This window comes from Hemicordylus capensis, chromosome 2 (genome assembly GCF_027244095.1).
Source record: "Hemicordylus capensis ecotype Gifberg chromosome 2, rHemCap1.1.pri, whole genome shotgun sequence".
Taxonomy (NCBI): domain Eukaryota; kingdom Metazoa; phylum Chordata; class Lepidosauria; order Squamata; family Cordylidae; genus Hemicordylus; species Hemicordylus capensis.
The window spans coordinates 427,271,640-427,343,728 of NC_069658.1; the positions used below are offsets into that span (position 1 = coordinate 427,271,640).

At 44.1% G+C, this 72,089-nt stretch overlaps 2 protein-coding genes across 2 annotated transcripts in view; both read right to left on the bottom strand.

The window, feature by feature from the left end:
• Window positions 1-13,209: 13,209 nt before the first annotated feature.
• LOC128342079 (17-beta-hydroxysteroid dehydrogenase type 6-like) lies at window positions 13,210-51,250 on the bottom strand. Its single transcript, XM_053288916.1, has 4 exons — window positions 51,166-51,250; window positions 34,288-34,515; window positions 30,923-31,181; window positions 13,210-13,402 (listed from the first exon to the last, which is right to left on the bottom strand). Exons 1-4 carry the CDS (start codon window positions 51,248-51,250, stop codon window positions 13,237-13,239), a joined length of 738 nt encoding a protein of 245 aa, XP_053144891.1. The 3' UTR covers window positions 13,210-13,236.
• A 12,261-nt stretch (window positions 51,251-63,511) lies between these two features.
• LOC128344041 (17-beta-hydroxysteroid dehydrogenase type 6-like) overlaps window positions 63,512-72,089 on the bottom strand; it is an 11,995-nt gene continuing 3,417 nt past the window's right edge. The window contains exons 2-4 of the mRNA XM_053293474.1: window positions 70,260-70,518; window positions 64,005-64,162; window positions 63,512-63,753 (exon numbers count right to left, since the gene is read on the bottom strand). Coding sequence (XP_053149449.1) covers window positions 63,512-63,753; window positions 64,005-64,162; window positions 70,260-70,518 — 659 coding nt within the window. The remainder of the gene's footprint in view (window positions 63,754-64,004; window positions 64,163-70,259; window positions 70,519-72,089) is intronic.

Consider the following 72,089-nt stretch of genomic DNA (forward strand, 5'->3'; position numbering starts at 1 on the left):
TCTCTCTCTTGAAACACCACACCCGATAATCCCATCAAATTGTTCCATCAAGGGCCATTCTATCAAATTGCATAGGTGTGGGCCAGGCAACTGAAAGCAATGTGACCCTCAGACACAGAAAGATTTCCTCTTTCTCTCTCCTGAAATTCCAGCATGCAGTAAGTAGCAAATCTCCTATTCTCAGTAAAAACAATAATAATAAGCCCCTGTATTAATTTAAAATTGTCACTTTTGCAGTCTGCATCCTTAAGGATTTATTTATTTATTTGGCTTTATAATGCAAAATCATTCTATGCATGCCTACTTAGAAGTAAGTACCATCAGTATCAATTAGATTTTCTCCCTAGTAAGTCCGTATAGGATTGCACCCTTAACTGTAAAGCTCAGTGCATTTTTTTTGTCTTATTGCTGCTTTTAATATCTCAAACCTAGTGTAGTCTTCATCTATTTTCTATAGATATTGTTGTGTGTGTGTGTTTAATTTTGCTTTAATCCACCATGAATTCTCTTTGCCCCCACACCTGCCCTTTTCCAGGCAGTTTTAATATGCTAAATCAAAAGGAGTCATTTGGGGGGTGTTGCATTTTTATGTGCTTATCTCAGAATGTAAATGGTGACCATGAAAGCATGAATCGCTAGTGCCTCCAGTTTTGTAGGTTCATGCACTCCTCCTCAGCATGAGCTTTTATTCTGGGTATCTTCACCTTTACCAATAAATAGCATATTCAGGTTTTGGGGGAGTTGGGTGGGGCGGTAGTCTGCAGTTGATGTGGATTCCGTGGCTGCACTACACACAGCTAATTAGACAAGGTTAAAAACTGAACCTGTATATTTGAAAGTGTTGGGGATATAAAGCCTGGGTCTCAGGTAAAGAGAGCTTCCCCAACCCTGTGTTGGATTTATTCCGCCCCCCCCCCCGTGTCAATTTCAGGCCTGCAGTTTTTATTTACCCTGGCTTTTATATGATTGTTTCCATTGCTGATGCTCTGTATCTTTTATGGTTATATTCTAGTTAATGTTTTAATTGTGTAATTTTTGTAGTCTTGTTTTAACTTTTTGGGTGAGATGTCTTGAGATTATTTTAATGAAAGGTGGTATAGAAATTTAATAAATAAATAATTTTTCATTTTGCTAGTTTAAATTTTAGGCATGTGGGTTTCAAATGTTTTCCCCAAACTGCTGAGGGGCCATGTTTTATCTTCTAGTTTCAGCATGAGCTGTTGCGGATCAGCAATCCCATACATCAGATGCCTGTGATGCTGCAGATTCTGGTCCACAAAAGTTTTATGATGAATATGTTGGTTTGAAGGAGTGACTAATTCTTTAGGGCAAAAGAGAGAACTCCACAGAGTAGAGCAGAGTAGCGTGCTACATATTGTTTCTCTGTAGAAACAGCCATTTGTAGAAAAAAGCCATGTGTTGGTCTGCCTGCCACATGGCTGTACTATAGCTTCCTATTCTGGAGGAGCAGAGTTTTAGGGAGATGTGCTGTGACTATTAAGTATGCTAAGCCGTACCTGCACAGCGCTTCCTTTTGGGGGGGTGGGTGTTAAGTGGTAGTTATCTGCACCTTGAGGAAATAATAGGTTTATTTTAATGGAAAATTATTACTTTACACTGAGCATTTAGCAACCACATTGAAATTGTTGCTTTGTTATTTTCAGATGTGGGCACAATCTACCCATGGTCTTGGACAACCCTAAACTATGATATGGAAATGTTCCTTCTCAAGTACATACACTACTGTGTCTGACACGCCATGTAGAATATCATATTCTTTATACTTTACAACTCTGTATTCATTCGTGTTTCTTTATGTTGTATGTGTAACTTTACATGAAACTTTGCCCTTTGTGTTACTCATTCATTACTTTCTCCAGTGAGTGTGGTGTCAGAAAAGGCATATAATAACTCTCGCTGCCCTGTGTTCAAGAGCTAGCTTGTTCTTTTGCCTGGTTCTTAAGTATTTTTACAAGACCTCTAGCTCTGCATCCAAGTGAACAGTTTCTAGTTTTAAAAGCAGTGTGTAGAACATAGATTTCTAAAATGTGTGTTCCATCAACGTTTGAAAACCCAAGGTTTTTAAGATGCCTTTTAGAAAGTTATTAATAAATAGAATTTTTCCACACACGCTACGGATAGCATAGGGTATTTGTACAAAAACACAACCCCATGGTTGTGTGTTCGTGTCTCACCTGGGGGCACTAGTTTTAAAGCTTTCAGAATTTTTTTTTTTTTAAAGTGGTGTTTTTAGCAACCATTTAAAAATGCATACTTTTAAAGAGGATGTAGTTTTGATAGTTTTAAATGACTTTCAATTCGAAACTTTAAAAATTGTGGTTTTAGTCTGGTATTTTAACTTGTTTAGTTTAATTTGTTTAACTTTATGAGTCTTATTTTACATTGTAGCTGTTTTATTAATGTTCTTGTTCGCCTGCGGCTTCCGCCAACTCTTCTGGCGGCTGTTTGGGACTTCTCCGATGCAGTCCCTGGAATATGCTCCCTGTTGAAATTAGAGCCTCTGATACACCCCGAGCAGCAGAGTACTGCAGGGGTGGGGGTATACATATCTTAATAAAATAAATTACAACCACCTTGTCGGGGGAGTAGTGCAGGGGTGGGGGGTATACATAGCTTAATAAATAAATTACAACCACCTTGTGGGGCGGGCTGTCGTATGGTTTTCTAACTTTATCATGTTCTTGTTTTTTAGAACTGGCTGATGAGGAGTCAGGCAATGCTGACGCTTCACCAAAGCTGATGGTGTGTGGGAAAGACCTTGATGAATGGCTGTGGGTGATGGCTAGTTTTCTTTATGTCCTTAACAATGTTGCCGTGCAGATTTTTGAACAAGCCAGAAGACAGAAGATCACCAGAAGACAGTCCTGAAACTCTATAATGATCTGTCTGAGGCCTTCAAGTTTCAGAAATTAACAAAAAAACGAGTACATGTATTCCTGTACCACCACACATTGGGGGGGAGGGGAGGGGGAGGGGGGACATGCACACTTGTAGGGGCCCAAAAGCAGAGGGCACACATTTAGCAACCAGCACGGAGGGCATAGGAATGCTTCTGATTCTTCAGATGAATTTGAACCATCCGAGGAGTCAGCTAGTGGCCCTGGTCCTCAGAATGCTTTTACTGAACAGTGTGTAACCCAGAATGGGTCCTCTCGATGTGAGGCTTCTGATGTTGGCCCGAATGCCACCCCCAAAGAGCGGGCTACCCACAGCGGAGCTTCTCGAGGAGGCTTGGCGTTCAATGTTGGACCTGCAGCGAGTTCCCAACAGTTCTCTTCTGAACAATCAGCAGTCATTCCTGAAGAACCCCCACCCATATTTGAAGGGGGGGGGTAAACTGTTTTAACAGTACCCCCACACACACACTGTGTGGGCACTGTATCTCAACCAGACCCATTCCCCAGGAAGATTCCAGGGCCTCGCTAATTGGGTAGTAAAGGCCACACCAGTGTTCTTGCTAGCATTACAAGCGAGGGTAATGTAAAGTTGCCTGTCACCCTTTTATAACGGTTCCAGGGATGCAGGGGGGCAAAGTGGGGACCGTCCACCTGCAGATGGCCTGTTACCCACCTAATTATAAGTTGCAGGCATCATTTTGAATTCAGTAACTTATGCACTCCTCTGTCTCTCAACTTTACTGCCCCAGGATCTGCAGTTTGTGTGGCTATGATGGGGCTCCAGCTCTTGCTGGGAGCTTTTCTCTTTTCCTTTCCTTTTCCCCATCTTCTAAAATTTCACTAGCAAATCTTAGTAACACTCAGAAATCTAGAAAAGCCTGTTGCGAGCTTCCTCAGCTCTCCTCTCGAGAGGGTGGCTTAAAAAATAATAATGATATTTTAACTGAAATTACACCTTGTATAATTTCAAACCTACCCTGTCTGAAATGGGTCTTTCAAACAGAAATACTTGTTTTTAATTTTTAAGAAATTCTTGCCTTCTGTTTATGAGCCAACCTAACAGGTATAGCTTAGAAACCAGGCAAGGCCAAAATATTTAAATAGCTGTACCTCTCTCTCTATAGTCCTTAATTATACCAAGTTTTTTTGTTTGCTGTTGGCTGGTTATTTTGTTTTTTAAAACTTTGGTGACTGTAGTAGTATTGAAAGGAGAGATCTTCAGCATAAATTCTCTCTCAGGGCTGTGATCTATATGCCTTAATTTTTCAAAACTGATAAAGTAAATGTTGCATAGAATTGCAGCTGGGGTTGATAGAAAACAATGATTTTTTTTAAAAAAGAAAATCAGATTTTAAAATTTAAATTGGATTTTTTTCCTTAAACCTATTTATTTATTTAAAGAACATAGGTCAAAGATATCATGAACAAGATATCATGAACAAGAGTATTAATAATAACTCCTAATTATATTCTGTGAATGTGTTGGTCCATTCAAACATTATGTTCAACAATTGTACAATGAGTGTATGCACAGGTACAAATCTGTGCACACATACAGTCATTCATATGTTACACAGGTACAGCATTATACTTCCTATCTGTACCGTGCACTTGAAGGGCATGTATCCCTGTTTGAATTTTAAAATGAACCCAGGTACAGTAATTCACACCAACCTGTGTACACCTCCACAGAACAGTGTCTGAATTGGGATAAAGAAGGCCTAGGAGATCTGGGGAGGTTAGAATAGATCAGGGCAAGCAACAGGAACATGGAGGAAACCTTTTCCAAGTGTATCCTCCATTTTAGAAGGGAAACACCTAACAGGGTTGCATGCTTAAAAGAGACCTCACTTGGGAGTATTTTAATCAAGTTTCTGTACATGTGGGTAAGTCAAGCATGTGTGCAAAAATGCAAAGAGTGCAACAAAGAAATGCAAGGTCTGGTTGCCCGAATGAAACAGCATTATGATCTCTGAATACGTATTACATCTCTGAATACGTACTAAGGTTATATTAGACAACAAGAATTTACTTTTACTAGGAAATGGTGCTTTAAATTGAGATTTAAATCATTAAAACTAAGTTCTGTGAAGTGATTTAAATCATAGCAGCCCAGATTGCAACCATTCTATACAGTTTCTAACTCAAAGCCTTAATGAAGCCATGAGGGCTTACTCCCAGGTAACCCTTGTGTGCTTAGCTTTGCAACCAAAGGAGATATATCCCAGAAATATTTAGAGAGAGAGAGAGAGAGAGAGAGAGAGAGTGTGTGTGTGTGTGTGTGTGTGAGAGAGAGAGAGAGAGAAAGAAAAGTCTTGCTTTTAAAAAATGTGTGCATGTGCGTATTTGTGAGAAGAAAGGAAATTAGGGGACTTTGGTGGAAACTTCTGATCATCAGAACTTGTACTAATAGAATGCTTTCTCAGGCTAGGGTTTACAATTGTTTCTTGTACAATATCCTCCAAGGATCTCTCTGGGGAACCCATGATCACTCAGACCTTGGGTCTGCAAAAGCAAAGTGGCTCAGAGAGACAAGGACTATTCCTACAGAGTCAGGATGGCCAGGCGTGTTCGTAGAGGGCTCACATGACCCCGTTTCACCCAATAAAGTTACACAAAATGGCCGCCCGACCATTATCACGCCTGCGCACTCGGGCCTTTCCGGACCCTGAAACCTGTTCCTATTGGTCCAGGTTGACTAGGCGTGTTCATAGAGGGGTCACATGTCCACCTTAGGACATGTCTGGAGATATTCTGGGGTAGGGGTGGTAGAGTGGGTGCCAGACTTCCAGGGTGAGGGTGTACCCCTACTTCTGACCCTTCCCGGCCCCGTGGGGTCTCCTCTGGGCCATTTTACCCAATAATGTTACACAAAATGGCCACGCGACCATTATCACACCTGCTCACTTGGACCTTTCCGGAGCCTGAAACCTGTTCCTATTGGTCCAGGGTGGCTAGGCGTGTTCGTAGAGGGGTCACATGTCCACCTTCTGACATGTCTGGACATATTCTGGGGTAGGGGTGGTAGGGTGGGTGCCAGACTTCCGGGGTGAGGGCGTACCCCTACTTCTGACCCTTCCCAACCACGTGGGGTCTCCTCTGGGCCATTTCACACAATAATGTTACACAAAATGGCCACCCGACCATTATCACACCTGTTCACACGGACCTTTCCAGAGCCTTAAACCTGTTCCGATTGGTCCAGGGTGGCTAGGCGTGTTCGTAGAGGGGTCACATGCCCCCCTTCGGACATGTCTGGACATGTTCTGGGGTAGGCGTGGTAGGGTGGGTTCCAGACTTCCGAGGGTAAGGGCGTCCCCCACTTCTGACCCCGGTCGTGTGGGGGTCTCCTCAGGCCTTTCCGATGATGTATTTCCAGTGATGTAAGCGCATTTGACAGCTGCAAGCCCCCGCCCCCTGTGACCTCACTGTGACGTCATCCTCTAGCCACGTGCTTTTGTTTGTAAACAAAAGCACATGGTTTTTGACAGTAGGTATGCCCCTATACTACTGCTGTTGTAATGTTGTCCTGTATATGTAACTAGCTTCTGCTAATTGAAAAATTGCTTTTATATTCCCTGTTATTTAACTGCTTTTATCAAAAAATTTGTGATGAGGGAAATCTTTAAACTAAAAGCTCAATTCTTTATATCATGTGTAAAATTTGAAATATGACTTGATGGTATTGTAGAAGATTGTGATCATGAAAATTTCAGTTGGTCTTTAAAATGATAAGAGTTCCAGTTAGTTATTTTACTCTATCTGTTACTTTATCCCTGTTAAATATGTTAAATTGTCATGTAATCAGTGTGTAAGGGTTGGGAATTTCATCGTGGCTCTGTGTTATTAAGAAGAAAAATTTACATTTAAATTTCATGTTTTTGTCAGTTCGGCATCCTCTCTCTCTATGAGCAATCTTTTTTTAAAATCGTTCTAATTTTATGATATTTTGGGGAGTCAGAGGAGAGGTTCAAAAATTATTATTTCAATCCTCTTATATATTAGGCTCTAGACTTATTTTGATCTTTTGGCCTTAATAAGATTTTTACAGTTGAGAGCGCAAATGTTTTCTTGCATTTTTGTACTTTCTGTGTGCTGTCATGATGTAGTGTTTTGTAGGGAGGAGAGCCAATACAAAGTGATAATGGATATATGCTGAAGATTTCGCTGCATGATTTGGCACTGAGATTTATATTTTGGCTGGCTATTGTTCCATTTTGAGAGACCCCTCTACATCCTTTGCTGGTAATACAATAAATATAATTTTATTTTGGAGTTCCTGTCTAGAACGTATGGCATTTATGTATCTGTATGAAACTAATAGCTATTATAAGTCAGGTAACAACCAATGGAACCTTCATTTCTTGTTTATACAACTTAATATTGAAACCCGGACCAGGAATTTTTTTCCATACCTTTTTAACTGTCACAATAGGCCTACTGAATTTATAGTTCTTTACAAGAGAAGCTGTCTTTTGTTTTTGTACTAGTAGGGTTGTTAAAAGATATTAAATTCCCCGCCCCCCCCCCCCCTAGATTTTCTTAGACTTTATCCTTGTAGCAGCAAAACAAATGGTATTATTCGGTATTCTGTTAGGAATCATTTTATCAATATTTTTACGTGTCGGTCAGAGGAACTGGCATGGAAAAGATTAGAAAGAGACTTGAGCATTTGGGACCTTATTTTGAGAAAGCTTCTGGACAATTTTTATACAGGTTTTGGATCAAAAGAAGGATGAAATCTATGCAGGGAAATTATATTCATTGATTTTATGGATTTCAGTGAGTTACATTTATGAAGGTTTTACTTTTTGTGGGGTAGGAATTTTCACCCTAGTTAATCATAAGTTTTTATTGACATATTATTAATTAATATTATGTTTATTAATACCTTTGAGCTTGTGGGTATGAGAAGGGACCATTGCTATGGATGTTTTGCTCTGTGCCTGAATCACTTATAATACTCATGGATATGTTTGGGTTGTTTTTTGTTGTTGTTTGTCATGGCTCTCCCTTCTTTATATTGTCTGTTAGATTTTCAATTGGTTCTGAAATTTTACTAATGGTAAGACTGAGGCCCATGTTGCTATTATTAATTATTATTATTATTACATTTTGTATCCCGCTCTTCCTCCAAGGAGCCCAGAGCGGTGTACTACATACTTGAATTTCTCCTCACAACAACCCTGTGAAGTAGGTTAGGCTGAGAGAGAAGTGACTGGCCCAGAGTCACCCAGCAAGTCTCATGGCTGAATGGGGATTTGAACTTGGGTCTCCCCGGTCCGAGTCCAGCACTCTAGCCACTATACCACACTGGCTTTCTTACTCTATAATTACACACACACACACACAAATATATATAATTACTATTTGTATCATGCATATAGAGGAGCTTTTATGATGGATATGCTTTTGTTTGTAATCATATATGACTCTCAGAGATGTAACATTTTCTGTTTCTACTTATATTAATAATAAATGCATTATAAATTCTGGAAAAAATAACATCTGGTAGACTGTATGTAAATAGCATAACAACAACATCGCACACACTGAAGTTAAAAGAAAAATTGGAAGTGAATACATCAGGAGAGTTAGAAAAACCTTAAAGCCCAAACTCAATGGCGGGAACACCATACAAGCCATAAAAGCCTGAGCTATATCTATAATCAGATACACTGCAGGAATAATAGACTGGACCCTGGCAGAGCTAGAGACACTAGATTGTAAGACCAGGAAAATAATGACCATCGATCATGCTCTGCACCCCCACAGTGATGTAGATAGCCTATACGTCCCTCGCAGCTCAGGTGGAAGAGGAATGTTGCAAGTCCATCAAACAGTAGAGGAGGAGAAGAGGCCTTGAACAATATATAAAGGACAATTAAGAAGAAGATGCACTTCAAATGGTCAATAATGAGAAACTATTCAACACCAATGAAACAAAGCAGGCCTACAAGAAAGGAGTAAAGAACCAAGTTGAAAAATGGAAAAATAAGCGACCGCATGGTTAATATTTGCACAATATAACTGGAAAATCAATTATCACCAAGACCTGGCAATGGCTTAAGAATGGCAACTTGAAGAAAGAAACAGAGGGTTTAATACTGGCTGCACAAGAACAGGCACTAAGAACGAATTCAAAAAGAGCAAAAGTAGAAAAATCAACAACAAACAGCAAGTGCTGCCTTTGTAAAGAAGCAGATGAAACCACGACCACCTAATCAGCTGTTGTCAAAAGATCGCACAGACTGACTACAAACAAAGGCATGACAAGGTAGCAGGGATGATACACTGGAACATCTGCAAAAAATACAAGCTACCTGTAGCCAAACATTGGTGGGACCATAAAATTGAAAAGGTTGTAGAAAATGAAGATGCAAAAATTCTACAAAAAGACAAACATCTGCCACACAATACACCAGATATAACTGTAGTCGAGAAGAAAGAAAAACAAGTTAAAATAATCGACATAGCAATACCAGGTGATAGCCGAATTGAAGAAAAAGAAATAGAAAAAACAACAAAATACATAGATCTACAAATTGAAATTGAAAGGCTGTGGCAGAAAAAGACCAAAATAATCCCAGTAGTAATTGGCACCCTAGGTGCAATTCCAAAACACCTTGAAGAGCACCTCAACACCATAGGGGCCACAGAAATCTCTACCAGCCAATTACAAAAAACAACTTTACTGGGAACAGCCTATATTCTGTGATGATATCTATAATAACAACGGCAACAGCACTGATGATAAAATTTAGCCATCCCAGGTCCTTGGGAAGGACTCCAGGTCTGGATAAAACAAACCAGACAATAACACCTGTTTGACTGTGTAAACAACAACAACAATAATAATGATGAAGAAGAAGTAGAAAACAAATGAATCTGGGCCCAGGCTTACTTCTTGTTTGCCCGCACAGCGTGCACTCCAGCCCAGTTAGCATCTCACAGAGAGACTCAGGACTTGTTGCTGAGCTGGTGCTTGGATGGGGACAAACACTGGCAATATCTGGTTGGACAGAATTGGGGACTAGGAGCCTAGCTGGTGCCAAGATGAGGAGTCATGAATGGAGTTCGAGTAAGCAGGTACTCAACCTTAGCACATGTGGGATTCTGAATGGACATTTCCTCTTTGTCTCAGTGCTGCCATCTGTCGCTGGAAAACTGGCACTTCCTTCTATCTGCATAATAGACAGTAAAAAGGTGTCTATGGGGAAATGAAAAAATTTGGCCAAAGACATGGCTGGGCAGGGAGAACTGAAATTTGGCGTGCACATAGTGAAGGATTGTAGGGCTCTGTATATTTAATTTCAATTGAATCAGACCATCCAATCAGTCATCTTTATTATGGTCAAAGACCAGCACAAGATATAGTACAGATTAAAATTATTATAACCCAGAAAGATACAACTAAAATGCTGGGAATCCATAGCTATAATTAGACTATAAAATTAGGATTAGTAAAAAACAACTCTAAACATAATAAAATAAGATAAAACAGGAGTAAAATGATGCTTATTAGGATACAATCCTAGAAGCTGTGGAGAGATTAATAAAGTCAACAGGCAGCCCATTCATTAATTTGTAACTTTTTTTAAAGCAACCCAGAAATTGTACTCCCATCTGAGAATCATGGCAAAAAGTGATTAACATCTGAGAATCTGTGGAGAAGTGATGTAACATCCGAGAAGCTACCACAATATTTTTTAATTTTTAAGTAAATAATCTCCTAAATAAAGAAATAAATGCACAGGTATGCAGGCAAGCAAGCAGATACATGGCAGAAGATGGCTTCCCCACTGGCCCAGCTATTTTTGCCCTGGATAAATAAGAAGTGGACTCCATTGTGTATTCCCACCACCAATTTGCAGTCCAAAATCTTGAAATGTTCCTATAAAAATTCTTAGTTATGTATTTTTAGTAGTACTTCAGTACCTTGATCAATGTTCAGGAGGACTTTTAAAAATGTATTTGGTTTTATTGTTTGTGGTAGAAGTTTGATTGTTATCTCTTCTATATTTGTTTTGATCTCATGCTGGTTGCTGACCGAAATACAGAGATTTGCTATAAAAATTGCCCCAAATTTCCCGAAATCTCCAAAACCATATCAGATAATTCTGAACTGACATAGGATTCCATATTTTATATCAGAATTATCTCTGATATTCTCCTAAATGGCCAATATCAGACTTTTTCGAATCAGATATCCAAAATGGAGGGGCTTGTGGCAGTGGCCACAGTGGAGCCAACGATTCACTTTCACTGAAGTGGCTAGTCAATAGAAGGTGCCCCTAGTCCCATGTGTACGTGCATGGAAGTTTATAGTTCTGGTGAGGTTTTTTCCCCTTCACATTACATTTTAAGGGCTACTTGTAAAGTCCAGTCTTCTGTTTTCTGAGTATGTGCCGTGCAACACAGATAGCTTCTTTTCCATGCTATCTTTGGAAGGCATTTATTATAGTTTTGCATTTATATCTTCCTCCAGGGAGCCCAAAGCAGTGTACCTAGTTACGTTTACTGTCACAACAAGTCTGTGAGGTAGGTTAGGCTGAGAGATAAATGACTGCCCCAGAGTCACCCAGCAGGTTTTGTGGCCGTATGGGCTTTGGACATGTCATGACTGTTCTGCAGCAAAGACATGAAGGGGAGGAGAAGGAGAGGAAGGCAGGGCAGAGCAGGAGTGGGGTGGGGGTGGCGGCGGCACCACATTTCCAAATTTTGTCCCCAGGCCCACTCCCATCTTTCTATTTTCCTGCTTCTGGTAGTTGTTGCTGATTTCTACACTATGTTTCTTTTTAGTCCTTTTGGGACAGGGATACCCACCCACCCACCCACCCACCATTGTTGTTCAATATAAACTGAGAAATTTTGATGAAAAGTGATATTCGGTACAAATATTTGGAGGAAGAGGAAATGTAGCAGGAGGCTGCTCTTAATATGGCTGTAGGTTCCCCCACTCCTTCAATGCACATGTGCGGGAGAGGTGATTTCTGCTGGTCTTCCTTGCTGCTTATAATATTCAGTACTTTCTAATAACATGTCCCTGACCCTGAAAGTCCTACAGCTGTCCTTTTTGGAAGGCAGAGTGCACTTACTGAGGTAGGAAAAATCAGTGAAAGTTTCTGCCCCCCAGTGCAACTCATGTATGCTGACGAACTGGGGACATCTCTGGCTGTGAGGATGCAGCCTCTTGATGCGTCCTTGCTTCCTTAGTCACCATCATGACAGGAGCAAAGGGCAAAAAATGCATAAGCCAAGAGCTTAGAAATCAAAGGGAAAAGAAACACACCTGTTTAAAAAGGTTAGTTGATGATGAAGTCTACATCCTCTTAGGCTATCAGAGGATTCATTTGGGAGATGTTATTTTTACCCCTAGTAGGTAAACAGCAGAGCACTAGGGAAGAGCACACACTCCACTTGTAGAGTAGTTAGCACAGAGTTTTGTTGTTGCAGCTCTTTAAAGAAAACACATGGAAATTCTTGTAGAACTAAATACTAAGTATTTATTGGTTAAGTACACTTGGATAGGAAAGATCTTATCCTAATCTAAAGGACTACATTATGAATAGGTAAAGAGGGAGAGAGATGTTTCCATCTGCTCTCTAAAAGGAAAGGAAGGATGATGGGGCTCAACAGGAAATACCTGAAGAGTAATATCAGGGGTCATAGAGATAGAGACAGGTAGACTCTTACTCACTATCACTATTCTCAATGCCCCTAGTGGTCATTAGGATAGTTGATGCAAAAGGCTGATGCACTGGAACACCATCTCCAAACAGATGCAATAGGAGTGATGTCCTCTCCAGTTTGTTGGCTTGTTTGGATGAGTTAATTCTGTTTCTGCATCACAATCGACACTGTCTGGGCTGGCTTGGGCAGAATAAATTCTAATATGAAGTCCATGATTGAAGCTGGCAAATAAAAGAGAGGAATGTAGAGGAACTTTGCATCCCAGCCTGTTATGTAGCGAATACACGGGCAGCTGGATGTCAGGGCATGTTCGATGCAGTCGGTGACCAGGCAGAGGTTCTTGTTGCCTGTATCTATGATAAATTGCAATAAGTTGCAATCTATGTGTGGGAAATATGAAGCAAAGGAAAAGTTAGGTCTGCAACCATAGAGGGGATATGCTGACATTTTTGGTAGCTGAAGGTATATAATAATTACTGCTTGTGGAAGTCCTCGACAAAGGGGAGGCTCTTAGAACAACCCTCAATGCCTGAGAACTGAGACTCAGTCAACAGAGCCTTTGTGGCCTTCATATTTGTAAAAACACAACCCCCCAACAGAATTACTAGAAAATAACTTGTTCTTTTTACTCACAGCTCTCAAAGTATTGCTCTCCATAGGATTCCTTGATTTCAGAAGGGAGCTGGCTCCACACATCCTGTAAGTCTTCTATTGCATCATCAAAAAAAGGTGTACAGAAAACCCCGGGCTCAACAATGCTGACTTTGACACCAAAAGGATGGATCTCTCGCCTGAATTATAACCAAAATATCATGGCATGGCACTTCTGATAGAGCCACTATAAGAAATTTTATGTTTAATATGTACATTGTGCCTGACAGCAGCAATGTGTCCCACAGGGATGTGGATCCATGGAGGGCAAGTTGTAGGCAGTGTTCACTCTAAGATCTATACATATGTGTGCACTCACAATTTGTTTTATGTCCACTCTGTTAATTTTAAATCTGACTCAGATTGAATCAGGAAGTCCTCATTCTGAATGCACACACTGCCTTGATACTGCTTTCCAAAACAAAACCTTATCTGCACACAGATGGGGGGAAAAAAGAGGGAACACTGGTTGTAAGCAAACAAAATTAGTGACATGGCACAAAACCACTACTGATCATGTGGCATGTCTATAAAGTCATCAACCACAGCTTCTGATTTCCTGGCTTTGGGGAGCTTGAGCCAAAATAAGATAGCCTTGACTCTGGTCTTAAATTGGCAGGCTTTCAACCATAAAATGATTTGTGTACTATTAAGAGTACATTAAGAGTGTTGGCAATTCAGTACACTCCCCAATGTATCATTTATTGCAGATTCCAAAGAAAAAGTGAATTGCATTATATATCTCTCTATATATAATTCTATATCCAGAGGCGTCTGGAGCTGTGCAGATACCTGAACCATGATTGCCTAATGCCTTGGGAAGGGAGGAGCAGCGAGCTATGGACAGCAGGCGTAATCTGAAGACACAGGAGACAGAAGAAAGGAGAAAAGGCAGAGGGGAAAGGAGGAATCATTGCCTGGGGAGGGACTGGGAGCAGCAGCGAGGGAGGTGGGAATCGGCAGACTCTGGAACAGAAAAGGGAAGGAAAGGCGGAGAAAACCAACCACAGAGAGGGGCGTGGGGCAGGGTGGGAGAGACAGCGCGAGCGGGCGGGGCGCGGTGGGAGAGACAGCGCGAGCGGGCGGGGCGCGGTGGGAGAGACAGCGCGAGCGGGCGGGGCGCGGTGGGAGAGACAGCGCGAGCGGGCGGGGCGCGGTGGGAGAGACAGCGCGAGCGGGCGGGGCGCGGTGGGAGAGACATGTCTCAATTTTGTTTGCTCAGCAACTATACCAAGGTTTTCTCACCACGAGTAAGGTACACATTGAAGGTTTTTGTACTTTCCCACTAGTCTAGAGAAAGAGATTCTCCCTGGACATTCACCCAAATTCAAGGGGATTTAAGCTCTGTAATTAGGGCATGGTGGCAGCGATTAAGCTACTGAAGAAACAGTTTAAGTTTGAAGGAACAGCCTTTGTGGGTGAAAGCAAGAGAGAGAAAGATTCAGCATTTTACTTCCCCTCACGTGCGCTTGCTTTGAGACAAAGGCTGGGTTAAATCTGCTACACATGTTATGCACAACACTCTATTGGAAGGTGTATATTGAATGCTGGGAAGTGTAGTGCTTCCCAGCATTTTCCCCATCAAGCTCCGATGAGGAGATTACACTCCTCAGTGCTCAATTTGCGCCTTCAAAGTTGGTGCTGGGGCTTGACAGTGCTCAGTGTCATTTTAGGCTTCTTCACACAATCCACAATAGGGTAGGAGGTACACCCTACCCAAGCTCATGAGCTGTGCTCATTGTCTGTGAGTAAAAAGCAAGTTAGGAAGAAGTGCTCATCTCAAAGCAGCAACTAGGCCAGAGGGCTCCATCCTACCCAGGAGTGGTATCCAAGAGCTCTTTAGCAAGGTAGGATGAAAAGCCCTCCAATCCAGTTTATGCTTAGCAGATTACCATTCCTTTCCCTCCTACCTTGTTTTTACTCACAGATAATGGGAAAATAGGAGCATTCACCGGCCCAAACTTATATACCTCTGCTAACTTGGCAAAGAGGCAACTTTTAAACATGGCGATTCTCTTTATTTAGCAGGGGGAGAGTTACTGGCCCTATCCACTCCCATCGCACTACCTCCAGTGACTGTTGCTCGTGTTTCTTTTTTTGTTGTGAGCCCTTTGGGGTCAGGCATCCATCTTATTTATTTATTATTTCTCTGTGTAAACCACCCTGAGCCATTTTTGGAAGGGTGGTATAGAAATCGAATAAATAAAATAAATAAAAGCTTTCCTACCCTATTTATAATTGTACCCTAATAAGTGTTGGAATTGACGGACTTTGCACTGTCTCTTGTCTCAAAGATAGTGGAGGACAGACTAGTGAGGCAGAGGGTTTGCGGGTCAAGATATTGGTCATCCCTTCTCTACTGCTCTGACACTATCCCTTTGGAATGTAGATTGCTACTCTTAGGGACTAATTTCCTTCCTTCCTGCTTTACACTTCCTCTTCTCTTCTCTTCCTGTTCCCTCTACCTTGCAACATGCAAGCTCCTCTCCCTGCACCATGTGTGCAGAGAGGCAGAATCCATCTGCATCCAGCTAGATAGATAGATTAGAGATCCTAACTCCTCACTTTTGTATCTAGAATGGAGTTCTCTAATAAATACCATTTATATTAAACTATGAACTGGCTCCACGTTACTTTACTCTCAGCATACATGCACGCCTAACTAAATTCCACTGTGTTGTGACTCTGTTCACTCTGCTATAATGAAAAAGCAATTCTCCTACCAAAGAGAATTCCCAACAGGTTATGGGAGCCCAGTATTTTGAGCTGCGTGTACTGCAACTAAAGAGTTAGGTTTGTTCCAGGAGATCAAGTGAGATCTAGCCGTGGACACTTTGAATTGCTAATCTACAGCAGCTGACCTTTTACGGAGCTCAGTGAGGATGGCTACTTACCTAGAGGGAAAGCTCAGGTTGACTATCCTGAACCCAGACAATTACTTGGAATGGAAAATCTGACTGAGGATTGCATTGCGAGCAGAAGGACTACAAAAAGTCACTGAAGAAGACCGACCCCCCATCCCCCCGCAGATGGAACCACAGCTGCTGAGAAAACTGCTAAAGAGGCGTGGCTACTCAAAGATGTAAAAGCTCAAGCTTTGATTGCGCCTTCTGTGAGTAAAAATTATCTTTCTACTATATGTGATCTTGAGACCTCAAAGGAAATGTTAAGCAAGCTAGATTCCTTACATATGAAAAAGGGGTGGGCATACACCTTTAACTTGAGAAAGAAAATGCAGAATCTCCAGTATAAAGATGGAGACTGTTTTGCCAAGCATGTTGGACTGCTATTTCACCTTTTTGCTGCATTTAAAGCTTCAAAGGAGGAATTTACAGAGAGTCAGAAGCTGGAAGCTCTGTTCCTAAGCATGCCTCCCAGCTATAGCAATATAATCAGCCAACTGGAAACCCACACCGCTCTAACCTTTGAGAGAGCTGTGGAAACTATATCTTCTGAAGCAAGCAGAAGGGAAGTTTTGAATTCTCGACATGAAGATGAATTGGTAAATAACTGCTCTTAAGGCAACAATTGGCCATACCAGAGGAGGAAACCCAAGGTGGGGAGGGAATGCTGCAAGAGGAAACCGCATGGGGCCCCACATTTGCATACAAAAAGGTCTGGACTAATGCCTTTAGATGTTTTCTGTGTAACCAATTTGGCCACAAGGTGGCGAACTGTCCCAAGAATCAGACAAAGAAAGCTGACTTTACAGAAAGAGATTTAAAGGACTTTAAGATTGCTGATTCAAATAAGAATTTCAGTGTTTCCCTGTTTCAAGGAGATGGAAAATTCATATTAGATAGTGGTTCCACGAGTTAGCAATAGCACTTACATTTATATACCGCTTTATAGCCGAAGCTCTCTAAGTGGTTTACAATGATTTAGCATATTGCCCCCAACATTCTGGGTACTTGAGTTATATCTCAAATCATTTGGATTTCTATACTGAACTGTTTGATATTCCTGAAGAGATTGTTCATTTGGGCAATAATACTACAATTAAAGCAAAGAAGAAAGCCGAAGGAATTTTGTATTGCAAGTTGTTAGATGGATCAGTTAAACCATTTTTGGTGAGAGATGTTTTGTATATCCCTGACTTCTCAAGCGCCTTACTTTCAATATCTAAGCTAGAGAAATAAGGCTGTGAACTGTATATTAGAAATGGGCAATGTGTTGTTACTCAGAATGGAGAACTTTGCCTTGTAGGCTCTGAATGCAAAGGCCTGTACAGCGTGCAGGAGCAACCTGTATCAAAGACAGTCAGAGAAAGACCAGCCCAGTCCAGACCTGAAGCATACCAGCCCAATGAAGTGAACCTTGCTCAGTCATGCCTGCATGAAAACTGCTTGCAACTGTGGCATAGACGCCTGGGACACAGGAGTTATGAGTCAATCCAGAACATGAAGGAAAGGGGATTAGCTGATGGCACTGATTTTGTACCATGTGACATTGTGACTAACTGTGTTTGTTGTCTTGAATCCAAAGCAGTTAACAAGCCATTTCCTAAGCAGAGTGAAAGGAAGACCAGAAGACCCCTGGAGCTTATCCACAGCAATATATTTGGACCACTACCAGCGACCATAGGTAATCACAAATATTTCTTAACAATCACTGACGATTATACACAATATTCAGTTGTATTACTACTAAAGGAGAAATCACAGATGCTTGAGAAACTCTAGGACTATGTGGCCATGGCAAGCAACAAATTTGAGCAGAAGCCAAAGATCCTGAGCACAGAAAATGGAGGCGAGTATATGTCCAGTGCCACACAGCAGTTTCTGAGAGAACATGGAATCGTGCATCAAACCACGGTAGCTTACAATCCATCACACAAAATTGAGTCTTAGAAAGGAAAAATAGAAGCCTCCTGGATATAGTAAGATGCATGCTTGCTGACACACACCTCTCACAGAAACTCTGGGGAGAAGGCATCATGACTGCTACATACATACAAAACAGAATGCACCCAAAAACTCTAGGACCAACACCATATGAACTTTGCCATGGTCATAAGCCGTCCATGATGCATTTGTGTATCTTTGGAAGCACGGCTTACTCATACATCCCAAAGGAAAAAAGGACTAAGCTGGGGGCTAGGGCCACAAAAGGGATTTTTGTAGGCTACTCAGTGCGATCCAAAGGCTACAGAATTCTGGATCCTGACACCAACAAGATAACCATAAGCAGATCAGTGTGTTTTGATGAGAATGAAAGAGCTATGTCTTCAGAGGGGGCCTACACCGAAGCAAGCAACCAGACCAAACACCTTGACAACTGGATTATGCTTCCTGATCTCAGCAAAATTGAGGAGGAGGAGACAGCAGATCCAGATCCAACTACGCTCGACACAGAGACCCCCAGCGATCCACCAGATGCACCTGAGATAATGGAAGGGACCACAGAGGGCGAGGTGAGGTGATCAACATGCTCAACCAGAGGTCTTCCAGCCCTGAGACTGTCCTACCTCGCAAGAACGGTGGAACAACCAGAACCCTCATCATGGGAGGAAATATCCCAGCTACAACAACCAGAAGCCCAGAAGTGGAAACAAGCTGCAACTGAAGAGCTTGAGGCTCTACAGAAAAACAAAACCTGGACTCTTACTAAGTTACCTCAAGGAAGGAAATGGGTTCTGAAACTCCATATAGGCTGCAAATGGGTTTTCAAACTCAAACATGATGCTGATGGTGAGATTCAGCACTACAAAGCCAGATTAGAAGCGTAGGGATATTCACAGAAATATGGGGAAGATTATGATGAAACATTTGCACCAATAGTCAAACACACCACAGTAAGGACTCTGTTAAGTATTGCTGCTAGCAAAGGAATGCATGATAGATACTTTATTTACGGCCAATGGCCAAAACAAAAGAACACAAAGAATAAATTCTAGCATTCATCATTAACTCAGTCATTAACTTTAGCATCAATCAATGAACTACGAATTCTAATTGCGATGTAACAAAATTTTGCTACAATATGAGAGATGCAAAGTAAATTATCTTCAAGTAGAAATTTCACCAGAAAATCATCTGACTGATGTTGAAACCTAGAAAGAAGTGGCAGAATCAAATGACATCTAATGTCACTGTAGAATCTACAGCATAATAAAATGTGAGCAATTGATTCCAGTTCACCCGAACCACAAGGGCACAAGCAAGCATCCAGGGGTAGATGTTGAAATCTCCCCATTAATACAGCTGAAGGAAAGGCATTAAAGTGTGCTCTTGAAAAAGCCCAGAGGAACTTTCTGACAGTTATGATAGACAAATATGAAGCCTGGGAAAAATCCACCCTGGCCTTAATCTGACTGTAAAATGCCGGCAGACAAGCCAAATGGTTCTGAAACTCCATATCATTTAGACATTGACGAACTATTTTTTTTGCATTCACTAGGTCAGTTTCTAATAAAAATTCAGGATCTAGGCCAATTCTGGAAAGTTTATCCGTAATCTTTACCAGCCAAATAGGCCGGGGTGTAGCCGAAAGGAATCCAGGCACAAGTCCCACTGGCTGGAGGTGAAGCTTCAGCCAGTAGAAAATAATCTGCAACCATGCCCTGGTCTCAATCCTCCACAACCCAGCCTCCTGTCGTAGCACCATATTAGGGGTGCATCTAGGTGTACCAAAAGCGCTCTTAGAAAGCCCGACTGTATCCACTCTAGGGGCATAAAACTATCAAAGGGGCCCAACTGTACTCCATACAAAAGTTGTGGGACAGTTTTAGTGAGAAACAATTTAATGGCGGCAGGAATATATCCTCCACCCTGTGCATGGTGAAATCTCAGAATAGCTACCACGCTTCGTTGAGCCAGACCAGAAACCATTCTAGCATGGGCGTGTTGCCTGTTATATTGAAATATCACACCAAGATATTTTATTTGCTTTACTTGTTCTTGATGTCCCCCAACAGTCCATCTAAAACTCTTAGCTTTATTGTTAAAGCAAACTATTTTAATTTTGGAATAAATGATGACCAGATGTTCCTCCTGACAATATGTTACCAAAGCCCCCAGAGCTCTTTTAAGGCCTGATCTAGTTTGGGGAAAAATCACTGTGTTGTCAGCATACATCAATAGCGGCAGCCTTCTGTTTGCTAATATAGGGGCAAAAGTATCCAATTTCTGTAAACGCTTAATTAAATCGTTTACATAAAAATTAAACAAAAAAGGTGCAAGTATACACCCTTGTCTCACACCTTTTGTAGTTGGGATTGCTTTAGATAAGTGACCAACAGAGTTCAAACGAACACAGATAGAAGAGTTCTCGTGTAACTTATAAAGTAACAGTAAAAGCCGCATATCAATTGATGTATTAGCCAATTTTGCCCACATTAAATTTCTAGAAATAGAATCAAAGGCTGAACAAAAGTCGACAAATGCAGCAAAAAGTGATCAATTACCCAAGGAAATGTACTTTTCAATAAGATGTTGCAGGATTAAACAATGATCTATAACTGATCTGCCCTGTCTAAAGCCGGCTTGCTCATCTTCTAATAAGCCTTCCTGGTCCAGCCAGGAACATAATTTTATGAATAGATGTTTCGCATATAATTTGCTTATTATATTTAAGAAACTTATTGGTCTGTAGTTGGATGGATCTTCTCTTTTCTCCTTTCCTGAAAATCGGGATAACAAATAGCCATACCCCAGTCCTTTGGGATGTGGGCCGTCTGATCAATATAAGTGAATAGAGCAGCCAACACAGGAGCCCACCAGTCAACGTGATCCTTCAGAAGATCAGGAGGAATAAAGTCATTTCCTGGGGCTTTCCCATCTTTAAGTTGGGAAATCAGTTGCTTGATCTCTTGAGGAGATACAGCAGGCCACTGAGGCAAATCTCCTAAAGGTAGATCCAAGCAGAAATGTGCAATCTGATCAGTATATAGGCACGCAAAGTGCGACTCCCAAATTTCCGCTGGGATTAAAGAATCCCTGTTATCACTGGGAAAATTGGCAGGGGCAGAAAGTAGTCTCCAAAAACCCACTGAATCCTTATTCTTGACTGTATTAAGAAGCAATAGCCAATTTTCCTGCATGAAGGCTTTTTTCTTGCTCCTCAAGAGCACCTTATAGGCCTTTTTTTCCTTAGCTAGTTCCAGTTTCAATAACAGGGTCGGATTATTTTTAAACTGAACAGAAAAAGAGACCAAATCCCTTTTTGCTACTATGCAATCCTGATCAAACAATTTTTGGGGATGTCTGGGTCTGCGAGAAGGATAGACATGACATATTCTAGTCAAAAACGGTTTCATGCTTTGTACAAGCACGTCATCAGCAGAGAGGATCGAAGGAACACCTTGATCATGCAAGATTCTAGCACGTGTCTCTATTCCAGCCTTAGAATTAAGCCATCCACAAACAGCTTGCTCAGACTGTCTGTTCCATTTTACCCTAATCAGCCCAGAGCAAGCAGAAGAACTTGAAGATAAAAAGCTAGAAGTTCCATGACAGTGGTCTGTAAATTTGCATGTCAGAGTAAGTGGGTAATGGTCACTTTCAGGTCTAGCTATAACCCTAAGCTCCTCTATCTTCACAACTAGGTCACAAGTAACCTCAAAATAGTCAATAGTAGAGAATTTAACACCCGAACAAAAATTAAATTGGCCCGGGCAATCCCCAGGAGCAGCTCTGTTCAGGATAATCAGATCTAAATTCTGGGCCATCTGAACCAAACATAGCCCTGCAAAATTTCCAATTGGATCGATAAAGAGACGTGTGGGGAGACAAGAGTTTGTGTTTCATGAGGGAGGCCATAAAGAGAACTTTCCATACAATGAAGCATCATCGGGCCCCAATCTCGCATTACAGTCCCCTCTGATTATCAAAGAAGTGGTTGGGTAAACCGAAACCAACTGCAAAATATAGGCTTCCACTTCCTCCCATTGTTGTTCAATTTCCACATAAAGATAACGAGGGGGCAAATACAAATTAACACAGAGTAATTGGAAATTCTTGTTGGTTATCAATACAGCCACAACCCATCTGTGTGAGAAAGGTAATTTCTCAACCTTCCCCTCCAAAAAAGAAGAGACAAATAATACAAGTCCCCCTATTGGTCTACCACCTTTAGGGCTCGAGACAGCTGATGTCATAAAGGAACAATAATTGGGAATTTGAAATTCAACAGTCATCCAAGTCTCCTGAAGAAATATATCAAAAGAAGAAATAAAATTTAGAAAATCACAATCTAAAATTTTCACAGACCACCCTCTTACATTCCATGAGAGGAGTGATAATTTTTGCTGCTGGCAATTATTACCAGATAATTGTCAATTGATAAAATTGGCCTGTGGGTCCAGCCCTCCCAGATCCGGCACGTCAGACATGAGATTGTCAGCACAGCATCAATCTACCAAATCCAGCCCAGCAGTTGTTTGAAATAACACAGAAATTCCATGAAAGGATTGATCCATCTGGGACTGTAGAAGTTCCAGTGACTCATTCTCTGGCATATTGCATGTAGGCAAAGGTGAAGAATAAGCTGGCAAGACCTCAGAAATCGAAAAATCCACACACTGAAGAGGCAATAATAAAGCATCCAGCTTGTCAAAATGCAGGTCTGTCCAAAATGACCATTTAAATAGACTTTTAAGGGGACCCTGAGGGATAGCTATACAAGGAGTCTGAGTATAAATGTCCTTAGTCTTCTGAATCTGAGGCTTGGCATTCTTTTCTCTGGTTAATGCAGACGCTGGAGAGTGTGGATGGTCCTCCCTTATTTCTACTGGAATGTCCAAATCGATCAAACTTCCAGCCTTATTATTGTTAGACATCTTATTACATCTCTCTGTGTCTCTTCGAGTGTCAGACAAAGAAGAGGTTAAATTACTCATAGAAGTAAAAGATTGTTCAATCTGAGAGATATTAATAAGAAGGGAATCATCAAAACCCTTTGAGCACAGATTAGATCTTTCAGCAACTTCACAGAAGGATGTTTGCATCTCAGTTTCACATCCATTCTTCTCCTTATCTGTTTGTGTCTGTTTCTCAGAAACTTTAAAAGAGTCCACCCCACTATGGGCTCTTACAAGCCTCTTTACTGTAGAATAGTAATTTGCATCTAAATCATCAGGCTGGAAATCAGTAAACACTCTCCCAGGATATATTCTGAATCGACTTATGTAATAACACATGCGAACCAGAGACATAGGGACAAGTGAACTTTCAAAGGAGAGCAACAGCTTTAAAACACAGGAGTTACGTGTTGGCTGTTTAATATACAATTTTAAGTCAACCGAACTATCCTGATATTATTTTTTGAATTCCAGCGATGCATATTAACAGAGTTTAAGTAGACAGTAAGCAAAATTTGTGTTTTCTGATAAATTTTAGAGGTGCCAACCACTGGAACAACAGGACTTTCACTCTTATAATATCAGGACGGGGAGGAAACTCCTGATTAATAGCAACTCCTTGATTAGTAGCAACTCCCTGAGACACAGACTCCATGCTTAAGGCAGTCTCCTTGTTTAGAGAAGACTTGAAACAGCCTTGGGCGGAAGTAAACTTGTTCAATATGATCTTAATTTCATCCAGGTTGGCTGTTATAGATGATAAACGCTGGAAGAGATAAATTAGAGTCTCAGCCATCAAAACAGACATACCTAAGCATGAGACTGTAAATGGATAAGAAGCAGCTGTAGTCGTTACCTTAGAGTCCTTAGCAGAACTTGCAGGGTACACTGACTGTGCTAGTGAGTCGTCCCATGAAACAGAAGATAGAGATAGGGGGTCGTTCAGCTGATTATCTATGGAAATTTCAATGCTGTATCAGTTGTATCAGCATTCCTCTGGTCAGCATTCCCACCACAAACTGTTCCACGGCAGACATTCTGTTGTGGTTCTCCATCTTTGAATTCAGGTAAGTTACTGATAATATCATTTATATCATTAGTAATTCCCACCAGCTGATTTTCTGATACAGACATTACAAAAGAATCAGTTTTGGTTTGAGTCGAGGATATTTTAGTGGACCTCTTCTCCTTTTGACAACCCAGAAGGTTTCTGCTTTGGTTCTTTCTTTTCTCTCTCTTTTTTGTCATTATGAAAAGCTTGGCTGGCTGCCTTCAGCTGCCTTCAACTGCAGCAAGAATTCAGCTACACAGAGCCAAAGCATGCCCATAAATTAAACTCCAGATGCCGAGTGAAGATTAAAAGAAAACTTCTAAAAATAAATAAAAGATAAAATAGCTAATGACTTAACTAGGAGAACCCACAAGACTGATAAACTAACTCCTTCAGACAAAACATTACAGACCATTCCAAGAGCACAAAAAAGGAGCCTCCACAATAATGTTATTATCTTGTTATCAGTGCTCCTGCTCAGAAGTCCACCAAGCTTGCTGGGATTCTTCAGTCCTCTGGCTACTGCAGTCCTCCAGCTGTTCTCAACTTGGCTGAGAGCCCTTGTGCTCTTGCCCTTCGGCTCGCGCCCCTGGCTCAGCTGGATCTTAAGTGTCAGTTGTTATTATCTACAAGGGGTGGAGCACAGGCAAGCACTCAGGGTCCTGCTCAGCAGAGCCCTCTTCCCATCCAAGCTGATCCCTGCCTGTACATGAAATTCAGAGATGGCAAATGGACTTACATTTTGGTGTATGTTGATGATTTGATTTTTGCTTATGAGAAGGCTAGCAAAGGAATGCATGTTGAACACCTAGACGTGAAAACTGCATTCTTGCATGGCGAACTAGAAGAGGACATTTACATGCAACAACCACCAGGTTTCTTAGAGAAAGCCAAAGAGGACCTTGTATGCAAACTGCAAAAGAGCATTTATGGTTTAAAACAGGCTGCCAGAGTATGGAACACAAAACTTAATGATATGCTGCTTCAAGCAAACTTCAAAAAAAGTGAAGCTGATCCCTGCCTGTACACAAAATTCAGAGATGGCAAGTAGACTTACATTTTGGTGTATGTTGATGATTTGATTCTTGCCTATGAGAATCCAGATGACAGCAAGAAAATATTGCATCATCTGAACAGAGATGTGGAAGTCAAGCAACTTGGCAACATTGCACACTACTTGGGCATTCAAGTACAAAGAGAGAAAGATGGAAGTTTCCTCATCAACCAAGAACAGAAAATTAAAGACTTGATAAACCTGCTCAGACTGGAAGATGCGAATCCTACACCAACTCCAATGGAAGTGAACTACATAAAGCAAGAAGATCAAACTGAGCCGCTATCTGACAACCATAGATATTGTGAAGCATTGGGTAAGCTTCTATACATTAGTACACTCACTAGGCCAGATATTAGTACAGCAGTTGGCTTACTTTTGAAGAAAGACTGCATCACCAACAGTCAAGGACTGGAATGCAATTACGAGACTTGTTAAGTATGTAAAGGGTACTGTACACTTTAAACTCAAGCTGTCAGCTAACAGTGAACCAAAACTAGAAGTATACATAGATGCAGACTGGGGTGGAGACCTAACAGTAAGGAAATCTACCAGCGGTCACATAATTTTCTATGGAGATGGAGCCATAAGCTGGTCAAGCACCAAGCAAGACATAACAGCATCATCAACCACTGAAGCAGTATATGTATCAGCTGCACAAGGCTGCCACGAGATACAATGGCTGTGTCAACTACTGAAAGATCTAGGTATAGATGTACCACAGCCCGTACCACTGTATGAAGACAACCAAAGCTGCATTCAACTCTCCAAACAAGAAGATGTAAAGAGGTGTACCAAGCATATTGATGTGAAGTACCATCATGGGTGTATCTAGGGTAGGGCAGGCAGGGCACGTGCCCCGGGCGCCACTTGAAGGGGGCGCCATTTTGTGAAATTAAAAAATTAAAAAATGGCTGCCAAAAACAAAATGGCCACCTTTGCAACCGCCCCCCCCACAGCCTTTAGGAAGCCCCCCCAAAGGGACTACAGGTAAAAAAAAATAAAAAAATATAATATAATATAAGACACTGTACACATATTCAGATTGGCACTATGTACAGAGAATCAGGGCTTGTGAATACTGAGCTGACGCTTATGACCTAGGATTGTATTCATTTGCTCTTACTTTGCTTCTTGTGATAAGTGAGTTAAATGTGATGTCTTGCTAATATGGCGATTAATGGTGAGTTTGTCTTTGAATCAGTGTGAAATCCTTATTAAGGCCCAGTGGGAGTTTCTTGCTCTCTTTCTCTCATTTTAACTGTCTTTCTGAAAGACTAGAATATATTCCAAGCAGTGACACAGTTTACTCTGCATATCTTTAATTATTTACAGAGTATCTGGGAAAAGTCAAATTCTCCATTGATTTTTAAAACTTATGTAATGGTGATGCTACAAAGCATAGCAGAGAATTAAACAGACACTTCTGTTTAGTTTTCTAAGTACACCTCCACATAGTATTTGGGTATTTCATGAGCCCCAGCATACTGAAATTTGTAGTTTTCCAGCATTTTTTGGTCTGGCTAAGTCCACTGCTAAATAGTTTTTGAAATATTAAAAGATTAACGAGCCTGACTTGTATTTTTCAGCTGATATTATGGTAAAGTTATCTGAAAGATGGGTGTCAGATGCTTAGACAGGGGGGCACAATTTCAGTGCTTCCCCTAGGCGCTATTTTCCCTAGATACACCTCTGAGTACCATGTAGTGAGAAGTCTGCAAAAGGATGGACTAATCAAGCTGGTCTACTGCCCAACAAATGAAATGCTTGCAGATCTATTCACTAAGCCACTACTAAGATCCTGCTTTGAAAAACTGAGAGAGAAAATGAATCTCGTGAAATGAGTCACGAGACATCGAGAGGGGGTGTTGGAAGTGAAGGACTTTGCGCTGTGTCTTGTCTCAAAGACAGTGGAGGACAGACTAGTGAGTCAGAGGGCTAGAGAGTCAAGACATTGGTCATCCCTTCTCTACTGCTCTGACACTATCCCTTTGGAATGTAGATTGCTACTCTTAGGGACTAACTTCCTTGCTTCCTGCTCTCCCTGCACCATGTGTGCAGAGAGGCAGAATCCATCTGCATCCAGTTAGCTACATAGATTAGAGATCCTAACTCCACACTTTCCTATCTAGAATGGAGTTCTCTAATAAATATCATATATATTGATTTGAAACTATGAACTGGCTCCAAGTTACTTTACTCTCAGCATACATGCATGCCTAAATAAATTCCGCTGTGTTGTGCCTCTGTGCACTCTGCTATAATGAAAAAGGGTTTCTCCTACCAGAGAGAATTCCCAACAGTAAGTGTCTGCCCCTGGCACTGGGAATAGCAAAACACTGTCTGGAGTTTAGCACAGTGGGAAATGGTTCTCACACTGGGGATTTCTTGCCAAAGTGCCACCCACTTGAAAAATACGGAAGATCACTGACCTAGAGAGTTTTCCTCGATGTCAAAACAAAGACTCCCGAGCCTAAACTAGGAGTTAGGAAAGATAACATTTCTCCCTCTCTCACAACACTAGAACCAGGGGTCATCCCATGAAACTGAATGTCGGGAAATTTAGGAGAGACCACATGAAGTACTTTTTCACATAGCACATAATTATCCTATGGAATTCCCTGCCACAAGACATGGTGATGGCCACTAGCTTGGATGGCTTCAAAAGGGGCTTTGACAAAGTCATGGAGGACAGGTCTATCAATGGCTACTAGTCTGGTGGCTATAGACCACCTCTAGCCTTGGAAGCAATATGCTGCTAAATACCAGTTGCAGGGGAGCAACAGCAGGAAAGAGGGCAAGCCCTCACCCCCTGCCTGTGGGCCTTTGGGAGGCATCTATTGGGCTACTGTGTGAGAAAGGATGCTGGACTAGATAGGCCTTGAGCCTGATTCAGCAGGGCTGTTCTTATGGAGCAACACAATCCTATATACCTCCCCAAAAGCAACCTTAAATTTATTTATGTGCTATATTTTGCCAGACAACTGAGGTGTGAACTTCATGGTTGAATAGGGTTTTGTGAATAAATAGGCTAAATTTAGTTAAGAATGTTTTTAAAATAGACATTAGCTGAAAAGCGGCCCTGCTAATGAAGTCAATGTGATCTTATCACAGAAGTGAAGTTTTCCTGTCAGCATTCTGAGAATGGGGGATGGACAGGAGGACACTGAGGTAATTTTGAGACTCTGCCTGACAGAAGAGAGAGGATGGGTGGCGGAGGGGAAGAAGAGGGTGCTGCAGTCCTGTGCAGGCTTACTCAGAAATAAGCCCTTGTGAACAGAGGTGGATGTGTGTGTGTGTGTCTTTGTATTGTGCATGCTTCTGGTTTGTGTAATTCTGTTCTTATGTGTGTGCGTGCACATGTGAGTATATGTCTGTGTTGTGCAAGTGTGTGTTTGCTTATGTGTGTGTATGCTTGCGTCCGGGTTGCATGGATGCATGTATGTATGTGTGTGTATGTGCGTTTTCCATTTGTGTGTATGTGGTTGTTTCTATGTACACATGAATATCTGGATTTGTGAGTTCATGCATATGCATGTGCATTTGTGGGCACACATGCTCTTGAGCATTGGCATATATGCACGTGTGTGTGTTTGTGTGTATGCACTTGGGATTTCATATTAGATCATGTGTTTGCTTGTGAGTACATTGGGTTTGTGTGCCTGTACGTGTGTGCTTGTACATAGGTATATGTGTTTGGGTTGTGTATATGTGTTTTGGTATTATGGTGTTTTTGGATAATCCATTCCTTCATCTATTCCTGCAGAGGTGTTCCAATCTAATATTGACTGGTGGGCACCAGTATTAGCAGCTCTTTTTACATATATTGATAAATCCACCCATATCCCAGAAGACTGGCGTATGGCAATCATCATTCCGATCTATAAAAAAGGACAAAGGAAAGATCCTGCCAATTACCGCCCGATCAGCCTCTTGAATGTGGTTGGAAAACTTTATACTAAACATCTATTTATAAAGCTTTATGATTGGATAGAAGACAATAATATTCTTCCTGAAGAACAAGCAGGATTCAGACCAGGAAGATCGACAATAGATTATGCAGTGATTCTCCAGCATTTAATGGAGAAATATGCTTAATGTCTTTAAAATTCCACTCCATGCTGCCTTTGTGGACTTAAAGTTTGCTTTTGATTCCATCTCTAGAAAGAGGCTATGGAAGAAATTATTGTTTACCAATATCAATAAACGACTCCTATTGCTGATTTATAGGCTGCATAGTAATACTAAGCTGAGAGTTAGATGTGGTATTCAAGGACAATTAACTGATCCAATCCCTACAAGGCGGGGAGTCAAACAAGGATGTGTGCTTGCCCCACTACTATTTAACTACTATATGAACTCAGTAGTTCAATGCCTTCATAGAAAAAAGTTCCACCTGCGGTAAGGAGGTAAACAAGGCCCCTTAAATGATGGAAACATGCCTTCAATTATGCCTTAAATTAACCTAGACATGACTTAAATTATGGAGACATGCCTTTAGCACTAAGCCATCTGATTACCGTCAAGCCCTAATAGTCTCTAAATATCGTAGAGTATTTGAGCTGGCCCACTCTGATGTGTTGCCCTCAGCAGTGCTATATGGCAGATATAGTGGGACTCCCCACTCTGAACGCTACTGCCCCTGTAGTACACAGGCCATAGAGGATGTGGGTCATGTTTTATTATATTGTAACTTTTACAGGGATTCACGTGAATCATTAATTTTACCCCTGATTAAGGATTTACAGGGCAGAGGAGATGAAGCATATGTCTTATTTCTTTTATCAGATCACCAAACCCATGTTACTCACAACATGGCTAAATTTTGTTTTATAGCAATGAATATACGTCGGCAACTAATGACCACTGTAGTGAAATAAGTTATCATGCCACTGTATATTCATAAAGCTATATTGTTGCTATGCTGTATGTGTGTGATATTATGTTTTTCTGCTTCCTTCTGTACTGGTCAAAGACTGCAATAAGGTTTATCTATCTATTCCTGTCCTGGAGTAAAGGTATGTGTGTGTCCATGAAGTTGTGTTATATATGTGTGTTGGTGTGTGCATGTTTCTGTGGTGTTTGTGGTTCATGTGCATTTCATGTGTGTGTTTGCATGCAGATTTGTGTGTTCTGCATGCATGTTGTGTTATCCAAGACTGAAAATTGTACATCAGTCATTTTCACCAAATTTGGAGAGAGACAAAAAACAAAAACAAACAAATAAACCCTCCACCGGATAAAGTTTGAGCAAAAACAGATGAATTTGTCAATTTTTAGCACTTTAAAACTTTCTGTACCTCTGGCAATTTTCAGTGAATCACTTTTAAATCATCACATGTGTAGACTACCTTATCTAGTAAATCAGGCATGCCAAGTTTCAAGTTACTAACAACTTTGTTGCATTTATAAGCAATACAAACTTTGAGGATTATAGTGGCAGAACATTTTTTTTTTGGCTGCTTACATTAACTGAGGGGGCACTCTTGTACCCACATAATTTCATGGGTTCTGGAATCTGGTTTGTGGAAACCAGAATTGATGCATACTAGGAAGTCTAAGAAAAGAGGCATAGGAATTAGTGCTGTAAGTAAAGAAGGTGAGAAAACAGTCCTGTAAGTTTATAATTCTGTCCTTGACAGCAGTCACCTTTCCACCACCTGTTATTCAGCCCGGTTACTCTGTCTTTAGCTGGAGGACCACCCTCATGCCACTTAATCAAGCAAAAGAGGAAATCTGCAGAGCTGCTATGGTACCTCAGACTGTCTGAGAAGGATTCTATGCCATATTTGGATGGAGAATACCCTCCAGCGAAGATCACCACTCTTCCCTCCGCACTGCTGAGGTTGACTATCCTCCCTCTGGCTCTTCTCACCAGGGCCAGCATGTGCAGCGTCACATCAATCGTCCCAAGCAGGTTGACATTTATTACCTTTGCAAAGTCATCCTTAGTCAGCCATTCAGTGGGAGCCACTGGGAAGTCTATACCGGCATTGTTTACCAAGCCCCAGAGCCCTGTGTGAGGAGAGAATATACATATTAAAAACTATCCCTATCATTCCAACTCTTTAACTATCTTAAAAATGGAATATATTCGTCTCTCGTAGCTTTTATGTAGCTGTTGTACTTTATATAAATGTTGATATATCTTCTAGAATTAAAAAAAAATTGTATTTAGTGCAAAGCTGAGTCACACATTCAAAAAGAATGGCGATTGTAAGGCACTCAACCTTAACATCTATACTGTGTAAGCAGTAAACATGCTCTTTCACATTCTCATATATTGTGCTCACCTAATGCACCCACTCCTTAATTTCTATAATTATCTTAATGACCTTAATCTCACATGCTAGCAAAATAATGCTCAGGATCATCTAACACTGATTAGAGGTTTATGTGGAAAGGGAAACGCCGAATGTTCAAGCTGGTTTCAGAAAAGGCCGAGGAACAAGAGATATCCTTGCTGATGCATGATGGATCTTCAAGAAAGCCAAAGAATACCAGAAAGTAGTCAATATGTGCTCTATTGACTACAGAAAAGCCTTTGATTGCATCGACCATGTCAAGTTGTGGAATATTCTTAGGAAAATGGGCATCCCAGAACATCTCATTGTTCTCATGAGAAACCTATACACAGGACCGGAAGCCACAGTCCAGATGGAATATGGTGAAACAGACTGGTTCCAAATCGGCAAAGGAGTAAGACAAGCCTGTATACTTTCTCCATTATTCAATTTATATGCTGAACATTTACTGAGAGAAGCTGGAATGGAAGAAGATGAACATGGTTTTAAAATTGGAGGAAGAAACATCAATAACCTGCGTTACGCTGATGACCCCACTTTGATAGCTGAGAATGCGGATGATCTGCAAGCTCTAGTAATGAACATCAAGGAGCACAGTGAAAAAATTGGACTACGACGAAATGTCAAGAAGAATAAACTAATGACAATGGGTACAGCAACCAACCACAGAATTGACAATGAAGACATGGGAGTGGTGGATAGCTTCAGCCTTTTAGGATCGGCCATCAACATTAAAAGATCCAGCCATCAAGCGATACAACACAGACTAGCAGTTGGTAGGGTTTCAATGAAGGCCTTGGAAAAGATATTTAGATGCTTTAACATGTCCACACCTACAAAGATTAGAATTGTTCGGACAATGGTTTTCCCCGTGACACTCTATGGATGCGAAAGCTGCACTTTGAAGAAGTAAGATAGAAAACGTATTGATGCTTTTGAACTTTGGTGCTGAAGAATACTTTTGAGGATACCATGGACAGCTAGGAGAACAAACAAATGGACCATAGAACAAATCCATCCAGAATTTTCAATTGAGGCACAAATGACCAGGCTCAAACTATCATACTTTGGACACATTATGTGAAAACCCAGCTCCCTTGTGAAGTCCATGATGCTGGGGAAAGTTGAAGGAAAGAGAAGAAGAGGACCACCAGCAGCAAGGTGGATGGACTCAGCAATGAATGCACCACTAAGGGACCTTAAAGGCCAAGTTGAAGACAGATCTTCCTGGAGAGAATCTATCTATGTGGTCACTAACAGTCAACACCGACTTGATGGCACTTAACCAATCAATCACATGCACTCACAATTTCCTTGTTTCTTTGCATGTTGAAGACAACTATAAAGCTGAGGCGGTGGTATCCTAATTAACAGTGCAATATAGTTAGGTGCTCAACTTTTTATTCTGATCACCATTTTCTTGCAAATATTCTTTTTTATAGATAGATTTTTACCTCTAAAATCAGAAAACTTTGTAAACAACCGACTGTCTTCAGATAATCTCTTGGGCTAAACTCTGCTGTGTGAGGATTTAAATGTTTATCCTCACACCCCTCAACATAGTCCTAAATACGGGGCTTGCTTCCTCCTTTTTGTTACCAATTTGTGCCCCTTAGTGATCATAGAAATACTTGCCCCACTTCCCACCTGCCTCTGTCTTGTATCCCTCACTACCTCCTCCATCTCTTAACTTTGCCACTTACTCCCAAAACCAAACTGTAGCCGGTTACTACTAACGAATGTAATTTCTTCAATTCGGATATAGACATACAGGGAAAACAGGGATGTGGTGTGCACAAAGCAAATGATTCAGACTCCTGTTTTATTTATTTATTTATTAGAAACTTTTAATGGTTTCTGTTTTAATTGTAAACCACCTTGAGCCATTTCAAAAGGATGGTATAAAAATCAAATAAATAAATAAATAAATAAATTGATAGATAGACAGATAGATAGATAAATAAATAAATAAAATACCACTCAGTCCAAAGACTCCGGGCGGTGCAGAAAAACATGCAAAAAAGGCAACTTTAAAAATTAAATTCTAAATTAAAAACTAAAGCAACTAAAAAAAAACAAATAAGTAAACTACAGGGCAAAAGCCTGGAGAAAAAGAAGTCTTCAATAGAGATTAGAAGATCAGTAAGGAAGGGGCTAGACTAATCTGAAGGGGAAGAGAGTTCCAAAGAAGTGGGACAGCAACCGAAAAGGCCCTTTCGCGGGTCCTAGAGCCCCGAACCTCTCGGAAATCAGAGACCGACAAAAAGGCCATCTGAGATGAACTAACCGGGATGTAACTGGATGGGAGAGGCGGGTCTGTAAGTAGACAGGCGCCAAGTGCCACAAGGCTTTGAAGGTTGGAACCATTGATTTGGTTGAAATGAACTCAATTGAATTCAATTGAATTGAATTCAAAATTGAACTCGGAAGCAAATAGGCAACCAGTGCAGCGACTGCTGGAGAGGTGTTACCCTGTCATATTTTCTGGCACCCGTGAATAGGTGAGACACTGCATTCTGGACCTGTTGTAGCTTCCTGATCATCCTCAAAGGTACCTCTAGATAGAGAACTATTCTTCAGCTATTCTTTACCAGTTTGATTCGCAACAATATGCAGATTTTATTTTCATGCCATGTGAAGCTCCAGTTTCCAATTTCCTCTTTCAAGCGTTGTTAAAGGTCATCAGATGAACCAGGGTAATATCGTCTGGTCAGCTGGTAATCCTGACTGCTCCCCAGAACATTGGAAGCTGCATGCCTTGCCTCATCCAGGTACAACATAAATACAGAATGAAAGAAGAAGAGCGAGTCAGTCACTTTTGTTCCCCACACATCCTTTCACCCACTCGGTTGCTGCAGCCACACTCTTCATGCTGGTGATATCCAGGATGGTGGTTCTCAGGCGCTCCGAGGTGGCCTTCTGCAGCTGCTCCGCCCCCTTCTCAGTAAAACAAGCTGCCAATACCCTCATGCCCTTCACATCCAGCTGCCTGGCAAGCAGGTTTCCAAAGCCAGAGTCACAACCGGTGATGAAAATGTGTTTGTGCCCAGCCCCCAGCCCCAAAAGACACGGACACAAAATATAATTTTTGGGTAAAGGGCCAAAACTTTATTTAACCAATGCAAGGCATAGCAGGCTGACAGCAAAGTAGGTGATTAATCACCCTCAATTAACAGTGCGGGTCTACCAAGGCCGGGTTAGGACTCCATCCTCCTTCCCCGACCTTTAAGAGCGACACACCTTGGCTCGGGCAAGAGGCAGGTACAACCTACCCTCCGCCTTCAATGCCAATCCCCCTTTCAAAAGGGGGCCTGAATACTTCTAGGTCTTCTCCAGCCCCGGACTACGCAGGCCAAGGGCTGGCAAATTCCTGAGGCTGGTGTCATGGCGAATCAATCTCCCTGGGCCGCACAAATCACAAGGGAGCGATTGACCAATTGACCTATTAAATATTCAAAGGTACTCACTAAAGTTCTATTCCTGAAATTACCCCCCAGCCCACACTGTTCCTGCCAAGCTGTGACCTGCCTATCTAAGCTAAAAGCCTGGAGCAGAACAGAGTAGGCGAAAAAAACCCCAACAGTGGCCAATGCGTTGGGGGCAAAAAATTCCTACTCGGTTGGGATGTGCGGTTTGGTTCGGATTTGGCGGTTCAATCCCGGACCGAATCGGGCCCTTTTGAGACCGATCCGGACCGAATCCGAGTCGGTTCAGATCCGAACCGGTTCGGATTTTCCGAACCGGTTTGGGAGTGCCAGAGGCTTCAATTGAGTGTCTTGAGTGTCTCTGTGAAGTTAGAAGTGTGTCCTCCATTTTGTGGCTCATTCCTGAAACTTTTGCTCCTGGCATCCATTTTGTGATGCTATTTTCAGGCATTGTATTGGCTGCGCTATTGATCCTTTGATTGGCCAGAATGAGTCCTTTGGTCTGGTAGGCTGCTTGGCTGTTGCACTGTTGAGAGCTGGCACCCTGTTGGCTGTGGGGGGAGTGCAAAGGTGGGGGCTTCCAAAGGAGGGAATTTCAAACCTATATAAACCCAAGCCTCTTGCCTAGAAACTTCTCTTGGCTGCAGTTGTGGGATCATCTCTGAGACCTTGCTCTTTTGCTGCTGGTGTCTGCTGTGAGTCCCCCTGACTGTGTGTCATATTAGTGTGTGTCTGTCTCTCTGCTCTCTCTCTGTGTTGTTGTGTGCCACCTTTTCTCCATCTGCCCTCTGTGTCTGTCTCATCTGTCCAAAGTTACCTCTTTACTTTTCCCTCAACTTTTCCCAACTTTTCCTGTTGTGTTTTCTTCTTTTCTCTTCTCCCTTTACCCTTTCTCTCTCTCCCTCACTCATTCCTCCCAAAGTTTTGGCTTGCCCTCCCCTCCCCCCACCCATCTTCTGCATTGCTTTGCTGTTTTTGTGCCTTCTTGCCTGTCTTTTGTTCCACTGACTTTCATTCAATTTGATTGTTTATTGCTTCTGTGTAAATTTATATATTTGCTGCTTTTGGTTTTTAATTAATAACTTGTGCCATTGTTATTGCTGGCTGCTTGAGTTCTGTTTCTGAGGATTTAGTTTATATTATTGCTGCAATTGATTCCTTGGGTTCTGATTTTGATTGTTAATTTGTTCCCCTCTGGCCCTGCTCCTAGCTTCCCCCCTCCCTCCCTCCCACCCAGATAAGATTGTTTCCCTCCTCCTCGCTGGTGCTGCTGCCTGTTGAGTCTTGCATTCCTTTGGATTTTGTTGTGGAATTAGGTTCTTCTGGTTTTGGTTTTGCTCACTGTGTGTGTCCCACGCACTCCCCAGTCCCTCCCTGGTAGTTGTTGCCCCCCCCGACTTTCTGGCTGCCTTTTGTCCAAGGTTTCCTTTTTTTTAAACTTTGCATATAGATTGTTTTGATTCAAATTTGATTGTTCCCCTCTGTGTGTGGTCCTGCTCCTAGCTTCCCTCCTCCCTCCCCTCCAGAAACCCACTCCCCCCACCGCCACCTCCCCCACTCCTGCCCTGCCCCCTCCCACCCAGACTGAGTGTTCCCCATCCTCCCTGGTGCTGCTGCCTGTTGAGTCCTGTCTTCCTTTGGATTTTGTTGTGAGATTAGCTTCTTTCGGTTCTGGTTTTGCTGTGTGTGTCCCACAACCTTGAATCCCTTCCTCCCTGCTGGTCGTTGTTGGTTCCTCCCCCGCCCCAGACTTTCTGCCCAGTTTGGTCCCAGGTTTTCTTTTTTGGACTTTTTTTCATATTGATTGGTTTGGTTTGATTCATTGATTGTTCCCCTCTGTGTGGTCCTGCTCCTAGCTTCCCTCCTCCCTCCCCTCCAGAAACCCACTCCCACCACCGCCACCTCCTCCACTCCTGCCCTGCCCCCTCCCACCCAGACTGAGTGTTCCCCATCCTCCCTGGTGCTGCTGCCTGTTGAGTCCTGTCTTCCTTTGGATTTTGTTGTGAGATTAGCTTCTTTTGGTTCTGGTTTTGCTGTGTGTGTCCCACTCCCTTCCTCCCTGCTGGTTGTTGTTGGTTCCTCCCCCCCCACCCCAGACTTTCTGCCCAGTTTGGTCCCAGGTTTTCTTTTTTGGACTTTTTTTCATATTGATTGGTTTGTTTTGATTCAAATTTGATTGTTCCCCTCTGTGTGGTCCTGCTCCTAGCTTCCCTCCTCCCTCCCCTCCAGAAACCCACTCCCCCCACCGCCACCTCCTCCACTCCTGCCCCACCCCTCCCCCCAGATTCTGCCCCCTTGACGCACACTAATCCCCCCCAAACACACCCTGCCCTCTGGTCTCTCCCCCTCTTGCCCCCGACTCCCTGCTACATACCCCAGACCCCCTGAAACACAACCCAGCCCCCAAATACCCTCTGGTATCTCCCCCTCTTGCCCCCCTGACTCCCTGCTACATACCCCAGACCCCCTGAAACACACCCCACCCCCCCAAACACCCTCTAGTCTCTCCCCCTCTTGCCCCGCTGATTCCCTGCTACATACCCCAGACCCCCTGAAACACACCCCACCCACCAAACACCCTCTGGTCTCTCCCCCTCTTGCCCCCCCGACTCCCTGCTACATACCCCAGACCCCCTGAAACACACCCCACCCACCAAACACCCTCTGGTCTCTCCCCCTCTTGCCCCCCTGACTCCCTGCTACATACCCCAGACCCCCTGAAACACCTCCACCCCCCAAACACCCTCTGGTCTCTCCCCCTCTTGCCCCCCTGACTCCCTGCTACATACCCCAGACCCCCTGAAACACCCCCACCCACCCCAAACACCCTCTGGTCTCTCCTCTTGGGACCGCTGCTGCTGCTGTCCTCCCACACCCAAATCCCCCCTCCCTGCTGCTACATTACAGCTCCCCAGGCTGCTCCTCCTCTCTTCTTCCTCTCTCTCTCTCTTTCTCCTCATCCCTTCACTTCTTCTTCCTCCCACAGCTGCAGCCACACAGTAGTCTACCTCTGACCTCACCTGGAAGTCCCCGCCATCGGTTTTTTTTCTTTTGAAAATTGTTCATTTCATTTGTCTCTGCTTGGGGGTGAGTTGAGCAACACAAATAGTGTTGTCTGTCTCCTCACTTCTGCCCCTCCATCGTTGACCTACCCCAGCTGCCTGTGCCTCGTGCGGCCGCCCTGTTGTGTCCCAGCCCAGGGGTGGCTGGCTGGCGGCGGCGCATCCGTGACCAGCAGTGAGCGGCAGGAGAAGGACCAGAAGAAGAGGGGTTTGTGCGTGTGCAATTGTGCACGTTTTGTTGCCCCCTTTCCCTCCCTAGTTGGCGGTTTTAAATAGGGACACCCCTATTTTGAAATGCATTTGGGTGTAGGGAGGAGGGAGGGACCCTTGGAGAGGAGATGTACTGTTGTAATTTGTGTCTTCTTGCTCAATGAAGAAATTGCTGCTGTGTGCTGCGTTGCATTGCATGCGTCTTGCAGTTGGTCTTTGAACAGGTGCCTTCCAGAGTGTTTCATGGCCTCTGGGGCAGAGTGGGGTCATGGGTTTCGATGTTGCCACTACATGCTGGGCCAATGCCATGCGATAGTGTTTCCTTGCCTCTGGGGCAGTCTGAGTGGGGTCATGGGATCTGATGCTGCCACTACATGCTGGGCCAATACACACATATGATGATGATGTTCAATCCAAGATGCTGCCACACACTGTGTTTCAGTTCACTAAATAAGGGTTTCCTCCTTTGATCTGCAGGTTCCCAAGCTTTGACTGCGTCCCTCCCCCCCGGTAGGTGCTGGGCCCTCCCCCCATCCATTCTCCCCATCCCCAAAAATAATAGAAATACCTGCCACCCACACCACAACCACTCCACCCAACTGCCTGTGCCACCCACACCAGGGGTCCACCCTTTAATCCCCAATTTTTTTTTAAAAAAAACCAAAAACCCAGCCCCATCTCCCCAATTGGCTTGACACCCAAATTTTAAAAGGTCACCCTCCCCCCCACTTCAATTGGCTTCCTCCTCCATATCAAAAAGTCTTCCTTTCCCCCCAATTGGCTTACTTTTTCAAAAACAAACTCCCCCCCGCCAGCTCCAAATCAATTGGCGCTTTTTTTTGCCCCTCACAACCCCCTCCAAATTATTTTTTGACCCTTTCTGGCCTTCCTCTTAAAGTCTCCCTCCTTGTAACCTAGGCATGTCTGAGCGCCGTGTGGTGGGCAGGGCTCGCTCAAGGTTGACAGGCAGAGGTGGGAGAGGCCAGGTGCGGGGTCTGCCTGCGGCACGGAGAGGGAGAGGACGCGGGGAGCCCGAGGACACCCCGCTCCTCCCCATTGGGCCAATCTTCGCCCCAGCTCCATCTTTGGTCCGCAGGATCAATTTCCCCCGCCTGCTGCCGGCAATCGTGGCAGAGGCAGAGGCATCATTAGGGCTGTGGAGGGTCCCTCCTCGGCAGCACCAGGTGCTGCTGAGGTACCGCCAGTTGTTGTGGTGGAGGAGACTGTGGAGGTGGAAGAGCAGGTAGAGGGCGGGGAGGATGTAGCCAGGTTCTCCCTCCCTCTGGGGCCCCTTCCCCCTATCCTTTCGCCACTCAGTGGGGGCCCCCCTCGTGAAGCTCGGCACTCTGGTGGGGAGCAGTCTGGCGAGGTGGTGGAGGAGAGGCCTGCCTCTCCGATGCCAGTTGAGCCGGGCCCTTCCTCTTGTGTGGAGGGCGGAAGGGGCGGGTTGGGTGGCAGCAGTGGGCAGGCAGTGGCAGCCACCCCCCCCAGGACTGCAGCCACCCAGAGAAAAACGGCCTAGGACGGCACCCAGGGCGCAGGAGGCCAAGGGCAGTGGTGTATGGGTGCATTTTGAGGTCCCTCAAGATGACCCATTCCAAGCCCGCTGTGTCCACAGCAGGATGCTTGTCAGCCGTGGAAGGGACCCTGCGCACCTGGGTACGACGCCTATGTGGAGACACATAGAGCGTCACCACCCAGGTCTCAGGGGACAGGCTGGCAGCGCTAGTGCGCCTTGTGCATCTGCCACTAGGGCGGGCAGCAGCAGTGTACCAGCAGGCAGGCTACACTGCCCGTCCAGCAGTGGACGCAGTTGTCGGGCAGCCAGCGTATTGTTCGCATGGACCATCATCACCTCACCCGCCTCATAGGGGAGATGATTTCCACCGATGACCAGCCGTTTCAGGTGGTCGAGAACAACGGCTTCCGCTGGATTCTCCAATACCTGGTGCCCGAATATGTCATCCCCTCAAGGACCACGTTCATCCGGAATGTGGTCCCCTCCCTGTACCGAAAGTGCAGGGAGCTCGTGTCGGCCGAGCTGCATGCAGCTCCGGCCGGGACAAGCGTGCATTTCACGACTGACCTCTGGACCAGTGACAGTGGGATGCACGCTGCTTTCCTGGCCCTCACTGCCCACTGGTGGGGATCGGAGAGTGATGGGACCTCCTCGGGCGATGCTTCTGGGTCTGGCGTGGCTCCCGCTGCACTACGGCAAAGGTGGGCCATCCTGCACGTGGAGACGATGGACATGAGGCACACCGGGGAGGAGGTGGTGGCTGTACTCGACCGCCAGATAGAGGAGTGGATTGGAGGGTGTCCACACCTCTCCCGCAGCTTCATTGTCACTAACAATGGAGCCAACGTTACCGCCGCTGTCGAGACGTTCATGGACTGTGTGAACATACGGTGTAGCCCGACCTGAAGGAGCTGAAGGCGTCCCAGGAGAGGGGGGGCCGCCCCGTCCCAGTTGCTGTTGCTGCCATGGCCACGCTTGTGGATAAGTCCCGCAAGCTGGCCGCCCACTTCCACCACAGCGAGAAGTCCAGGAGACTGCTTCGCCACAAGCAGGATGACCTTGGGCTTCCTCGCCATCTCATCCCTTCGGATGTTGAGACGCGGTGGAACTCCACCTTCCTCTTGTTCCAGCGCCTGTTGGAGCAGGAGAGAGCCCTTGTCGCCCTGGTGAGGGACGAGTCCTTGGATGTCTGCGACCTCTCGAACGCAGAGTGGAAGCAGATGTCTGAGGCGGTGTTGGCACTCCAGCCCTTCCAATTTGCCATGAAGGGCTTGTGTGGCGACACCACTCCCTTGAGCCAGGCGCTGCCCACAGCTATGGGTCTGGAGAAGCTGATGGGTGAACTCCAGATTTCTCTGACCATGCCAGAGGGTCGTGCTCTGGCTGGGAGGCTGAAGTCTGGGGTTGACAGGCGGCTCATTGGGGTGCTGGGAGAAAGGGAGGAGTATGTCCTCGCTTGTCTCTGTCACCCAGCCCTCAAGGGCAATGCTGTGAGTGCCGACAAATTGCCCAGGTGGAGGGGCATCCTGGTAGAGAAGCTCAGGGAGGAGGAGGCTGCTAGGGCCCGCAGAGACGAGGATGTTGGTAGTGGTGCGGGGGCAGCCACGCAACCCGCACCCAGCAGCAGCATGGGCGGCCAGCCGGCGACATCTTCCCTTTCCCCTTCCTCTTCCCAGTCCAGCAGCGCGGCATCCCAGGCGGCGCCATCGCAGCAGCCACTTGCTACCGACTCGAGATCCGCCCAGTGGTTTCAGCGGTTCTGCTATGGCACCATGCCTGGTATGCGGGAGGCTCGACCTGCCAGGCCCCCCTCCAGTGCTGAGCAATGCGTTGCGCAGTGCTTGGAGGAGCCTGTGGAGGAAGATGGCGTGGACTGCGCACAGTTCTGGGCGAGCCGCCGCCAAGTCTGGCCGGACCTGGTGGTGGTGGCTGTGTGCCTCCTCTCCTGCCCCCCAACCAGTGTCCAGAGCGAGCGGGTGTTTTCACGTGCCGGGGACGTGGTGACACCCTCTCGCTCCCACTTGGACCCTGGTCTGGTGGAGCAGCTGGTCTTCCTTAAGGTGAATCTCCCCCTGCTGGGCTACCCCAAGCTGGAGTTTGAGCTGGGTGAGTGATTACCGTGGGTTGCCCTATGGTTGGTCACCTGCCTGGCTCGACCTCTGTGCTTATCCCTACCCTCCCCACATCCACCTCTAGCTGAGCTGATGTGCCAGATGCTGAGCCGTGCCAGCCAGTCGCAGCGTGTAGTGTGCCCACACAGAGATGCAGTGGTAGTAGTAGTTGTAGTGCTGCGACTGGCCAGACGTTAACAATGCCCACGCCCACCTAAAAAGAAACCCAATGCTGACCAGCACAGGCCCTTATCTCTCCACCTGTCAGCATTTGGGGACCTGGCGTGGGCACGGCACACACCCCAAAAGTAGCACAGCCCAAATAGTACTAGACTCAGCGGCAGCGGCGCGTATACGTTCTAATGCAGTGTAAATATTGTAAATACTTGTATGTAAATAAACATGTAAATAATTTTTTCTGTAAAACCCCATGTTAAAACCAACCCTCAAAATTATGCAAAAGGGGGGGGGAAGGTAACAAAGGGAGAAGAAAATGATTGATGAACACTAAATGAATTGATTTTATTGAAAATGTTACCAGAAATCATGTGTGTGGGGGGCTTGGTTTACATGGAGAAAATAACTGGATGATTTTTTATAATGAAACGAATGAATTATTATCTTATGTTCATCTTGATTGTGGTCACTGTTGATGTTGGCTGATGGAAAAAAAAAAACCCCAAAAAACCATCAGAATAGCAATGAACTGGCTGCCAACACAACATATTGATTGATAACTATGCAGGGGCGGAATTGGGTCTGTGTGTGTGTGTGTGTGTGTGTGTGTGGTGCAGGCTCAGTCTGTCTCTTCCTGTTGTGTGTCTCAGTGTCTGTCTGTGTGAATGGATGCCTAGCACTGTCTCTGTGTGTGGATGCTTTCTGTGTAGTGTGCTGTCTTCTGTGTCTGTGCTGTGTGTCTGTCTACCTTTTTTTCCTCCCCCCCATGCCTCCCTCCATCCCTCCCCTCATCCTCCCCCCTTCCTCTTCACCACTATCCATTCTCCCTTCCAGCCCACCACCACATCACCTGCCCCCAAACCCCGGCCTGGCAGATGATGAGAATCTGGTCTCCCACCGAAGCACATACGTGATCACATGTGTGCATAATATGTGGCTGACCCAACTCTGAGCCGGACCCTTCTCCCCCTTCAATCCCCTTTGCCACTTCCCTCTCCCCTTCCCCTTTCTTCCCCCCTTTCCTCCCCCCTCCCCTCCCTCCCTCCCTCCCCCCTCCTAGCTAGCAGCGCGCACACACACACAAAACACCTGTGGTGGCAAACACCACCAGCACACATGCACTCACACTGGTGCCACCACCTGCCTTGGGCCTCTCTGTGGCCTTGAGCAAATATGTGGTGGTGGACCAGAGAAGCATTTCTTTCCAGCAAGGCAAAAGGCATGCACTCACTGCACACACACACACACACACGAAGAAGAGGTGAAAAGACGAGAAGAGGCAACTTCTAGAACCAGCAGCAGCAGGTAAGTGTTGTGTAATTGTGTTGCTTCCCAATGCCACTGCCCATGCTCAATGCTCAGTCTGCTGACACTAAACTAGCTACTATCATCCTCACACGCAGCTCAGCTGAGCTGCTGCACAGCACTCACTAACTAGACACTACAGCTGGTGGTGGTAGAAAAGAAGAAGATGTCCTGTCCTCGTGGATTTTAAACTTTCAAATCTGTGCTAGGATTGCCTCACCTCCTCCTCCTGCCTGTAATTGCGCCCTCTCCCCTTGCAGTTGCGTCGTGATGGGTTGGTGTGCGTGCGCCGTCTACTTAGGTCTCCTCCTCATGTTGGCTTGGCTTGCTAGGCACTGGCTGGCAGCAGCTGTTGGCTGTGTGCTAGGCTCAGGCTGTGGCGCGCGTGACTGGAATGGGAATGTTAGTGTAGCAGCAACACTGGATGTGGTGGTAGCAGTAGTTGTTGCTGGGCTGGTGGCTGCTGGCCTGTGCTGACTCTACGCACTTGGTCTGGTTTGGATGCAGATGTAGGGTATGTGTGTGCATCATCCATGGGGAGCACCAGAGCAGAGCAGAGCAGAGCAGAGCAGGTTGGCTGGCTTCTGCCTGTCGGGCCTAGTCAGTGGCAGGCACTGAGTGAGGCGATGGTTTCTTTGGGCATCACATCACCCATCATGCAGAGCGGCAGGTCTGCTGCTCTGCTGCTCCGCCTCCTGCTTCTTTTCTGTGTGTGTGCTGTTGTGTTTAGTGTGCTGCTCCACTGCTGCTGCTGTGCTGGCAGCCAGCAACAGCAGTGGCCTTTTTGTTAGCTCAGAGAGTTGGTGTTGTCTCTCTGAGTGTCCTCTTAGTTGCTTGGATAGGTGTGGTGGTCGTAGGTAGGCATTAAGGTGGACTGACTGCGTGTTACGTGTTAGGGCGCCCAGAGAGAGGGGCAAAAAAGCTGGGAGACTTCCGGGATAAAGGAGGAACAGGAGGAAGCAACACGCAAGTTCTGAGCTCCTGTTTTTATCTTATTTTCTGTTTTTCTTTTTTAATTGAGACTTTTGCTTTTGGCTTATAGCCTAATTGAGCTGTTTGGCTTGTATTCTGAGGTTGTGTTAATTTTGGGGAATGTTTTCACTATCAGAAGACTGAGTTTATTTTACTGCAAGATTTGTCTCTTCTGACTCAGCGGTTTTCAGCAGGAGTGAATGAGAAGCATCTGCAAGGAGTGTCTGCAGTCTGCAAGGAGTGTCTGCAGCTAAGTAAGAAATGAGGAGGAGGCAGGCTAAGAAACATACTAACAAAGTTAAACTTTTTGAGAAAACCGCTCTGAGCTCTGTCTGTGTCTCTAAGCCTTTCTATGCAGTAGACACAGCTGCTCAAGAGAAGAGTGACTCCTCCTTTTTGCAACTTCAGTCTGCAGGCTCTTTGCATGTTGAAAACACTGGGAATGACTTTATCGTTGAGAGCCCAAGGACTAGTCCAGCGGGGGTCTGCTGTGAGCAGAGTCAAGTATGTAATAAATTACCCGGCTTTCATCACAATTTGAGTGGGAGGAGTGAGCCCTCCTCACACTCTATGGATGACCCAGCTAATTTATCTCCGAGCAATTTAAGGAAATCTCCCACTCCTGCTATCAGTGAGGAAATCAGTGAGGAAATACCTTTTAAAATGTCCAAACTTATAATGGAGACTTTGATTTACTTATTTCAGCGTCTCTCTAAAATCACAGCCCAGATGGACTCTTTAGCCATGGATTTGAAAAAGTTATCTAACTCAGCTCCATTGGGTAGATCTGGAGACAGTAAATCATTGCAAGTAAAGGAAGGCAAACAGCTTGCTGATGCTTATTCTCAAACAAATGTGCAGATTCCAGTTTTTGACCATGTGTCTTTAACTGAGTATTCTATTTTATCCAAGGGGGAGGTTTGTTTGCCCCCCTCTGGATATCTCCCCTCACGTGTCAAACATGGCAATTCTCAGTCTACTTATCACCCAAACCATATTATTTTGGACATTTGTCATAATTCTACTAATCATCAGCGCTGGAATACAAAAGGAAAAATTAGAGCTTCATTAGCTCAGATTTTGCGCTTTCCTCTTCAAACAATTGATCTGATTTCCTTCTCTAAACTCAAATCTTTTAAATCTTACATGTTCAAACTGTTGCTGAGATTTGAGTATGCTCTAATTCCTCAATCTTTGCTCAGAATGCGGGACTGTCTAGCTAACTAGGAGATATTCCCCAGGAGAGTTATTGGGGAGCTCTCAAACACTCCCGAGGACCCCGTCGAACTATATCTGGGGTCCATGAGGAAAGGTATGATCACATGAGCAAATCTGACTACTGGCAACCCACAGAAGAGAAAATCCTCACGCAGTTCCCCTATAGTTAAGAAAGATAATCAAACTCAGACTTGGTGCACTGATCCCATATAGAACACTATTGCTGTACCCAGTTCAACTTTTTTAGGCTCAAGTGAATCAAACAATTCTTTGTTTGTCACTGTTTCGGAAGTGGGCGAACTATCCGATGGATTGCGACCCCCATACTTTTTGGAGGAGAGTGATATAGTTCAAATACATGGGAATTTATCTTTGGCGACGCAGGAAGATATCCAGTCTAGTCTGGTTCCTAATTCGCAAGAATTGAAGTCTCTGGATTCTGATATTCTGCAACCTCTGGAAGCGCTGAATGATTCTATTTCTAAGAACTCTCTGTTAGCTCCCAACGCTACCAACTCAACAGAGCTGTCGGGCGAAATGGCTAAGATTGAACTAATAGCGGGATCACTCCTGAAGGATGGTTTATGGTCTAACATATCTAAGTTAAAATCTCTCGAGGCTATTTTAATTGACAACAAGAATCAAAGGAAGAAGATCTCTCCAGAAGAAAGCGCAAGTAATACTATCTCATCTATTTATATACAGGAGACTGATAAGCCTAATCTCTCCCGCTCGAAGGATCACCCGAGCAACTTGGCTTCTGATGACCTACATCTTATGAGACAGACTAAAATCACAAATTTTCTTCTCCCTTTGGAAAAGACTGCAGGAAGTTTTGTAAATGCATCCAATCTTCTTTCGCAGCAATGACAGTCTCAGTTGATCATGGCCAAGATGAAGTATCCGAACTTTACATCCGTGGATGCACTGCTAGAAGGGAGTGTGGGAGGTTCCTCAGAGTTGGAAACCCTGGTGGCAAAGTCCACGATGGGAAATGGTGTGGGTCCCTCATTTTTGGAGTTTTCAACCAAACAGCTCTTCCCTGCCCGCTCAATGACTTGTTATGCGAGCGGTGAATAGTCGACATGGAAAATTCTCGGCTGGAATATTGCCGGGTGGAACGGGAAGAGAAATGACGTAGAGTTTATTACTTTTATCCAACAGTGGGATATTCTAGTGTTTCAGGAGACATGGACGAAAGATGAGATCAATATCAGTGGCTATATCATCTACTCACTGAAAGCCCACTCGGATACCAATAGGGGAAGGCTGAAGGCTGGCTTAGCATGTTGTATATCGCTAGCCTTAAATGTAGAATCTATCCGATTAGCTGACCTGCCCCCCTATGCTATGGCAATTTTGATCAAGGCTAGGAGTGGAGACTTGTTATTGATCAATGTTTATCTGCCTCCCAGTCAATCACTTAATTCCACTACTACCATTTGGGAACAGTTGGATATCTATATAACCGAAGCATTATTGAATTTCCCCCATGCTTCTGTAATTCTTATGGGGGATTTTAACTCCAGATGTGGTACCGATGATAAAACGTTGATGGCCTCACGTTTTTGGAAATGGGGAGATTGCATAGATGGTGCTTCTCTCATTAACCGTTATTCTAAAGACAAATGTATCAACTCATCAGGAGCTCAATTGCCCTATTTAACTAAGATACATGAGTTGACCATTCTAAAGGGTACTATACCCTCAGATATTCCTGGGAAATATACGTTTCTTTCCTCCCCAGGGAAATAGTGTAGTGGACTATGTTATGGTTTCCAAATCGATCCTTCCCTATGTATCTTCCTTTGAAGTGGGTGAGCAAATTTTTAGTGATCACTTACCCATGAACATCTATTTAGATCTTCCTCAAGAAAGGAGGGGTAATTTGTTCCCCTGTGCTTTTGAGGAAAGTTCTGCCAATCTTAGCTGCAAGATAAAATGGTCCAAGGAGGTAGAAAATGAGATCTCCAGGTTCTATGATTCTCCCGAAGGTAGAGATTTATTTGATTCCATTGTGCAAGCTCACCTGGGACCTCAAACAATTGTTGCATATGGAAAATTGGAAACTGCTTTTATGCAAAAATTCCTACATTGTAGTAAGCTACATTCTACACAGACCTATAGTAAAAGAGCAGCTAATAACTGGTTTGATCTGCGTTGCAGGGCTTTACGTAAACAACTGCTGAGTATCTATAGAGAATACAGATAGGGTACAGAACAAACAGTCCCATCAATCTACTATCAGATTAAAAAGGCATACAAAAGTAGTCTTAAATATGCTAAACAACAAGCATTGCGAAATGTCTGGAACAAGCTTATCATGGCCACTACTAATAAAGGTAGCCACACTTTTTGGAGACTGGTTTCGGCAACCGGCCGGGTTAATATCCCTTGTAAAATTCCGGCTAGATCGTGGGAACCTCACTTTTTTGCTGTCTATAATGATGCCCAGCCTAGCCAGATCTTTGTTCCCCCTCGGATTGGGGAGTTGCCCCGTTGGCCTCCTGTTACGCCCGCTGAAATAACGGATCTAATAGGTCACCTTAAAAATGGAAAAGCTCCTGGTCCTGATCTTATTCTTCCTGAACTATTAAAATCTAATATAGAATGGTGGGCTTTAGTTCTAGCTAATTTATTTACATCGATCAATAGTTCAGGTGTTGTTCCAGAGCAATGGAAATCAGCAATAGTGGTTCCCATATTCAAAAACGGTTCCCATTCAGACCCATCCAATTATCAACCCATTAGTTTGCTGTCAGTGGTTGGCAAATTATATGCTCTGTACCTTTTGGATAAGCTTGAGGCATGGATCTCAGAAAATCAAATTCTCAGGATTGAACAAGCAGGTTTTAGAGCAGGCCGCTCTACTCTCAATCATTGTATGATCTTGCATCATCTAGCAAAGAAATACTCTAGCGGCCCCAAATGTAAATTTTTTGTTGCCTTTATTGACTTAAAATCCACATTTGATTCTATCTCCAGACATTTATTATGGTCCAAACTTGAAAAAACAACAATAGATAAGAGATTGCTATTTTTGATGATGCAGCTTTATTCCAATTCCTCATTACGGGTTAGATATGCTATCAATGGGGCCCTAACTGATTCTATCCCCTCTACTCGAGGGGTTAGACAGGGCTGCGTCTTGGCCCCAACACTGTTCAATCACTTTATCAATGATTTGGCTCCATTTCTGGAGAGTGTGGACTCCCATGCCCCAAAGCTGGCTAACAAATGAGTGCCCATTTTACTCTATGCCAATGACGCAGCCGTGCTATCCCAGTCCAGATTAGGTTTACAAAGACTGTTGTGTGCTTTTGCCGGCTACTGCAATGATAACAAACTAACAGTTAACTACAAAAAAACAAAGGTCCTGGTTTTCTCTAAATCCAGGAAACTATATAAATGGGTAATAAATCAGAACCACATTGAGCAGGTTTACAACTATAAATATTTAGGCATATCATTTCAATATAATCTAAATTGGAAAACTCAAAGGCTGTCTTCAATTCACAAAGCCTGCAATACCCTCAGTGCCTTTTTGCAATTTTACTACTCTAAAGGGGGCCAGTTTGTTCCCATGGCACTCCAGGTATTTCGTGCTAAGATCGTGGCCCAACTACTTTTTGGAGTTTCACTATGGATCCAGGGTGTAACAGCTGAACTGGAGAGAGTACAGTCTATTTTTCTGAGAGCAATTTTTGCAGTGCCTAGATGTGTGCCTTATTCTGCTCTATGTTTGGAATCTGGGTCTTTCTCTATTGTCTGTAAAGCCTGGGAGCTTACTTTCGCTAGATGGAGTAAACTCTGTTCTGAGATTCAGGAATTTTCATAAGAATGGGTGGATTCTTATCCTAACCCCTGGCTAACATTTGTAAATAATAAAATTATTCAACTGGGCCTTTCTCCTTCAGAACTCCACACTTGGGAATATAATAAGGTGAAGGAAATATTATTTCTCCGGTTGCACGATATTGAACGGCAGGAACTTAGGTCTTTGGCCAATAGGACTTGCTCTCCTTTACATTTTGGGATTTTGCCACCCTGGAGAGATAGAGGTGCTAGTTATTTGACAACGCTACATTTTTCCAAATTTCGGGCTGCATTTGCCCAGGCCCGGTTCAGTGTGTTGCCCTCTTCTCTTTTGGATCGGAGGTTTGCAAAAGATAATCCTGTTGCGGTTTTCTGCCCTTGTGGCGTTGGCCTTCTGGAAACTGTCACCCATGTGTTGTTGTACTGCTCGTTGTATCGGGACACTAGAGAAGAGCTCATTTCCCCTTTGTTACTTAAATTTCCCGGAAGGTGTGATCTCTTTTATACTTATTACTGCCTCGCGGATTCGAGCCCTGGGACTACAGCAGTTGTGGCTAAATTTTTCTATATTGCCATTAGGTTGAGGTCCCTATTAAGTGCCTAACTGCGAGAGCTGTCGTTTTTAAATAATTGTTGTTTTTAAATAATTTATTATTATTGATTGTAATCTGTCATATAGTGTTTTAGCATTGCTTTATTGACGTATTGTGTATATTTGTTGCTACCATTTTTGCTGGCCAATGGCTGTAATAAAACTGATGATGAAAAAAGCTGGGGTGGCAATTGTTGGGTTGCCCTTAGCATTGTTGGAGGATTTCTTGAAAAGAAGAGAAAAAATCCCATTGGCTAGCTAGATTGGGTTTTTTTGGGGGCAGCCCTGAACCCGCCTCTGTGGGGTGGCAGCACCCCCAAAGTAGGTCTGGGGCCATGGCAAAAATGGCCTCAGTCCCTCCCAGCAATCCCCGGAGAGATAGGAGTGATGGTTTTTTTATTAGGATTTCCTAAGGCATTAAATGAATAACTGTCTCTCTATGTGGCTTTTTATCACCTTTCACCCAGTGACACACATTCTATTCTTTCCAATTAGATATTATTTAATGCCTTAGAAAATCTTAATTAAAAAAAACATCACTCCTATCTCTCCGGGGATTGCTGGGAAGGACTGAGGCCATTTTTTCCATGGCCCCGGACCCACTTTGGGGGTGCTGCCACCCCACAGAGGCGGGTCTGGGGCAGCCCCAAACCCCCATTCTAGCCAATGGGAAATTTTTTATTTTCAAAAATTCACCAATAATACTAGGAGCAACCAATTGCCTTGGGATTTTTGGGGTGGAGGACACCCATGGGTGGCTACCACCCACCCCAGCTTTTTGCCCCTAAGTGCTCCACATTGGGAGTTATGGGCAAAAATTGAAAATTAAAAAAAATTGTAAAAAATCAGAGGAAGGTCCAATCGACTTGAAATTTGGGTGGCAGGTAGAACACAACGTCCCCTTCAAAACCAGCTACTTTTTGAGATCCAAACCAGTTCGGTTCGGATCCAAACCGGACCGGGGGTTCGGCAAAACTAAAACCGAACCACCCCGGTCCGGTTCGGACCTGGTTCGGATCCGAACCGAACTGGGAGAACCGGTTTTATGCACATCCCTACTACTTGGCCCCCAAAGGGCGACCAGTCAGTAAACCCGCTCTGCACCAGGGAGTGGGACGGTGGGGAAAGCCAGGCCAAGACTGAGAGTTTGGGTTGGGCTTCACGAGCAAACAGCTCAAGTCCCACCCCCTTCTCAGCCCAACCAATGAGGTTGCTTTCTTGGCCTCGTGCAGGGGGCTGGCACAAATCGCCCTCCCCTCAGCACGAGGCCAAGGGGAGGGGCATTCTCTGTCAGGGTGTCCACAGTCTGTCTCTCCCGGTACCATCGGTGAAGGACGTAAATCCCCATCAGGGCAGCCAGGTACAGCCACATGGCTAAAAGCTTCAAAGAAGGAAGGAACCAAGTGGAATATCTGGAGTGGTTATGATTTCCTCAAGTCCCTGTTTCTTGTAAGATGAGCAGAGCAGGATCCAATGACTAAGAACAGTAGCAGGTGCAGTCAGGGCAACAGGACCTTTATAGCAGCCTCCTCCCTACTCTCCAAAGCTGCTTGAGAGGCAAAAGAGATGTTGCTTGAAGAACAGCTGACAGACTGGTGAGTCTTGCCTCTGGGGAACTAAGACACCTCGTGCTGGTTGCTGTGAAGATCAGCAACCATGTTCCAGAAGGGATGTTGCCTAAGGCCCAGGGTGTAGCAGCAGGGCAATTGAAGGGTGGAAACAGAGGACGCTAGCAGCCTTGCCCTTACCTTTCACAGCTGCTTTATTAGTTAGTTTACTTTGCCTGGGGTACAGTTGACAGCCTGCTCCCTGCCCCTGGGCACTACGACACCTGGTGCTTGTTTTGGTCAACAGGGTACATATGGGACGTCATCTGTGGTCCATGGTATTGAAGCAGGAGCAGCTGTTACAGCTGAAGAACAGACTCCCTTGAAGCTCCAGAAGCATTTTAAACAGCTCTGCTAGACAAGATTGAATGGAACTGAATGGTGTTGGCGAAGTCAGATTTCTTTGCCACTATCGCTGCCACAAAGTAGACCCCAATAGCTTGCGTTCAGTCTTATTCATTCTGTGTTTTCTGCCAACAATGCTCAAACTGCCTACTTGTCTATTTCATCTCTTGCAATTCTCCTGTATACTAGGAGGAGGGGTTTGGAGTTCAGGCAAGGATGCTGCAGTGCAATAATGTTGATCACCCTAATCCAGAGGTGCACCTAGTTAATTTTGGAGCCTGGACCTAAAGGCCTTTGGAGCAGTGTTCCCTCTATGGCGTGCGTACATGCACACGCTCACACGTTTTTCGATCCCGCTCAGGTTGAATCAGGAATGGCCCATTCTGAATGCATGTGTGCACACACTGCCTTGATACTGCCTCCAAGAACACTATTCATTCTGTACACAGATGAAAAAAAATCCACTCATTTCCTACCATAGAATTAACTCTCAGAAGAAAACTCAGAAGAACACCTCAGAAACAACAAAACCCAGTGCCGCATGGGCTTGTCTTTTTTGGAGTGGTTGGCACCCTATGTGCACACCACCACAACACGCTCTGGGCCACCCTGGTGCATCTCACATGGAGTTATAGGGCTGCAGATATCCCCTGAATAATCCCCATTATTCCCATGATTCCCCCTTCACTAACTTATTTGAAATCTGGGTGGTAGCAGGCACCCATTGGGGCACCACACCCGTTCCACTCTTCTGCCCCCGGAATCCCTGTTTTGCCCAGAATCTTCCCCAAAGACGTGCCAACTTATTTAAAAATTTGCTAAAAACCACCCTTTTGCCTAATCACTCTGAAATCTTTTTGGTAGCTGCCACTCATTCAGGCAATACCACCTGACCCACTGTGGCACTCCTAGGAGGCACCCACCAGAGGCAGAAATGGGCACTCTCTGTCCCCATTGTCCCATAGGGTGGATACTGCTCACATCAACAACAGCAACAGAGCTTTGCAAAGAGCAATGTTTCCAAAGGTCACACACACCACATCCGCTGTGTCACCCACCACATCCACTGTTCCCCACAATCTCCACCAACAGAAATGCAATTGATCTACACAACAGTGTGAAGCTAAAATGAAAAGCCTCACGCTCCGCCCCGCAAATGCAGGATAACAGCAGCAGCCAGCAACAAGCGAGTGTGATATCACAGATGCAGACTAGGGCCAGCAACATCAAAAGCCTTCCCTCCCGCAAGAATTTCATGAACAAGCAACAGTCACAGCTACATTTGTGGCACCTGGCCATAAGTGGGTTAAGTAAGTTCAGAATGATGCAGAACAGGGCTGGCAGTGAAACACCAAGGCAGGGTCTCCCTCCCACCTACACAAGTTGAAGTGTGATGACGACAACACTGGCACACATGTTTTTGACAAAAGATTTCTGTCGACTCAAATCTGACAGATTGCAACATAGAGCTCATCTAAAGATCTATGCTCAGGCAATACGTGTGGCAAAGAGGCGGTTCTTTTCTGCCCATATTGCCTCTGTGAGTTCACATCCAGCAGAATTGTTCAGGGTTGTGAGGGGACTAGTATCTGCTCCCCCTCCCTTGAACCAGTATTTGGAATGATCAGTTACCCACTGTGATGTGTTTAAGGAGTTTTTCTCAGATAAAATCTCTCAGATTCGGGCCGACCTAGATGGAGACTCCACAATTAATTTGATGTCTGAGCTGGAGGTGCCCACCAACTACTTTTATGTGATTCGACTGGACTGGCTTCAGTCTGTGACTCCTCAGGATGTGGACAAGCTGCTTGGAGCAGTGAGGCCTACCACTTGTTCTCTTGACCCTTGTGCAACATGGCTTATTCAATCTGGCAGGGAGGCTGTTGTAGGTGGCCTGGTAGAAATCATAAATCCTTCTCTGAGGGAGGGCAGGATGCCTCCTTGTCTTAAGGAGGCAATCATTAGACCTCTTCTAAAGAAGCCTGCATTAGAGCCCTCAGAGCAATTAAAGGCCTGTTTCCAACCTCCCATGGCTGGGCAAGGTAATTGAGAGGGTGGTGGCCCAGGGGCGTAACTACTATTAGGCAAGGGGAGGCGGCTGCCTGGGGCCCCCCATGCCTCAAGGGCTCCCCCAGAGGCAAGTCACATGACTATATATTGTGAAGAGAGAGAGAGAGAGAGATAGAGAGAGAGTGTGTGTGTGTGTGAGCGAGGGGCCCATTTTAAAATTTTGTCTATGGGCCCCCTCCAGCCTTGTTACGCCCCTGTGGTGGCCTCTCAGCTCCAGGCGGTCTTGGAGGAAACTGATTATCTAGACCCATTTCAAACTGGTTTTGGGGCGGGCTATGGGGTGGAGACTGCCTTGGTCGGCCTGATGGATGATCTCCAGTTGGGAATTGACAGAGGAAGTGTGACTCTGTTGGTCCTTTTGGATCTCTAGGCAGCTTTCGATACTATCGACCATAGTATCCTTCTGGAACATCTGAGGGTGTTGGGGGTGGGAGGCACTGTTTTACAGTGGTTCCGTTCCTACCTCTCGGATAGATTCCAGATGGTGAGATTGGAGACTGTTGCTCTTCAAAATATGAGCTCAAGTATGGTGTCCCTCAAGGCTCTGTACTTTCTCCAAAGTTTTTTAACATCTACATGAATCTTTTGGGAGAGATCATCAGGGGATTTGGAGCTGGGTGTTACCAGTATGCTGGCGACACCCAGATCTACTTCTCCATGTCAACTTTTTCAGGAGCTGGCATATCCTCCCTAAATGCCTGCCTGGAAGCAGTAATGGGCTGGATGAGGGAGAATAAACTGAAGCTGAATCTGGATAAGATGGAGGCACTTATTGTGTGGGGTCAGAATTCTAGAGATGATTTTGATCTACCTGTTCTAGATGGAGTCACACTTCTTCAAAAGGAACAGGTTCGCAGTCTGGGATTACTTCTGAATTCACACCTCTCCCTGGTTTCTGAGGTTGAGGGGGTGGCCAGAAGTGCTTTTTATCAGCTCCTGCTGATACGCCAGCTGCTCCCATTTCTTGAGATCAGTGACCTCAAAACAGTGGTACATCTGTTGGTAACCTCCAGACTTGACTTCTGTAATGCGCTCTACATGGGGCTGCCTTTGTACATAGTCCAGAAGCTTCAGTTGGTCCAGAATCCAGCAGCCAGGTTGGTCTCTGGGTCATCTTGGAGAGACCATATTACTCCTTTACTGATGGAGCTACACTGGCTGCCAATAAGCTTCCGGACAAAATACAAAGTGCTAGTTATAACTTATAAAGCCCTAAACGGCTTAGGCCCTGGGTATCTAAGAGAGCATCTTCTTCAGTATGAGTCCCACCACCCATTGAGGTCGTCTGACATTGAGGTCCGTTACTGCCAACTCGTTTGGTGGCTACACAGAGAGAGGCATTTTCAGTCACTGTCCCGAGATTGTGGAATGTGCTCCCTGCTGAGATACAATCCTCCCCATTTCTGGTAATTTTCAAAAAACACTTGAAAACCCATTTTTTCACCCAAGCTTTCTCAGCTTCCTAATTTTTTTTGGGTTTTAATCTCTGGTTTATTTTTAAATCGTTACATTGTTTTAAGTTTTTTGTATATGGTTTTAACTGGTTTTATGGCATTGTAAACTGCCCAGAGATGAAAGTTTGGGGCGGAGTACTAATTTGATAAACAAACAAACAAACAAACAAACAAACAAACAGATCGTAGCCTGTGGCACCAGCACACACACATACACAGAACCTGTCCTTTGCCCAACCATGAGGCCACCAGAATACAGGCAGAGCATCAAACCAAGGCATTTGAATAACATAATCTATACTCCTAGACTAGCGACTGTGTAGTGGGAAAACAACATATACCTGTTTGTGGGTTCTCTGTAAAAGGGTTGGGGTTGGGTTAGGGTTAATTTTTGACATTGCCTCAGAATGCTATATGCAAGACAGACAGGCTGAGACACAATAGGTGAGGGCACCAGCAGCCAGAGGCGTAACTAGGAAAAACGGCGCCCAGGGCAAGCACTGAAATTGCGCCCCCCCCCAACCAGCATACATCTGACTGACACACATGTTTCAGAAAACTTTTATTTACAAAATTTAAAAAATTACAAAAATTATCAAAAATTTCAAAATGCGATAACCAAAAATGCGATAAATAACCAAAAATCCAACAAATAACCAAAAATCCAATAAATAAACCTAAAATAAATAACCTAAAATCATAACTTGGCCCTCCTTGCTTTCATAGATGCAAATTGGTCTATAATGCCATCAAAGTCAGTTGTCTGTTTCCTCTCTCTCTCTCAACAGCTTAATTCTTGAAAGACCATCTGCTTGGTTTTCACTGCCACTCTTCATGGCAGAAACCTTCCCTTTCCCTTAAGGCTTCCCTACATATTCAAAATGAGCAGTAAACTCATGCTACATGTTCAGCTTTAGTGAGTGCAATATTCCTAAGATGTCTTTAGAAAGACAGTGGCACTATATCTTATCCCCAGATCACCAAGTAGATGCTTCAGGGAATAATCCCAGAGTACTGCTGTAAAAGATAGCACAGTTCTTCCTATTAGTAAAACTGCTGTTCGCCTTCCTTTTAGTTTAGAAAATAGCTGTATGAATACTCTAGTGCTGGAAGAAATAGGTTATGTAGTCTTCCCAAACCTATAAGGTAGCAGACTTTACTAGACAAGATCAGAACACTGCAGTGAAATTTGACTAGATTTCCCCCAAGCCTTGCCAGTAGTCCTTAAAAAAAAACACACAACCCTAAATTATCTAATTTGTACAACAGGGAAACATAAAACATGGTTTAACATGTTCTTAAAATGTCACATAATAGCCAAAGGGGGATGCAGGTTGTGATGAGAATTGTGTTGTGTGACCCCCTTGCTTCCCCAATGCCTAGGCTATTATATGACATTTTAAAAATATTTTAGAATACAAGTAATATCCAACAGGCACCCATGAAATTTGCACAGCAACATTATACATTATAATCACAAAACCAATGTATTCTTATTTTGGAGAAGCAGCAATTTTTTCATGTGACAAAATAGTGCCATTTGAGTGCTGGGAAAAGGTGATCTCCCCACACAACAGAACTTTAGCATTGAGGGAAGATATGTAGCTTATGTACTATGGATCAGAAACAATTGCACATTTATAATGCAAAAACAAATGATCATGTGCAAAGGTCCTTTTGTCTAGTACTGTGAACCTACTCTACTTAATGGATAACATTTACAAAGACATCTGGTACCCAACACTAAACATTTGTACTGATATACCTGCCCCCAAATGATGATGCATGTCCTTACAATGCTACCACACAATCATGCTAGGATACTAATGTTCTGATGTGACTACTGATATACTACTCCCCATTCTCAGCACTTGCATGCAGGCAAAGCAGATTTTAGGATTAGGTACTAAACTCCTTTGAAATCTAGTAAGACTTGAATCCTGATCTTCAAAGCATTGCCTTGGTTCAGACCCCTTTAATATGTATGTAGTTTGCACAAGCAGAACTGTTTTACGGTCTAGCTCTGGATTCCTAAGTCTCCACCTTGCTGCATGTAAGTGAAAAATAGTATGGAGCAATCCTTTCACCTGTGATTGCGTAAAAGGCACAATAAGCAGGTTTATCACTTTTAAAAAGCTGTTTACAAATTCTTCTGGAAGACAAGATTTTTTTTAGGTTCCTATGTTATGTACACCATGTACATCAGCCGTGGGTGAGCAGGGGCCAGGGCAGGGTTCCTCGTCCTCCTTCCACCCGTCCCGGGGGCTTAGTCCTCCTTCCACCTGCCCTGCAGGCGCCTGCGTGCGCAATTGAGAAGCGACGCCGGGCGGCATGCCTCAGCGTCGCTCCAGATGTAGCCGCTGCCGCTGCCGGGGAGGGTGGAAGGAGGATGAAGCCGCCGCCCGCCGCTGCTGGGGCAGGTGGAAGGAGACGAGGAACCCTGCCCTGCCCCTGGCCCCTGTGGCTCAAGCTCACACCCAAACACCCACCCCACCGCAGTGAAGGGCAGCAAGGGGGACGGGGGCGAGGTGAGGGGAGGGGAGGCCCGCGGCGGCGGCTGAATGTTTAGGGGTCGTTCGACCAGAAGGAGAGGAGGAAGAGAGAGCGGCCGTGCTGCTCTCTGTCCGCAGCCCACAGCATTGTAATAAAAGTAATAAAAAAAGTTTTAAAACACACAGACACCTGATCCTCCCTTTAAAACTTTATTGATGGTGTGCAATAAATCTCAGTTTGGGGTGGCTTTTGGGGGGGGAACTCCTCGGGGGGCTATTTTCCTGCCATAGCTACTGCATGCCAGCCTAGGAATGGATTTATCTACTGCATTGCTTTTCGCTCCAGAAGATTTTTTTCACCCCCTTGAGAGAATAGCTGCCTGCCTGTGCCTGATGTGTCTGTCTGTGCCAGCCACCAGTGCCACCTGCCCCAGCCCCTGTGGCCAGTGGCTACCTGGTCCCTCCCCCACAGATTTTCAAGGCTTTTTCAAGGCTACCCCAGTAGCATATGAGATTTTCAATGACAAACCATGAATTCACTCTCATATGCTACCAGAGAATCTACACTCAAAACATCTCAGAAACAACAGAATCCAGTGGTTGGCACCCTATGTGCTCTACTCCACCACTCACTCTAGGCCACCCCAGCGCCCCCCCAAGTTCAGTTATGGAGCTGCTGAAACCTCCATAATTCCCTATGGGGAATAACCTTAAAGACACATAAACTCCATTAAATCTTTAAAAATCAGCCCTCTGCCCAATCCCTTTGAAATAATTCTGGCAGCTTCCTTGCCCCCACTGAGCACTACCACCCACCCAACTCTGGTCTGGGCCACCCCTTTCCCCCAACTATTACGCCCCTGCCAGCAGCAAGCTCATCCTTGGACACGGCTGAGGTTGGTGTTGGGGGTAGGTGCATGTGCATCTGTGTTGCTTCAGTCACAGTCCTTCCATGGGTAGGAAAGCAAAGCAAAGTGCCATAAAAACATTAAAGAAACAAGTGCAATCCACATTACAAAATGGAGATGCATGAAGAATCAACTCATCAGCATCAGCATCATATATCACATCCATCATTTTCATTTCAGAATTTAGTCAATGGAATCAATTCTTTCATATCAGCATTCATCTTCCAAAACCCTCCCTCCTGCCTGCCCGCCCCCACCACAGCCTCTGATGTATGCGTGGTGGTGCTGAGCCATGGTGGTGCCATGTGTGAAATATAACATCCAAAGGTTCCTGTGCCTGCAAACACAGCAGCCTGCCTCTGTGATGGATGGTGTGTCGCTTCTGCCTTCCAGTCCTCAGGTCTGGGCATGCGGGTTCTCCTACAAAAGGGAGAGATCCACAGATGTATGCTGCTGAGAGTAACTACAACTCCCATTGTTCCTAGTCTCGATGGTGGCTAGCGATTGCAACAGCGGGGAATGGAAGTTGTAGTCTCTCTCAGCAACATCTGGAAAGACCTCCCTGATGCAAGGAGCACTCACTTGTCCTAGCCCTGAGTGCCAGCACAGCAGCAGTTCCCCATCTCACCATTCTCGGGCTGGCAGTGAGGCAGTGCCTGTGTGCGTATCTGGATGTGTCAGCAGCAGTAAGGGGCAGAGACTGTGACACATCTTGGTTGGGCTGAGCTGCTGTGGTGTGGGAGGCTCTGCATAGGGGGTGAGATGAGTCACACCATCCATGGCCAGCTCGGGGTAGCCCAGCAGGGGGAGGCTGGCCTTCAAAAAGACCAGCTGCTTGGCCAACTCAGCATCCAGACATGAGCGTAGAGGGGTCACCACATCTCAGGCCATGGAGAACAACCTTTCACTCAAGACACTGTTTGGCGGGCATGAGAGGAACTGACCAGCAATGGTTGCCAAGTCCAGCCAGACATGGCAATGCGTTGCCCAGAACGGGCATGGCTCATTCTCCCGGCCTTCCACTGGCTCTTGCAGGTGCGGCAGAAGAGACTGCTCAGCACAGCTGCAGGATGTGGTAGACTCCTGTCCCCCTGGCAAGGCACCAAGGAAGCCCTCTGTGAACCACCGTGTGGTGGAATGGGAAAGTGGCACTGGGGGTGGAGTGTGCACTGCTAGGCTGCACACCAGCCCCCCCCTCCTGGTCATCATCTGTACCTAGCCTCTTCTCCTCTGCATGCATAACATGCTCGACCAGGAGGTCCCTCCATCTGGGTACCTTGTCAGGGGTGACAGCTCTGCCCTTCATCCTTGGGTTGCAGATGCATGCTGAGAGATGCCATGCAGATGCACCCAAGGGTGTCGTGAGCCGTTCCAGTACCCCTGTCCTCTGCCGACCTGCCAGGATGACTGCGTCCACAGTTGTCAGAGTGGCCAGGAGATCACCCATGATCTTGTCGAAGAGAAGACCGGTGGGCAAAGCCCGGCTCATTGTAGTTGCCTCAGTACACAAGCTGTTTGTGGCAGCATAGAATGGCTCGAGTACTAAGACCACGTGGGAATTGAGCTTCTAGTCCACACAGGTTGCACACATCCAAGCCACTATGCCTTGCCAGGCTGTGGATGGTTCCCTCTTGCTCCCACAGGTGCTGGAGCGAGAGAAAGGTGGAGTTCCACCGGGTAGGAACATCCTGAGGGATCAGGTGTTCAGGCAGGCCCAGCTCAACCTGCCTCACCTTGAGCAGGCACCTTGACTTTTCGCTCCAGTGGAAATGGCCAGCAATCTTGCAGTACTGGTCCACAAGAGTGGTCATGGAAGCAGTATGATCTGGGGTGGGAGCTAAAGCTAACCTCTGCTGGAGCTTAGAATTGACTCCTTAAGTCCAAGCGCATCCTGCACCACCAACTTCAAAGTGTGTGAAACACAAGCAATGTGCACAAACTGAACCTGCCTGCCTGCCTATTAATGTTGGCTGCATTATCGGTGGCTAACCCACGTCCCCACCTGTCGGTCCCCGAATGATTTTTGGAAGAGTACCCAAATGATTTGGAGGAGTACCCAAATGATGGTACCTGAATGATTTTTGGAGGAGAGAGCTAGTATGAAGGATTGAAGCAACTTAGGGTGTGATTTGAACACAGTGACATATAGAACTAACATATGTCCTGCCTGAGAGTTCTTTCCCCTTTATTGTGTGGATATTACAAATGGTACTGAAGTGAACTTAATAATGTATATTAGGATATATTTGAGACATATTTGAAGTACACCTAAAATTACACATTTGTTTTTGAGCTCTTATGTAGGATTAATCTTTAATTAGATTCCTGTATTTGTTATCCATAACATTGAAATTCATTTGGAAGAGAACTGTTCAGCACCTTGCTGGTGAAGTCTGCTGCTGTAGTTCCTATTGTAAACTGGTTATTCGGTTGGATAGAACAAGGCATTTAAAATTCTTTGAATTCATTTTCAGTTTGGCCAGAATCATGGATGACCTGTGATCATTCTAGATTGTCTCAGCCCACCAGCTTAACATATAAGTTAATATATTATATCTCTCATTTAATGTTGATGGGATGGAAAAGGCTAGAAGATCCATGATTTGTTTAGGAAACTTCCTTTGTTGAGTATTGGAGAATAACATACTACAAAACATACTTTATTAAATATATACGTTACAAGACATAGTTATCCCACTTATTGAAAGTTTTAATAAATTTCATTTCTTATGATTATTTATACAGGCCTTAATTCAGAAGTAGGACAAAATTAGAGCAAGGGGACTTATATTCCCCTCCCTATAGAATACAGAATCTTATCAATAATACCCAATATCATTTTTTTGTGTCTGTGATGTTCAAACCACAGAGAACTGGAGATGCTTTGCCCTGAGTTTGAAATAATTGTATCATATCTACTTTATATATCATAGTTGGGTTGGCTCTCTCCTTCTCAAATCATTTGGTGGGATGATCAATCACGTTGGGACAGACTTTTTCTTTTCTAATTTCCCGTAGTGGAGTTCAAGATTCTTTACTGATTGCTATTGATGTCTGATGCCTAGTTTAGGACCCTTTAGATTCAACTAACACTACTGCATTTTTTCTTCATTTTGGTTTTGAAAGATAGACATTGTATGTAAACTTGTATGGTCTTGTTGAAGTCTCAGAGATGTAACCTTTCTGTTTCCACTTGGAATACTAATCAAAGCATTTTAAAAAAAAAGAAGTTGTGCCCCTGGTCCCATGTGTACATGCATGCAAGTTTATAGTTCTGGTGAGGGTTTTTTCCTTCACATTACATTTTAAGGGCAACTTGTAAAGTCCAGTCTTCTCTGTCCTGAGTATGTGCTGTACAGCAATGATAACTTCCTTTCCATGCTAACTTTGGAAGGCATTTATTTTATTTTTGCATTTATATCTTCCTCCAGGGAGCCCAAAGCAGTGTACTTACTGTAGTTACATTTCTTGTCATAACAAGCCTGTGAGGTAGGTTAGGCTGAGAGATAAATGACTTCCCCAGAGTCACCCAGCAAGTTTTGTGGCCGTATGGGGTTTGGACATGTCATGACTGTTCTGCAGCAAAGACATGAAGGGGAGGAGAAGGAGAGGAAGGCAGGGCTGCGCGGGGTGTGTGTGGTGCATTTCCAAATCTTGTCCCCAGGCCCACTCCAATCTTTCTATTTCCCTGATTCTGGTAGTTGTTGCTGATTTCTACCCTATGTTTCTTTTTAGTCCCTTTGGGACCGGGATCAGGATCCCCACCCACCTACCCATCATTGTTGTTCAATATAAATTTTACTGGAAAGTGATATTCGGTATAAATATTTGGAGGAGGAGGAGATGTAGCAGGAGGCTGCTCTTAAGACCGCTGTACATTTCCCCACTCCCTCAATGCACCTGTGCAGGAGAGGTGATTTTTGCTGATCTTCCTTGCTGCTTATAGTGTTCTGTACTGTCTAAAAACATGTCCCTGACCCTGAGAGTCCTACAGCTGTCCTTTTTGGAAGGCAGAGTGCACTTACAGAGGTAGGAAAAATCAGTGAAAGTTGCTGCCCCCCAGCACAACTCATGCATGCTGAAGAAGTGGGACACCTCTGGCTGTGAGGATGCAGCCTCTCGATGCGTCCTTGCTTCCTTAGTCATGATGCCAACCATCATGACAGGAGCAAAGGGCAAAAAATTGCATAAGCCAAGAGCTTAGAAATCAAAGGAAAAGGAAGGGCACCTGTTTTAAAAGGTTACTTGATTATGAAGGCTGCATCCGCTTAGGCTATCAGAGGATGCTTTGGGGAGATGTTAATTTTACCCCCAGTAGGTAAACAGCATAGCACTAGGGAAGAGCACACACTCCAGTTACAAAGTAGTTAGCATTTAGAGAAAACACATGGAGTTTCTTGTAGAACTAAATACTAATATTTATTGGTTAAGTACACTTGGATAGGAAAGATCTTATCCTAATCTAAAGGACTACATTCTGAATAGGTAAAGAGGGAGAGAGATGTTTCCATTTGCTCTCTAAGAGGAAAGGAAGGATTGTGGGGCTCAACAGGAAATATCTGAAGAGTAATATCAGGGGTCATAGAGATAGAGACAGGTAGAACAGTTAGGGAGACTCTTACTCACTATCTTTACTCCCAGTGCCCCTAGTGGTCATTAGGATAGTTGGTGCAAAAGGTTGATGCACTGGAACACCGTCTCCAAACAGATGCAATAGGAGTGATGTCCTCTCCAGTTTGTTGGCTTGTTTGGATGAGTTAATTCTGTTTCTGCATCACAATCGACACTGTCTGGGCTGGCTTGGGCAGAATAAATTCCAATATGAAGTCCGCGACTGAAGCTGGCAAATAAGAGAGAGGAATGTAGAGGAACTTTGCATCCCAGCCTGCTATGTAGCGAATACATGGGCGGCTGGATGTCAGGGCATGTTCGATGCAGTCGGTGACCAGGCAGAGGTTCTTGTTGCCTATTTCTATGGCAAATTGTAATAAGTTGCAATCTATGTGTGAGAAATATGAAGCAAAGGAAAAGTTAAGTCCGCAACAATAGAGGTGATATGCTGACATTTTTGGTAGCTGAAGGTATATAATAATTACTGCTTGTGGAAGTCCTCAACAAAGGGGAGGCAGGCACCTAGAACAATCCTCAATGCCTGAGAACTGAGACTCAGTCAACTTTGTGGCCTTCATATTTGTAGACACACAACCCCCCAACAGAATTACTAGAAAATGACTTGTCCTTTTTACTCACAGCTCTTAAAGTATTGCTCTCCATAGGATTCCTTGATTTCAGAAGGGAGCCTGCTCCACACATCCCGTAAGTCTTCTATTGCATCATCAAAAATAGGTGTAAAGAAAGTCCCAGGCTCAACAATGCTGACTTTGACACCAAAAGGATGGATCTCTCGCCTGAATTATAACCAAAATATCATGGCATGGCACTTCTGACAGAGCCACTATATGTGCTCCTGAGAGTCATTGCTCAGGACTGTTCTGCCCTTCTGGGTGGACCCGCCCTCCCAATAGCCACAATTTCCCTTGGTTTTTGAGGCCTAAATCAAGATGAGTAGGATGGAGTGCTTGACAGCAGCAATGTGTCCCACAGAGATGTGGATGCATGGAGGGCATAAACAGTGTTCTCTCTAAGATGTACACATGTGCGTGCACTCACAATTTTTTAAATGTCAGTTCAGTTAATTTTAAATCCAGCTCAGATTGAACCAGGAATGCCCCATTCTGAATGTATACACTGCCTTGACAATGCTGCCCAAAACAAAACCATTTGCACACACAGATGGGGGGAAAAATTAGAGGGAACACTGGTTGTAAGCAAACACAATTGTGACATGGCACAGAACCACTACTGATCGTGTCACTTGTCTATAAAGTGACCTCTAAGGACCAGCCACTCATAACACAATGGGTGGGACCTTGAGCGCCATGAAGGAAGAAGAGAAGACTTTTTTTTTGTTGGTTGGAGGTTGGCTGTGCTTGCAACAGGAGGGGTAGCCGTGGAGGTGGCTACTGAAAGGAACAGCAGATCCTTAAGAGACAAGATTGCAGGATACGTGAAGCTCATCATGTGAGTGGTGAGTTTCCAAGGAAAAGGGGTTTTAGTCTAGGGAACAGTTTGCTAGTTAGTTCGCGTCAGGAACGTTTCCCCTTTTGTGTGCTTTGCAAATCCTTATGAATGTTCTATTGTGTTTTATCTGCAACGTTAGAAACACTGAGCCTGTGCCCAACTATCCATCCAGGGCATTGCAGAAGTCTCTGTAACCTTTAAAGGGGCTTTTAAAGGTTCCTATATCCCTGTTCCATGCAACTGGGGTGCTTTTTGAAGTATTCTTCAAAACTACTGAGTATTTCTTTTTACCTGCCCTAAAAGGTGAGAGAGCCTCAGAAGGAAACTGTCTAGTATTTCTGAATAAAGTTTTCCTCCCCCCCCCCAATTTTGATAAGCCTCTGAGTGGATTTTTAACCGAAGAAAAGAGGGCTGAAAAGGTGTTTACTCTGGTGCAACACACATGTCTCAATTTTGTTTGCTCAGCAACTCTACCAAGGCTTTCTTACCATGCATAAGCTACACATGGAAGGTTTTTATACTTTCTCTTTAGTCTATAGAAAGAGAGTCTCCCTGGACATTCACCCAAATTCAAGGGGAGTTAAGCTCTGTAATTAGGGCATGGTGGAAGCGATTAAGCTACTGAAGAAACAGTTTAAGTTTAAAGGAACAGCCTTTGTGGGTGAAAGCAAGAGAGAGAAGGATTCAGCATTTTTCTCCCCCTCATGTGAGCTTGCTTTGAGACAAAGGTTGGGTTAAATCTGCTACACATGGTATGTACAACACTCTATTGGAAGGTGCACATTGAATGCTGGGAAGCATAGTCCTTCCCAGCATTTTCCCCATCGAGCTTTATTGAGGAGATTTCACTCCTCAGTGCTCCATTTGTGCCTTCAAAGATGGTGCTGGGGCTTGACAGGGCTCAGTGTAATTTTAGGCTGCTTCACACAATCCACAATAGGGTAGGAGACACACCCTACCCAAGCTCATGAGCTGTGCTCATTGTCTGTGAGTAAAAAGCAAGTTAGGAGGAAGTGCTCATCTCAAAGCAGCAACTGGGCCAGAAGGCTCCATCCTACCCAGCAGTGGTATCCAAGAGCTCTTCAGCAAGGTAGGATGAAAAACCCTCCAATCCATCTTCTGCTTAGCAGATTACCATTCCTTTCCCTCCTACCTTGTTTTTATTCACAGATAATGGGAAAACAGGAGCATTCACAGTCCCCAAACTTGTATACCCCTGCTAACTTGGCAACAAGGCACCTTTTTAACATGGCAATTCTCTATATTTCTCTCCCAGCACAATAACTCCAGTGACTGTTGCTGGTGTTTATCTTTATGTTTTTCTTTTTAGATTGTGAGCCCTTTGGGGACAGGCATCCATCTTATTTATTTATTATTTCTGTGTGTAAACTGCCCTGAGCCATTTTTGGAAGGGTGGTATAGAAACTGAATAAATAAAATAAATAAAAATTTTCCTACCCTATTTATAATTGTACCTTATTAACTGTCTGCTCCTGGTACTGGGGACAGCAAAACACTGTCTGGAGTTTAGCACAGTGGGAAATGGTTCTCACACTGGAGATTTCTTGCCAAGGTGCCACCCACTTGAAAAATATGGAAGATCACTGACCTAGAGAGTTTTCCCCACTGTAAAAACAAAGACTCCCCAGCCTAAACTAGGAGTTAGGACAGACAACATCTCTCCCTCTTTCACAACACTAGAACTAGGGATCATGCCATGAAACTGAATGTCGGGAAATTTAGGAGAGACCACATGAAGTACTTTTTCACATAGCACATAATTAACCTATGGAATTCCCTGCCACAAGATATGGTGATGGCCACTAGCTTGGATGGCTTCAAAAGGGGCTTAGACAAAGTGATGGAGGACAGGTCTATCACTGGCCACTAGTCTGGTGGCTTTAGACCACCTCTAGGCTCAGAGGCAATATGGCGCTAAATACCAGTTGCAGGGGAGTAACAGCAGGAAAGAGGGCAAGCCCTCACCCCCTGCCTGTGGGCTTTTTGGAAGCATCTGTTGGGCCACTGTGTGAAAAAGGATGCTGGACTAGATAGGTCTTGAGCCTGATTCAGCAGGGTGGTTCTTATGGACCAACACAGTCCTATATAACTCCCCAAATGCAACCTTAAATTTATGTGCTATATTTTGCCAGACAACTGTGGTGTGAACTTCATGGCTGAATAGGGTTTTGTGAATAAATAGACTAAATTTAGTTAAGGATGTTTTTTAAAATATAAATTAGTTGAAAAGTGGCCCTGCTAGTTTTAGTCAACGGGATCTTCTTATCACAGAAGTCAAGTGAAGTTTTCCTGTCAGCATTCTGAGAATGGGGGATGGGCAAGAGGACACTGAGGTAATTTTGAGAGCTGAGGTTGTTACCCGCTGCCTGACAGAAGAGAGAGGATGGGTCACGGAGGGGAAGAAAAGGGTGTTGCAGTCCTGTGCAGGCTTACTCAGAAATGAGCCCTTGTGAACAGAGATGGACGTGTGTGTGTGTGTCTTTGTATTGTGCATGCTTCTGGTTTGTATATTTGTGTGTGTGTGCACATGTGAGTATATGTCTGTCTGTGTTGTGCAAGTGTGTGTTTGCTTATGTGTGTGTATGCTTGTGTCTGGGTTGCGTGTATGTACATATGTAGTTGGGGGTGTGTGCGTTTTCCATTTGTGTGTATGTGGTTGTTTCTATGTACACATGAGTATCTGCATTTGTGAGTTCATACATATGCATGTTCATTTGCTTGTGTGCACATGTGCATTTGTATGCACACATGCTCTTGAGCATTTGCATATATGCACGTGTGTGTGTCTGTGTGTATGCACTTGGGATTGCATATTAGCTCATGTGTTTGCTTGTGAGTACATTGGGTTTGTGTGCCTGTACAGTGTGCTTGTGCATGGGTGCACATGTTTGGGTTGTGTACATGTGCATGGGTTTTGGTAGTGGCGCAAAACTATATATGGTGCTATATGGTGCGCAATTGGGCCCTTATTCCAACCTTGCCCAGATAGAGATGATACAATCTAAGTTTCAAAGATCAACTATGCAAGTCCCAAAATGCATCTCCAATAGAGCATTATGATTGGAATTGGGAGTCACGCAAGTGGAAACCTCCAGTGTGGATAACCACCCTTAACTATTGGCTGAAGGTGGTATTCTCACCAATGGTTCTGGCCCCACTGATGCTCGAAGACAGTTTTCAGACGCAGTGGAAGTCAGCTGTTAAAGAAAAGCTTGTCGCTTGTGGCTTTTCTCCTGAAGTGCTGCAATCAATGGGCCATGAGCAAGCGAAACAGGATGTTAAACAAAGTCTCTTGGACATGGAATGGCATCAGGAGGTAAGCAAGGCACCTTAAATTATGGAGACGTGCCTTAAATTATGCCTTAAATTAACCTAGACATGACTTAAATTATGGAGACATGCCTTTAGCACTAAGCCAGCTGATAACCGTCATGCCCTAATAGTCTCTAAATATCGTAGAGTATTTGAGCTGGCCCACTTTGATGTGTTGCCCTCAGCAGTGCTGTATGGCAGATATAGTGGGACTCCCAACTCTGCATGATACTGCCCTTGTAGTACACAGGCCATAGAGGATGTGGGTCATGTTTTATTATATTGTAATTTTTACAGGGATTCATGTAAATCATTAATTTTACCTCTGATTAAGGATTTACAGGGCAGAGGAGATGAAGCATATGTTTTATTTCTTTTATCAGATCACCAAACCCATGTTACTCACAACATGGCTAAATTTTGTTTAATAGCAATGAATATACGTCAGCAACTAATGACCACTGTAGTGGAATAATTTATCATGCCACTGTATATTCGTAAAGCTATATTGTTGCTATGCTCTATGTGTGTGATATTATGTTTTTCTGCTTGCTTCTGTACTGGTCAAAGACTGCAGTAAGGTTTATCTATCTATTCCAGTCCTGGAGTAAAGGAAGGGCTAACAAACAGCCAGCAGCAGGAGGACTGAAAGCAGATTGCATTTGCCTCTCTGTAAATAGTATCTGTTTCATTAAACCATTAAGATCCCTGATTCTACTTCACTGTCTTGTCCTTACATACCACAACTCTTTCCCCTAGATTGTACAGGTATGTGTGTGTTCATGCAGTTGTGTTATATATGTGTCTTGGTGTGTGCGTGTTTCTGTGATGTTTGTGGTTCATCTGTGTTTCTGTTTGTGCAGAGGTGTAGCAAGGTTGGAGTGGGCCCAGAGACAAGATTTTAAAATGCACCCCCCCACTGAAGCTCAATTCTTGAATTAAATAAATCTTAAATGAGGCTGAATAGTGGTAACAAAAAGCATATATATATATATATATATATATATATATATATATATATATATATATGTTTTTTGCATATGTATACACACACACACACACACACATATACATACATACATACATACATACATATAGTATATATAGGGGTGTGTGTGTGTGTGTGTGTGTGTGCGTGTATAATATGCTTTTATAGGTGTATATATATGCATATGTGCCACAATAGAACATCATCCTAAATTATGTTTTAAAAGGTTTTGTAAATTGTGGATGATGCAAGTCATTTAATGATACTAGAGAAAGACATGCTGTTCTGGTAGCTCCAGGTCTTAACACCCACATCAATTTCAGAGGATGAAGACAACTGAAGGAAGCCCGGGCAGGTGTGCAGCTGGGGGAGTCAGTCATGTGACTTGCCTCTGGGGGCCCCCCAAGGCAGTGAGTCCCCAGACAACTGTCTCCCCTTGTCATATTGTAGTTACACCCCTGTGTTTGTGTGTGTTTGCACGCAGATTTGTGTGTGCTGCATGCATGTTGTGTTATCCAAGCCTGAACCTTGTACATCAGTCATTTTCACCACATTTGGAGAAAGAGATAACAAAAAACACTGGATAAAGTTTGAGCAAAAACAGATGAACTTGTCAATTTTTAGCACTTTAAAACTTTCTGTACCTGTGGCAATTTTCAGTGAATCACTTTTAAATCACCACATGTGTAGACCTTATCTAGTCGATCAGGCATGGCAAGTTTCAAGTTACTAACAACTTTGTTATATTTATAAGCAATACAAACTTTGAGGCTTATAATGGCAGAACCTTTTTTTTTTTTTTTTTTGCTGTTTGCCTTAACCAAAGGGGCACTCTTGTGCCCTTCTAATTTCATGGGTTCTGGAATCTGGTTTGTGGAAACCAGAATTGATGCATACTAGGAAGTCTAAGAAAAGAGGCATAGGAGTTAGTGCTGTAAGTAATGAAGGTGAGAAAACAGTCCTGTAAGTTCTAATTCTGTCCTTGACAGCAGTCACCTTTCCACTACCTGTTATTCAGCCCGGTTACTCTGTCTTTAGCTGGAGAACCACTCTCATGCCACTTAATCTAGCAAAAGAGGAAAGCTGCAGAGCTGCTATTGTACCTCAGACTGTCTGAGAAGGATTCTATGCCATATTTGGATGGACAATAACCTCCAGCGTAGATTGAAACTCTTCCCGCCATACTGCTGATGTTGACTATCCTCCCTCTGGCTCTTCTCACCAGGGCCATCATGTGCAGCATCACATCGATCGTCCCAAGCAGGTTGACATTTATTACCTTTGCAAAGTCATCCTTCGTCAGCCATTCAGTGGGAGCCAATAGATCAAGTATACCTGCATTGTTTACCAAGCCCCAGAGCCCTGTATGAGGAGAGAATATACATATTAAAAACTATCCCTATCATTCCAACTCTTTAACTATCTTAAAAATGGAATATATACATCTATTGTAGCTTTTATGTAGCTGTTGTACTTTATATAAATGTTGATACATCTTCTAGAATATAAAAAACTCTGTATTAAGTGCAAAGTTGAGTCACACATTCACTGATGTACCAGAAAGAATGGCAATTGTAAGGCACCCAACCTTAACATCTACTGTATACTGTGTAAGCAGTAAACATGTTCCTCCACATTCTCATATATTGTTCTCACCTAATGCACCCACTTCTTAATTTCCTTAATTACCTTAACTTCACATGCTAGCAAAATAATGCTCGGGATTATCCAACACAGATTAGAGCCCTACGTGGAAAGGGAGATGCCGGATCGGCAAAGGAGTAAGATAAGGCTGTATACTTTCTCCTTCTTTATTCAATTTATTTGCTGAAGATATACTGAGATAAGCTGGACTGGAAGAAGATGAACATGGTTTTAAAGTTGGAGGAAGAAACATCAATAACCTGCGCTACGCCAATGACACCTCATTGATAGCTGAGAATATGGATGATCTGCAAGCTCTAGTAGTGAAAGTCAAGGAGCACAGTGAAAAAATGGGACTACCTAAAAAAGACTAAACTAATGACAATGGGTACAGCAACCTGCCTCAGAATTGGCAATGAAGTCACTGAAGTGGTGGATAGCTTCTGCATTTTAGGATTGACCATCAACAGTAAAGGATCTAGCAGTCAAGAAATATGCCACAGACTTGCACTTGGTAGGGTTGCAATGAAGGCCTTGGAAAAGATATTTAGATGCTGTGACATGTCTATACTTACAAAGATTAGAATCGTTTGGACAATGGTTTTCTCTGTGACACTCTATGGATGAGAATGCTGCACTTTGAAGAGGCAAGCTAGAAAAAGTATTGACACTTTTGAACTTTGGTGCTGGAGAAGACTTTTGAGGATACCATGGACTTTTAATGATACCATGGAAAACAAACAAATGGACCATAGAACAAATCAGTCCAGAATTTTCACTCGAGGTGCAAATGATCAGGCTCAAACTATCATACTTTGGACAGATTATGTGAAAACCAGCTACCTTGTGAATTCCATGATGCAGGAGAAAGTTGAAGGAAAGAGAAGAAGAGGACCACCAGCAGCAAGGTGGATGGACTTAGTGGTGAATGAATGCACCACTAAGTAGGCTTGTGCATTTTGATGGCAATTTTGGATGATTTATCTACAAATCGAAACCAGAATTAGACCTCCGATAATTTTCGTTTAAAAACTGAAATGACCTCCTCTCGGATCCAAGTTTTGTTAACTTCGGAAAATGCTTTGGTGCTCCATCAGCACTGCGTTGCAAATTGTCCTTTTTGTCTCTCCACACAGACTCCAGCAGCAACTGACTGAGTGTTTGTCAGAAGGATTAGCATAGCAGAAGATAAGATATGCAAAAAGGGACACAGCTTCTGAAGACATTTAGTTAAGAGAAATGAGCTGTATTGTGATGCAATTGTGTGCTGAGAATGAAATGATTAAGCT

What these genes read in the sequence shown, in the direction of transcription:
- LOC128342079 (XM_053288916.1), bottom strand. Translation starts at nt 51,250, where the DNA reads ATGTGGCTGTACCTGGCTGCCCTGATGGGGATTTACGTCCTTCACCGA. An exon ending in GACTGTGGACACCCTGACAG is followed by an intron (nt 34,516 to 51,165) that starts AGAATGCCCCTC and finishes TGGGGGCTGGGC; the next exon opens with ACAAACACATTTTCATCACC. An exon ending in TCCTTCTCAGACAGTCTGAG is followed by an intron (nt 13,403 to 30,922) that starts GTACCATAGCAG and finishes GTTATAATTCAG; the next exon opens with GCGAGAGATCCATCCTTTTG.